Source organism: Mustela lutreola, chromosome 1 (assembly GCF_030435805.1).
Source record: "Mustela lutreola isolate mMusLut2 chromosome 1, mMusLut2.pri, whole genome shotgun sequence".
NCBI lineage: Eukaryota > Metazoa > Chordata > Mammalia > Carnivora > Mustelidae > Mustela > Mustela lutreola.
Window position 1 is genome coordinate 275239062 of NC_081290.1, and position 62879 is coordinate 275301940.

The 62879-nt window shown below is 35.8% G+C and overlaps 3 protein-coding genes and 2 pseudogenes across 3 annotated transcripts; 2 read left to right on the forward strand and 3 right to left on the reverse strand.

The window, feature by feature from the left end:
* The first annotated feature begins 5359 nt into the window (after positions 1–5359).
* On the forward strand, positions 5360–6288 carry LOC131808858 (olfactory receptor 4P4-like; annotated as a pseudogene).
* Positions 6289–18034: 11746 nt separating this feature from the next.
* On the forward strand, positions 18035–18985 carry LOC131808904 (olfactory receptor 4P4-like). Its single transcript, XM_059135212.1, has one exon. The coding sequence runs from the start codon at positions 18035–18037 to the stop codon at positions 18983–18985; it is 951 nt and encodes a 316-aa protein (XP_058991195.1).
* A 6245-nt stretch (positions 18986–25230) lies between these two features.
* LOC131808946 (olfactory receptor 4P4-like) lies at positions 25231–27543 on the reverse strand (annotated as a pseudogene).
* An 11694-nt stretch (positions 27544–39237) lies between these two features.
* On the reverse strand, positions 39238–40167 carry LOC131809000 (olfactory receptor 4P4-like). Its single transcript, XM_059135466.1, has one exon. It carries the CDS (start codon positions 40165–40167, stop codon positions 39238–39240), a length of 930 nt encoding a protein of 309 aa, XP_058991449.1.
* Positions 40168–49387: 9220 nt separating this feature from the next.
* LOC131822585 (olfactory receptor 4P4-like) lies at positions 49388–50323 on the reverse strand. Its single transcript, XM_059158875.1, has one exon. The coding sequence runs from the start codon at positions 50321–50323 to the stop codon at positions 49388–49390; it is 936 nt and encodes a 311-aa protein (XP_059014858.1).
* Between the last annotated feature and the right edge of the window lie 12556 nt (positions 50324–62879).

The following is a 62879-nucleotide window of genomic DNA, read 5'->3' on the forward strand; positions in this document are numbered from 1 at the left end:
TTTAGTTCTTTCTGGCACCAACTGAAATAGAATGTTGTAGCATTAAAGCCCCAAATACGAAAGGACTAAAAAGGATGGGGCTTAAGGAAACTCTGATTAACAAGCCTGGTAGGGGTATTAAGGAGGGCATGTATTGCATGGAGCACTGGGTGTGGTGCATAAACAATGAGTCTTGGTTCACTGAGAGAAAAAAAAAAAAAAGTTTTTAAGATGTTGATAGACGTACAGAAATTAAATGGATGTCAACTTCAGAGAAATATATATATATATATATATATATATATCCATAATATTACATCAGAGCTATAACACTGCAGAAGTATTGAATCACTCACTAATAACTTTCACGAGATAAAGTAAAAAAAACCTCAAGCTTATCTATAGGACCTTATAAAAATGTGGGCTTTATTTTTCAATTTATAACCACATATGCACTGGCCACTGTAAAATGCCTGTGGGAGATTTTCCCTCAGGTCCTTGTGCTTTTAATTCAAGGTATTCCCACTAACACTTTCCTGAAAGCTTCTTTTGTATGGAAGATTCACAGGAGAGTCAGGGACATTCCACATGTGTTTGCTATATTAGAGCACAGGCACAGAAATTAAAATAAAAACAACACAGCCTGAGAATCACCCTGACATTCCAAAAAGATTCAAAATCTCACAGAAGTGAGCATCCTGATTACTATGTATGTATGTGTGCATGTGTATAATGTAATGTATGTTTATATATTAATGTATGTATATATACATAAGTATGTATGTTTAAATTGGGAGGAAATAACTAGGATATTTAACAATTTATTTTACATAAAAATCCGATCTTATTGAATCCTTATCTTTAAGTTTAAATTCTTCTGGAATAAATTTTCTTGTTGGTTATTTTCAAAAGAGGTCATTCAGGATATTCATAATAAAATCTTGATAATTTGAGAGCAAAGGGAAGGTTTAAAGCTTTTATTTATGAGAGGGTATTTAAGCAAAATGAATAAAGTATGAGCTTCCAAATAACATTGAAAAGGTTTAGATACAAACTGCCCCCTCATACTTGTGTAGCCTTGGGTTCAAATTTCCTTATTTGCAAAACAGGGGCAATAGTACAACAATATACCTCATCAGGTCATAATGTAGACAAAATGGTTGCTAAATGAAAAGCATTTATTAAAATGCTTAAATATACTTAAATGCCTAAAATATATTATTATTTCCCATTCAGATTTTAAACATTTTAGTGTAAATGTGTCACATAACTGAGCCCATAAATTTCAATTTCACATTTTTCTTTATTATAGATTGATAAAGTTAATTTTATTTATTTGACAGAGAGAGACACAGCGAGAGAGGGAACACAAGCAGGGGGAGTGGGAGAGGGAGGAGCAGGCTGTCCACTGAGCAGGGAGGGAGACCAGTATGGGGCTCAATCCCAGGACTCTGGGATCATGACCTGAGCCAAAGACAGATGCTTAAGAACTGAGCCACCCAGGTGCCCTGGATATAATAAATAGTTTTAAAAAGCCAGAAGGATCAGGACATCTGGGTGGCTCAGTCAGTTCAGGATCTGACTCTTACTTTCTATTCAAGTCACAATTTCAGGGCCTTGAAATCAAGCTCCGGGGCAGGCTCTGCATTCAGTGTGGAGTCTGCTTAAGATTCTCTTTCTCTTCCCCCTCTGCCCCTTCCCCTGCCTCTGCTTGCTTGTTCTCTCTCTCTCCCTCTCTCTAAAATAAATGAATGAATGAATGAATGAATGAATGAATGAATATTTTTAAAAAGCCAGAAAAATCGTGTCAAATTGTTCTTGATGGATTTTTACACTAAACATAGATTCTCGTCTCCTCAGTCATAATTTCCATTTCCAAATAAGCTAATGAAACTTCTTTTCCTTTTAACCTGTAGTTAACCATGTTAGTGTGTATGCAAAGAATTCCTCATAAATTTTTCTCAAGTGATTTAAAATCTAAGGAGATGTTCTTGAGAGAAATTCTTTAAATAAAAAAAGTATGTAAAAAGGTGAACTCTATATTTACTACAAAACCCCTGTTCATACATATATACAGTGTGTGTGTGTATTTGTGTGTGTATGTGAGAGAGAGAAAGGGAGAGAAGAGAAACAGGATTTTTATTTAATGAATTAAATAATGACCAAAAAGAAAATGATTCAAATATGAACAGAGGATATTTATGCATAAAGCAACATTCCCAGAGAATTCTATGGTCACTGCTTTGCTACTTTGTAGAAAGTCATTTTTTTTTTCCTATATGGGCTTATGTTTTCACAACTAATGTTCAGTAACTGTAAACCGAGCAATACTGGATCAAATGTTGAGAGATGTTTAGTCTTACTCAGGATTTGAACTTGTTATACAGTTTTGTTCTACAATTTTATTAAAAGTTGTCTGTAAGTTCATATATATCCTTTAACTTATCATAGTCTGCCACAGTTATCAAAACTGCTAAGTTTTGGGGTGCCTGGGTGGCTCAGTGGGTTAAGCCACTGCCTTCAGCTCAGGTCATGATCTCAGAGTCCTGGGATCGAGTCCCGCATCGGGCTCTCTGCTCAGCGGGGAGTCTGCTTCCTCCTCTCTCTCTGCCTGCCTCTCTGCCTACCTGTGATCTCTCTCTGTCAAATAAATAAATAAAATCTTTAAAAAAATAAAAATAAATAAAAAAATTAAAAAATTAAAATTAAAATTTAAAAAAAAACTGCTAAGTTTTGGGTTTTTTTTTTTTTTTTAAGATTTTATTTATTTATTTGACAGAGAGAGATCACAAGTAGGCAGAGAGGCAGGCAGAGAGAGAGGAAGAAGCAGACTCCCCGCTGAGCAGAGAGCCCGATGCGGGACTCGATCCCAGGACCCTGAGATCATGACCTGAGCCAAAGGCAGTGGCTTAACCCACTGAGCCACCCAGGCGCCCAAAACTGCTAAGTTTTGATAGTCTTAATTTATGCATAAATAAATACATTGCTAAGCTTTGTTTTATTAATCCAGAACAAATTTATACTAACATCATTTTTTTTCTTTGCATTCAATGTATGTCTAACATGAGTTCTTCAACTATCGCATTGTAGAAGAACATAAAATCCATAGGTAAAGCCAACAAACTGATGTAAGTACTGATAACAATCTTCTTATACAACAACTTGTTCTTTCCATTTTGGGAAGCACTCTTCTTCAAACTTAATTATATCAGAATGATAAGTGTCTATGGTTTAATTCCCTAAAGGAACTTTATTTATTTTGACCTCGAAACAGGACAGACAGATCCAGTATGATTGGTTCCAATACCAGCTGAAGAAAGAGGATCAGGGAGAATGAATTGCTCCATACTAACAAGAGAAAGGTAACAAGACATAGGAGCTTGGACACTCACCTTCATGACCATTAGACTAGAAATCTGTCCATTACATCATACTGTTCCTTCAGTGGCACCATTAAAGTAATTCATTGACATTAAGTCTTTTGGGCAAATTATGTCCACTTTGGCACACATTTTTTTACAGGTAAAAGGGGATGGCTCAACATAGTCACTCTCTGCTCTGAGGTCTACTGCATCTAAGTGGCTATGCTGCTTAACTGCATGGTTAAACATGCAGGCATTCTTGAATCACCTTGGGTTCTTCAATATGTCAGTAGAAGGTAACTACATCTCCACAGTGCTTCAAGCATTTTAAACAGCAACCTCAAAATTTTGTCTTTAAAATGATTATAAAAAAGGGAAAGCTTGTATATAATAATAAGCTGCTATAATAGACTGGGGAACTTATATTCAGATTCCAGATTGTGTCCCAGTTCCTTTTACCCTGCCTCCCCACATTCTGAATCGTGACCAAACCTGTCAAAAAGAAGACTCACTGAAACTATTATCAACTAATTATCAATTAATATCTGCTAAGATTCAGAGCCTTGGTTTTGTCCTTATTTCAAGAATATATCATAAGTTCTACTGGATATGGATATATGGAAAATTTTGTGTGATTGGGATATTATATATAAATTCCAAAATGTCCATTAACTGATGAATAGATAAAGAAGATGTGGCCTCTATGTTCAGTGGAATATTAGTCATTAGAAATAATAAAATCTTGCCATTTGTAACAATGTGGATGAAGCTAGAGTGTATTATGGTAAGTGAAATAAGTCAGCCAGAAAAAGACAATTACCATATAATCTCACTCCTTTGTGGAATTTAAGAAACAAAACAGATGAACATAGGAGAAGGGAAAAAAGAGAGAAGGAAGCAAGCCATAAGAGACTTTTTCCTACTGAGAACAAAATGAGGGCTGATGGAGGGAAGTTGGAGGGAGATGATCTAGATGGATGGGTAATTGGTATTAAGGAGCACACTAGTGATGAGCACTGAATGTTGTATGATAAGTAATGAATCACTAGATTCTGTACCTGAAACCAATTTTATCATATATGTCAATCAACTAGAGTTGGTGGGTGTTATGGAGGCCATGTATTGCATGGAGCACTGGGTATGGTGCATAAACGATGAATTCTGGAACACTGAAAAGGAATTTAAAAGATTGAAATAAAAAGGAAATATGACAACCACACGCAACAAACACAAATAAATGATATGTAGCATTGAGAAGGGATGGGACTTGTTTAAAGTCATATAGGTAGTTAATGGTAGGTAGAGATGGAGTAAGACCCTATCGTCTAAGATGGTGGAAAACAGCTGCAAGTCCATTGTTCAGTAGGTAATGTGGCATCAGTATTAATAGAATGGAAATAGCATCTGATACAGGTTCATATCTTAGGTTGCTACTTAATACCTTAATGATTTGGTGGAATTAACTGAAGCAATCTTTCAGTTTCCCCATATGTAAGGTGAGTATCAGAATAGTAACAATTGGGTTGCTATGAATTAACCATTTAGTATGAATTAACCCAATAGTAACCATTGGGTTGCTATGAATTAACTGCATGTAAAATGTTTATGATAGTTTCAGACATAAAATATGTTTTTATGAAATATAATTTGAAATATTTTTTGATCTGAAAGGATTTTTTTTTAATTTTATTTATTTGATAGATACCCAGCCAGAGAGGGAACACAAGCAGGGCAAGTGAGAGAGAGAGAAGCAGGCTTTCTACTGAGTGGGGAACTAGATGTGGGACTCAATCCCAGGACTCTGGGATCATGACTTAAGCTGAAGGCAGATGCATAATGACTGAGCCACCCAGGCACCCTCGATCTGAAAGGATTTAAAAGATTGTAACAAAGTCTCTATAATCTACATTTTTTTCAATATATAAATATTACACTTTAAAAAGCTATTGAAATGTCATGTTCTGTATTATTTCAGATAAATTAATTTTCTCTGGTGTCTCTGGAATTACTTCAACCTCATGGAATATCAGAACAATGTCACAGAATTTGTCTTCATGGGTCCATGGGGAAATAAGCAAATGGAGCTACTGTTCTTTTTCTTCTTCCTGCTTTGTTATTTGGTAATCTTAATGGGAAATTTTCTCATCTTACTCACGATCACCTGCAGCCATCTAATCGAACAACCAATGTACTATTTTCTCTGTCACCTTTCCCTCATGGATCTCTGCTACACCTCCACGGTGGTCCCCAGGCTAATCAGGGACTTGGTCACAGCAAGAAAAAACATTTCCTATAACAACTGTATGACCCAGCTTTTCACTGTCCACTTGCTGGCGGGTGTGGAGATATTCATCTTGGTGTCCATGGCTTTAGACCGCTACGTTGCCATTGTCAAGCCCCTGCACTACTTGGTCCTCATGAACCGGCAGAGGTGTAACACGTTGGTCTTCATGGCCTGGGGTGTGGGTTTTTGGCACTCTGTCACTCTACTGCTGGTTGTACTGCATTTACCTTTCTGTGGTCCTAATCAGATCGATCACTACATATGTGATGTGAAGCCTCTCTTAAAACTGGTGTGCAAAGACATTCATGTTGTTAATATCTTAATGATTGCAAACTCAGGAATGGTGGTGGTTGCTGTCTTTCTTGTCCTGGTGGCTTCTTACATTCTCATATTATATAATCTTAGGACACACTCCTCTGTAGGGAGACGCAAAGCTCTTTCAACCTGCAGCTCTCATGTAATGGTTGCATTTTATTCTTTGTGCCTTGTATCTATATTTATGTTCTACCTGCTGGGAGTGAGAACAAGGATAAGGAACTCTCTGTGTTTTACACTGTTATTGCTCCCATGCTGAATCCTCTCATCTATACCCTGAGAAACATGGAGATGAAAATCGCTATGGGGAAGGTGTGGTCTAAAATGGCACATTCAAAATTCCTGTAGGGGCACCAGAGTGGCTCACTTGGCTCAGGTCATGATCTCAGGGTTATGAGATCAAGCCCTGCATAGGACTTTCTACTCAGCAGGGAGTCTGCTACTCCCTCTGCCACTCCCCTTGCATGTACTCAGTGTGTCAGATAAAAAAATAAAATCTTTCATAGATTTGATGAGGTTCAGGAGTGTTCCCTCTATCCCTATACTTTGAAGCGTTTTAATCAAGAACGGATGCTGGATTTTGTCAAATGCTTTTTCTGCATCACTTGAGAGGACCATGTGGTTCTTCTCTCTTCTCATATTAATTTGTTGTATCACACTGATTGATTTGTGAATGTTGAACCATCCTTGTAGCCCAGGGATGAATCCCACCTGGTCATGGTCGATAATCTTTTTAAGGTGCTGTTGGATCCTGTTGGCTAGGATCTTGTTGAGAATCTTAGCATACATATTCATCAGTGATATTGGTCTAAAAGTCTTCTTTTTGGTAGGGTTTTAGCCTGGTTTGGGGAATCAGGGTAATGCTGGCTTCATAAAAAGAGTCTGGAAGTTTTCCTTCTGCTTCAATTTTTTGAAACAGCTTCAGGAGAATAGGTGTTATTTCTTCTTTGAAGGTTTGGTAGAATTTCCCAGGCAATCCGTCAGGTCCTGGGCTCTTGTTTTTGGTAGGTTTTTGATCACTGCTTCAATCTCATTATTAGATATCGGTCTATTCAGGTTGTCGATTTCTTCCTGGTTCAATTTTGGGAGTTTATATTTTTCCAGGAATGCATCCATTTCATCTAGGTTGCTAAGCTTATTGTCATATAACTGTTGATAATAACTTCTGATGAAATTCAGGTAATGATGATTTTTATTTACTTTTTACATTGTGTTCCCAGAGCATTTATTATTTGAGATGTTGTAGAAAATATATGGCTTTCTTTGGGGAGTTGGACTAAATGATCTCTAACATTTTAAGAAACAAAGAAGAAAGTTTCTGTAGTTCAGATTGCAATCTGCATGCTAAAGTTTCCCACTAGTGGCAGATGTGGTTGAATGGGTTTGAGGAATGCTAGAAATGTCTTTCTAAAACACATGCCTAATCATAGCACAGCCCTCTCCAAAAATATAGATGGAACCCTATTTTCCTTGAATAAAACCCAAATTTCTCTCTTGCTTATCAAAATTGGTCCTAGCCAAATTTGTTAATCTCAGAAGGCATTACATTGGTGGAAATTATGGTGTTACAATGACAGGTTGGGGGGTCAGGGAGAACTGGGTGATTCTGACTCGGGTACATTTTCATCTTTGGGTCTTGGCTATTTACTTTAATTATATATTCATTCTTCTTTTTCTAATATCTATGAAATGTGTAATATTGTACTTTATAAAGTTATAGCAGTACTTTGGCTAACACATGTGATGATTTTGCTAGGACATATGGCTACTGGAAACACATTATATATCTTTCCTCTTTCCTTACTTTTCTTCATTTTTTTCCCCTTTGCTAGGATGCTTTCAACCAACTACCCCCAACTCCACATTCTTCAAACATACTCTAAAGTCTATCAGCTCTATGACTGTTTCTTCTAACTTTCCTGCTTATAATGCTATCCCCACTAAGCGTTAAGAGTTCATGTCTTAAATGTAAGTTACACTCCCGATATTTTTTTCCAAAAGTTTTTTTTTCCAATTCACAGATAGACCAGAAGTATTTCTGATTTTTCTCTGTTCATTTGTTGTTATGAAACTGTACATTTACTCCATTTAAAATAATCCTCTGCCTCATATTAGTATTTTTTCTTATGTTTTCCTGGTTTGAGACAACTCTGTCAAAGATGCACTATATCTTTTTCTTTTATCCATTTTAAAGCAATGAACCCACACAAATTAAGAAATAAACAATGAATTAAAGTCTATTAATCTATCTTCTCTTTTTATTAACTTTATAGTTTATTCTCACATATCCAGAAATTCCCCTTACATTAAGAATTAAAATGAATTAGTAATAAAATATGCAGTGTCAGAAAGGTTAAAAACTCAACATATATTTCATGTAGCTGTCAGGGAATGAATGAAAAGTGGCAGACTTGCAGCCACCTATTGCTTTTTTTTTTTTTTTTTTTACTTATTTTCTGCATTTGGAGGTGCTACTAGTTTATTTTTCATTTATCCCTTGTATTTTGAATCACATAATCCAGTCAGCTCTGTGTTTTGGTTCCCATTTGGGAAGACCTTTCTCTCTGCCAAAGCACTTGCCTTTTTTTTTAAGCAGAATGATTGTATTGTCTCCACACACAGTTTTCTCAATTAAATTACTTCTGCCCCACAACCAAGAGAAGTCTAGGTAAAACCATAAATGAGATAGTGCTTGTCTTTCATGTCAGAAAAGTTTCTTTTGGCATTTCTGATCTTAAAACTTTTTACAAATCTAGCTAATTACTTTTTTTTTTCTCCTTCATGGGTCTATGAAAACCTATGGAATATGAAGGGAAAACATTCTGCCTATTTCATAGGAAATTAAGTCTGTTTAGTATAGTTTGGTTTGACCTGGTTTAACCTATTAATTTTCCAAAAAATATTTGGATTATTTTAAAAGTATAGAATCACAATACTTGGTCCTTGTATGTGTGATCATTTTTGTCTTTGTCTGTGTGGTATGTGGGGTTTTGAGGGTTTTCAGGATGGGTCAAAGGAAATACTCTACCCATCAGAAACAATGCTACACAACAAATCCAAAATCTTTTTCTGATTTGTTTTCTTTTCCCAAGAATCTGGTAAGATTTTTTTGGCAAAAAAATAAAAATATTATATTGTAGGCCCACCAAAAATATATTGAACCTGTATTAGTTATCCACTTGTAAGCTGTTCTCACTTTCCAGCCTATAGAACAATACCTAATATCTTCAAAAATACTTGAAATCTCAGTTTAGGAAATAAGCTCATACAACCCATAAAACAAATGGTTTTAGAAGGGAATTAGAAAAGAAGAAAAATATAACAAAATCGATTCTCAGAAGAGGAGTTAATATGAACTGAGAAAAATACGGGATTGAGGTGATAAATGAGGTACTTGTACACATCTCTAAGGTGTATCCTGATATGTTTGTGTGTGTTATTGGTAGACTTATGACCAACTATTTCTGTGTATTGACACAAGGTCTGAATGAAGCTTGGTTAAAAGCACGCATTATGTTGAAATGGACAACCAGTAAAACAAGGAGTTCTGATATCCATCATTCTGAAGTACTAGAATCTCTTATTTCCTCAGGGTTGCTACACTTTCCAAGCTGGAGGCAAGTAGTAAATATATAAAAACCAACTCCTTTCACTCATAGAAGGCACACAGTTCTTTTCCTTATTTTCATTTAGTAGCTCTATGGGCAAATCTTTTTAACTTCTAGACGACTGTATTCTTATTGGAACCAGAGAACTAACATTACTTAACTCATAGGATGCACTATTGTGAGATGAAATGATACAATAAACTTAAAACACAAAATAATGTCTTGATAAATTTATCATTATTATTATTATTTTGCATCTATAAGATTCTATAAAAAATTGATCTCCTTAAGTTTAACATGTATAAAGGAAAGTTTTTAAAATATTTTATTTATTGAGTTAGCAGAGAGATCACAAGTAGGCAGAGAGGCAGGCAAAGAGAGAGGGGGAAGCAGGCTCCGCACTGAACAGGGAGCCCTACATGGGGCTCGATCCCAGGACCCTGAGATCACGACCTGAGCCGAAGGCAGAGGCCAAACCCACTGAGCCACCCAGGTGTCCCAAGGAAATTTTTTATATATCGATTTGTGTATGATGGAAAATCTGTTCCCTGAACGTCACTGTGTTACTTTTCTGGCTGAACCAAATAACCTGTACAAATGAACTTACATAGGGTCAGGACAAATGGTAAACAGAATTTCTGGGCACTGAGTGCTGATATCTCCTCAAATTCTATTATAGTCTCACTTACTGATATAACATTTTTACCCTAACACGTGTATCAAGAATGGATTATTTATTCTTTTATCTTTCCTTTTCTTCTGTCCTCCATTCCTCAGCCATCTATTTCATCACTGTTAGTCTCTTGCAATAAATAACTCAGGTTCCAGTCTTGATGGTGGGTCACTATTCTATTGTTCTATCTACTCTACCCATAAAGGTTACTTGAGATAATGATGCATATTGAACTGTATTGCATGTGTTTGTTTCTTTTTGTATATTCTCATTTCAGAATTTTCTGAGGCTTATATAAAAGAAAATTTCCAAAATGGAGCAAGCAAGCCTTCTTAAGACAGTTTTTTTTTTTAATAGGATCAGGAGTTCATAAGTGAGAAATCATTTATGCATGGCCCCATTAGAGAACCCATGAAGATTTCTGAAACTTTCAGAGAACTGCAAGCCCCAGCCTGGACTTAACTTCCTCCTTGCCATGACAACTGAATCATTGCATCCTTCACTTATAAAGGAGCTCCAAACGCTCATTTGCATGTTACCCCAACCAATCCAATTAACCCTAATTCCAATCTCTGTTTTACATAGAGGGCCTGAATGAGAATTAGACTCATAGCCTTTCACCTGTATAACTCTGCTTCTCTTTGATTTCCTGGAAACACAATTTAGGTTTCTACCTGAACCTGTATCTCTCAAACAGTCATTTTAATTGCCCAAATAAATGTATGTTTTCAGTGAAGTAATTCTAAACCAGCACTACCCTAATGCTATTCCATGCTGTATTATTTTATTTATTTCTTTAATTTTTTTTAAGTTTTTATAAACATATATTTTTATCCCCAGGGGTACAGGTCTGTGAATCACCAGGTTTACACACTTCACAGCACTCACCAAAGCACACACCCTCCCCAATGTCCATAATCCCACCCCCTTCTCCCAAACCCCCTCCCCCCAGCAACCCTCAGTTTGTTTTGTGAGATTAAGAGTCACTTATGGTTTGTCTCCCTCCCAATTCCATCTTGTTTCATTGATTCTTATTCTACCCACTTAAGCCCCCATGTTGCATCACCACTTCCTCATATCAGGGAGATCATATGATAGTTGTCTTTCTCTGCTTGACTTATTTCGCTAAGCATGCTGTATTATTTTAATTCAGAAAGCAAGATGAGTGCAAGTCAGGCAGAGTTTCTGAATTGCTCTTTCTGACTAGAGCATTATGGAGCCTCCTGAGAAAGTGCTTGACACAAGCCGACACAAACATGAAAAGTAAAGTTATATCTAGAAATTGCCCACAGGCACCCCGAGTCAATACCATGGAGAGCAACACAAAGGCATTTGATGAAGATCTGTTCAGAAATGCCTCTGGGAATATAATTTCTTAGAGTTTCAAAGACCTATTAATTCTTGTGTTGTCATATGTTATATTCTGCTCTTCTGAGTCAACTTTCCTCCAGCATTGGTATAAAATAAGTGACTCCTAGGAATTAAAATGTATATCTGTTTTCGTAAGAATTTCAAAATACTTAATTTTTTCCTTCCTTTCTTCCTTTTCTTTTTCTTTCTTTCTTTCTCTCTCTGTCTCTCTCTTTCTTAAAACCCACTTCTTACATCCCTGATGGTTCAATGGATATTTAAGTTCTACTCCCCTTGCAAATATGTAAAGTGTTCTAAGATATGTTGAAATTTTCAAATTAATTTTTGAGAATTAACCTAAAATATGCTTGAATATTTGGTTTGTAAATCTCTGCATTTTATTTTATCTTTAGATACTGGAGAAGAATCAGCAGAGTGAGTACCTCAGGAGGGAGCTCCTCTGATTTCACCTAAAGGCAATCTTACAGCCACTGAGATCTAATGATCCATGAATTAACCATGCCACTTTCATTCGAGAATGCTCCACCAACTGTGCTTTGGGGTGGTTATATGCTATTTAAATTTATTCCACTTAATTCCATCCTTAAACCATATTTTCTCTAGCAGCATAAGATAATGTGATTACACAAAATAATTTCATGAACTATAGTCTTATTGTGCATTATTCATGAGCAGAATTCCACTTGAGAACAAAAACCATTGAGTTGAACTTAATGAAATTTTTTAAGTTTCAGTGAAATTTATTGAGTCTCTTTTTGGTGCTTTTATATTTTCCATTATATTCTTAGGAAGGAATAGCCCAATTTATGATTGCATGTCCCAATGATGAGTAATTTTCTAACATTCAAAAAACTTGTCATTCTAAAATGGACTAGATTTATCTGATTGAATTAATGGAACTATCATGGGCCATATTCTGATATCATTAGGAGACAATCTGAACTTATGGTGGAAACTTTAACTATAAGAGCAATTATTCTTATTATCTAAATAGCATAATTAATACATAATGAAGAATATTTATACAATGCAACCAAAGAAATAAAATTATAATTTGATTTTATTTTTATAGTGCAGGGAAATTATAGGCCAGTGATTAGTATTAAAAAGTCCCCAACAACAAACAATTTTATAGATTAATTTTTACTTCTTTTTACTAACAGATTGCTCCAAACTGAAATTTATCATGGTCAACCCCATTAATATATATTGTGACATTTTGATTTTTTGTTTTGTTTAGATTTTTTCCATGTTGACTTGGTGACAGATGTGTACATGGCAATCTCAGAGACTGTTAACTTGAAAAAGTAAAAGGAAGCTAATATGTGGCTTTGAACTATGTACAACACTGGGGCATTTCACATTATTTTTGATACTCTTCAATATAGTCTGAATTATGTAATAATTTATGGATTCTATAAATGTGGACAATGAAGCTTTAAGCAGTTAGCGATAATCTCAACATTCATAAATGGTCTGGAAAGGGAGACAGTTAACTTTGTTTCCTGAGCTCTTTTTAAATGTTATTGGTGTATGGGAAAAGAAGATGTTAAACAACGTTAAAGTGAAAAATGGGTATTGTTTTTGCTTAAACTGGGTAACTAACTTCTTATAGAACATTGGCCAGATTATTCAGATTTTAAACTTTATACATCTATTTTAAATAACCATAATTAAAGGGGAAGAAAGCATCTATAAGGACACATTTTACTTAATATCAAACCTCTGACCACTGGAAGTATTTAGGTGAATTGTTTTCCTTTTATATTTAGATCGTTGCTGCTATCAAAAAACAACTTGAAGCAAAACAGTTCACCGTTCAGTTATTATACTTCATGTTTCTATGTCTTTCTTGTTCCATGATTCCAACTAGAAAATGCATAAATCTCTTCATCACTTACAATTTCAATTACTTGACAAACTGAGAAAATATGGCCAAGGATATATTACATGTTTCAATCACAATAAATCTGTCATGGACTGCACTCACATTCACTTTTACTCAAGCTAACAGCAGTAATTATAGCATTTCCCACTCAGATATCAGGATGAGAGTTTAAGAACTGCTATGGGTGAAACATTGGTGATAATCTAGAAAATGAGTCAGAATCTTACCAAAAGGAAGGCACATTGCTATAACCGATGAAAAATTATTTCAAAATTATTTGGAATCAAGAATGCTGGACCACATATTTATATTAACTGCAAAATATATCCCTTAAAATATTAATAAATGTAGATTAGGTGATCTGTAATCTGTTATCTTGTACACTTTTTTTTTTAATAATTGTGATGAGAATTCAAAATGCATCTTCTCACTGCTTGTCTGCAGGACACCCTATCATCTTGTACTGCCCACAAACATGGACTGAAGCTCTGGACTGAGTGGGAATGAAGATATCTCTCCTCCACATGATATTACATATTGATGCTAAATTACCTAGATTATCTTGATCCGCATCTCTTTTATTGGAAACCCAGGGTTTAGATATATAAGTGATGTCCACTTTAAGTTGTTTAACAATTAACTTTGAGTCCATTTGTTTTAGGCAAACACATCTCTCTGCAAAAAAGTATGCCATCTCCGAAATTAGGAATCATCACTGGCTGTAAAAAGGTAAGGAGAAAATTGATCATGAATCATAAAAGTACTAACCTCTATTTAATTACCATTCACTCTTGAACAGTGTGAACTGATAATTATGTTTGCTTTGTTAAAAACAAGAAAGAGGCCAGGAAGCCTGATAGCAGTATGAAAGTCATACTAGAAACAGATGGACTTTTGTTCTTCATGAAATTAGAGTTGAATGATAAATTAAAACAGAATGAGTTTCTTATAATATACCTGTTCAAAAATGTTACACTAGTTACCTCTAAAATGATCTTAAAGTCATAGGTTTTGAGTTTTTGGTGGATTTGATAACATCTAAATACCTTTGCTGTAGTAGCATTCTGTGTTTTTAAAATATACACACAGGGTGGCCAGAAATGGTAGTTACATCAGGTTACATAAAGGTGGAAGCTGTGCTGTAGTGTCTGCATCTCACTGAGTGACATTTAATTCTTAAGTGTTGGCTAAAACAGCTCCCAGATTATATTCTATCTATCCTAACCTCTGTCTCTATATATAAATAAAGTCTCAAGATTCTGTGAAAGTGCAAATTTGTGAATCTTTGATCCTTTCATTGATGTAGCATCTAGTTGCTGAGTATTGGAACAAATCTCTCTTGGAACTACATTCTGTATCATCTTCTTTTGTTGAATTTTATTCACTAGGTCATGTATAAAATACTGAAGTTCTAAGGAAAAGTCATGAAATATAAACAGTGTAACTGTACTTGGGAGATTTCTATCTTTCATTTTTCACTTGCCATCACAAATTTAGATTAATTTAAAACAATTTTTGTTTAGCTTGTAAAATGTACATAGGAGAAATGGAAAAATTTATTTTTAATAAATAATTTTAACAATTTTACAAATTGAATCCAGTGACAGCTTTTAAAGTGCCTGATAATATTTTGGTTTAAAATGTGCAATTGATAGTTTGTCCACAGGGCAAGGAAGATAATCCTTTATTTTTAAAAATTTTTTTTTTTTTTTTAAGAGAGGGAGAGAGATAGAGGTGGGAGCAGAGGCAGAGGGAGAGGGAGAGAATCTTAAGCAGCTCCACACCCAGCACAAAGCTTGTATCTGCCTAATACAGGGCTCTATCTCATGACCCTGAGATCATGACCTGAGCCAACATCAAGAGTTGGACATTTAACCAACTGAGGAATCCTGGCACCCCACAAACTGATATATTTTTAATAAATTTTCATTCCTCATGATACACTCCGAAATAAAACAGAATTTGTCCAGATCATCCTGAAAGAAAACGTTTCACCTATGCATAAACATGTACATTTTAAAATGTGCAAATTTTTTAACTATGTAAATTAGTTATTTTCTTATCTAATAAAACTAATAATAATAAAATTATTTCAACCTAACATTTGATTATTCCAACATCATAAACAGTAATGCTGAAATTTACATCATTTTTCCTGTTATAGAATTATTTACAATAGATTTGTAAAATAGGAGAAATAAAAAAGAAACATAAATCTAGGGCTCAGGAATATATAATATGTACTCGATGATATCAATTTGCTTTTGGTAAATTTTATGGTATTGTTACCATGCTGCTAATTTTTTTATGCAGATTCCTATTTTTCTTTTCAGATATTTAACCCATAATTGGGATGAGAATTCAAAATGTATCTTCTCACTGCTGGTCTGCAGGACACCCCATCATCTTGCACTGCTCACAAGCATCTACTGAAGCTCTCTGGACTGAGTGGGAATGAAGATATCTGTCCTCCACATGATTATTACATATTGATGCTAAATTACCTAGATTATCTTGATCTGCATCTCTTTTATTGGAAACCCGGGGTTTGGATATTTAAGTGACGTCCACTTAAGTTGTTTATCTACCAATTAATTTTGAGTCAATTTGTTTTAGGCAAACACATCTCTCTGTAAACAGTATACCATCTCCTAAATTAGGAATCAGCACTGGCTGTAATAAGGTAAGGAGAAAATTGATCCAAGAATCATAAAATTATTAACATCTACTTAAGTACCATTCTCTATTGAACACAGTGAACTGATAATTGAGTTTGTTTTATTAAAAACAAGAGAGAGGTTAGGAAGCCTGACAGAGGTATCAAAGTCATAGTAGAAATAGATAGACTCTTTTTCTTCTTAATGAAATTAAAGTTGAATGATAAATTAAATGAGTTTCTTATAGTATACATTATTCAAAAATGCTACATCAGTTACCTAAAATGATCTTAGAATCATAGGTTTTGAGTTTTTGGTGGATTTGATGACTTCTAAATACCTTTGCTATAGTAGCATTCTGTGTTTTAAAATATTCACCCAGGGTGGCCAGAAATGGTAGTTACATCAGGTTAGATAAAGAGAAAAGCTGTGCTGTAGTGTCTGCATCTCACTGAGTGACATTTATTTCCTCAGTGTTGGTTAAAAGAGCTCCCAGAGTATATTCTGTCTATCCAACGCTCTTTCTCTGTATATAAATAAAGTCTCAAGATTCTGCGAAAGATGCAAATTTGTGAATCTTTGATCCATTCACTGATGTAAAATCTAGTTGCTGAGCGTTGAAACAACTCTCTTTGAGCTACATTCTTTATCATATTCTTTGTTTAATTTTATTCCCTAGATCACGCATAAAATACTGAAGTTCCTAGGAAAAGTTATGAAATATAAACAGTGTAAATATAATTCTTTACATATTTCATTTTTCACTTGCAATCACAAATTTAGATTAATTTAAAACAAATTTTATTTAGCTTGTAAAATGTAAATAGGAGAAATGAAAAAACTGGTTCTTTATTTTTTTACAAATTGAATCGCTTTTAATGTGCCTGATAGTATTTTAGTATTTTTTCTTATTTTTATTTTTTTAAGATTTTCTTTATTTATTTGACAGAGTGAGATCACAAGTATACAGAGAGGCAGGCAGAGAGAGACAGGAGGAAGCAATCTCCCCGCCAAGCAGAGAGCCCAATGCAGGACTCGATCCCATTACCCTGAGATCATGACCTGAGCCGAAGGCAGAGGCTTAACCCACTGAGCCACCCAAGTGCCCCGGTATTTTAGTTTAAAATATGCTATTGATAGTGTCTGTCCAAAGGCAAGGAAGATAATTTATTTATTTATTTATTTATTTATTTATTTATTTATTTATTCATTTAGAGAAGGAGAGATGGAGATAGAGAGATGTGCGGGCAGAGGCAGAGGAAGATGGAGAAAATCTTAAGCAGCTCCACACCCAGCACAAAGCTTGTGTCTGTCTAATACAAAGCTCTATCTCATGACCCTGAGATCATGACCTGAGCCAACATTAAGAGTTGGACACTTAACCAACTGAGGCACCCTGGCACTTCACAAACTGATATAATTTTAATAAATTTTCATTCCTGAGGATATTTTCCCAAATAAAAGAGAATTTGTCCAGAACATCCTGAAAGAAAAAGAGTTTCACCTATGCATAAACATGTACATTTTAAAATGTGCAAATTTTTAACTATGTAAATTATAGTCCTTTAGTTATCTAATTAATACAACTAATAATAATAAAATTATTGCTTTAACATAAACCTAATATTTGATTATTCCATCATCATGGACGGTACTGTTGAAAATTACATCATTTTTCCTGTAATGGAATTTTCCAAAAGATTTCTAAAATTAGAAAAATAAAAAAAGAAGCATAAATCTAGGTATCAGGAATAAATAATATGTACTCGATGATATCAATTTCCTCTGGGTAAATTTGATAGTATTGTTGCCATGCTGCTAATTTTGTATGCAGATTCCTATTTTTCTTTTCAGATATTTAACCCATCTGTTTACAATCTATGCCAGTCTGAAATACATGGAGAGCCAGAGGAATGTCTCAGAATTCATTCTCTTGGGACTTTCATATGACCAGAACATGCAAATATTTTGCTTTGTGCTCTTCTTATTCTGTTATGTTGTCCTGTTGGCAGGAAACCTTCTGATCCTTGTCTCCATTCAATGCAGTCCTCTTTTGCACCAACCCATGTACTACTTCCTCAGCCACTTATCCTCTATGGACATCTGCTACACCTCTACCATTGCACCTAAATTTATTGCTGACCTGCTAATGGAAAGAAAAACCATCTCCTATGGTAGTTGCATGTTACAGGTCTTTATAATGCACTTCTTTGGAATGATTGAAGTTTTAATCCTTACAGTCATGGCCTTTGATCGCTACACTGCCATCTGCAAACCTCTCCACTACCTGCTTATCATGAACAGGACAAGGTGCCATCTCCTAGTCTTGGCTTCGTGGGCTGGTGGGGCTGTCCACTCCTTTCCTCAATTTCTTATGGTAATTAGGTTGCCCTTCTGTGGTCCTAATGAGATTGATCACTACTTTTGTGATATTTTTCCTTTGCTAAAGGTGGCCTGTACCGATACCTACATCACTGGTGTCCTTATGGTTGTCAATTCAGGACTGGTTACCTTCGTGACATTTGCGATTTTGTTTTTTTCTTATATTATTATATTATTCAGTTTAAGGCATCACTCAGCTGAAGGAAGATGCAAAGCCCTCTCTACCTGTGGGTCTCATATCACTGTGATAGCTTTATTTTTTGGGCCTTCAATCTTTGCCTACCTTCGACCTCCAACCACTTTCTCTGAAGATAAAATATTTGCTCTGTTTTACACCATCATTGCTCCTATGTTCAATCCTTTAATCTATACGCTGAGAAATACAGAGATGAAACAGGCCATGAGAAAAACGTGGTGTCAAACATCAGGGCTCAACATCTTTTTAACTAAACAAAGGGCCAGCTAGACGTGCACAGGAGAGAGAGGAAACCATCACAAAGTTTACTTGTTCAACTGGTATCATGTTTATGAGTGACGGAACTTAGGACTTAAGAGTTTAATAATAACTATTATTAATAATAACTTAATACTAACTAGACAGAAATATTAATTTAATCATACAAAAATAAGATTAAAACATAGTTAATTTTTTAGGCTTTGAGACAGTAAGAACAAGTGTACAGGCACAAAATCAGTTATATGTACAGTTAAGACAATGTTATATAAGTTGTGAACTGTGATGGAAAAAGAAAATTTTAATAATTTTGTATTAGAAAATTCAGGTTTGGTGGCTAGACCACATGAGAAAACATTCTGTATAGCAAAGGAGTTGTTAAAGTCCATGATTTTGGAGGCACCTGGGTGGCTCAATGAGTTAAAGCCTCTGCGTTCAGTTCAGGTCATGATCCCAGGGTTCTGGGATTGAGCCCCACATTGGGCTCTCTGCTCAGCAGGGAGCCTGCTTCCCCATCTCTCTCTCTCTGCCTGCCTCTCTGCCTACTTGTGATCTCTGTCAAATAAATAAAATCTTAAAAAAAAAAAAAACCACACAATTTTAAGACCAAGTTTTGTTCATGATAGCATCTTCACCTAAATGAACTCAACTTGTATTTAGAAATTAATCACAGATCAATAAGTTCGCATAATCAAATCTGATTTAAAGTGATTCTCTGACTTTATCTCTGTCTTCATATTGTAAATAAAAATAAATTAGTGAAGATAAAGTCAGTTACTCAAAGTATTTAAAATATACTCACTGCTCTTCTACATATTGATCCATTTTTAAAAAATCCATAAAGGAACTGAATCATGAAATGCCAGAAATTAGTAGGCAAGTCACTATTTATCAGATCCAGAGTCTTTCTTATGTACACAAGTAAAACATAAACTAAAGACAAATAAGAGCTCAAACTTCAATCAAAACACCCTGTGACACACAAATCGCGGAAATGAATGGAAACGGCAGATCATCCGGGCGCCTGGGTGGCTAAGTAGGTTAAGCCTCTGCCTTTGGCTCAGGTCATGATCTCAGGGTCTTGGGATCAAGCCCCACATCAGTCTCTTGACTCAGTGGGGATCCTGCTTCCACGCCCCCCCCCCCACTTGTGATCTCTATCTGTCAAATAAGTAAATTTTAAAAAAAGGAAAAAGAAAAAGAAATAAAGAAATGGCAAATCATCTTAGTAAGTAACATGAAGAGGAGATGCATGAAAAATAATTCCTAGAAGAATCTGAAAAAATTTAATCCAATCTCAGCTTCATGTTTTGGTTCCCATTTGCCTGGACATTTCTCTCTGCCCAAACACTTGTGTTTTCTCAGCAGAATGATTGGATTGCTTCCAGAGTTTGATTGATTTTGGTATTCCTGCCCCAGTGCAAAGGCAAAATCCAAGAACACACATAGAGGCAGTAGTGTCTGTCTGGGGATACCAGAATCCTCTTTGGATATTTCACCTCTGAGAACTTTATATATATATATAACTAATATTTTTTTTTCTCTTTCTTTTCTTTTCTTTTCTTTTTTTTTAAAGCCATGAAAACCTCTGAAATACTAGGGGAAAGATTATGTCCATTTCACAGAATTTCCTCTGACTGGTTATTTATTCATAGTTCTGTTTGCTCTGGTTAAATGTAACTATATTTCCAAAAAGTATTTGGATTATTTTTAAGTGTAAAGATCTAACATGTATATGTATACCTTTGTGTGTGTGTGTGATTGAATCTGTGTGTGTGGGGGGGGATCTTGAGGGTCTCAAGGATAAGGAATAAGCACTGCAAAGAATGTTATGCAACAAAACCAAAAACCTTTTATCATTTATTTTGTCTCATGATCCACAATATTTTGAGAGAAAAGTTATAAACATATGATATAATAAGCCCACAAAAAATGTTCTGAACTAAGATTATTTATCTACTTGCCAGATGTTCTTTCTAGGCTTCATTTTCCAGCCTACTGTATATATTTTTTTTAATTTTTTAATTTTTATTTTTTTTAATTTTTTATTTTTTATAAACATATATTTTTATCCCCAGGGGTACAGGTCTGTGAATCACCAGGTTTACACACTTCACAGCACTCACCAAATCACATACCCTCCCCAATGTCCATAATCCCACCCCCTTCTCCCAAACCCCCTCCCCCCAGCAACCCTCTGTTTTGTGAAGTTTTTGTTTGTTTGTTTGTTTGTTTGTTTTTTATTCATTTGAGAGAGATGGAAAGAGAACACAAGCAGGAGGAAAGTTAAAGGGAGAAAGGGAAGCAGGCTGCCTGCTGAGCATGGTGCCTGACTTGGGGCTTGATCCCAGGACCCGAAGACAATGACCTGAGCCTAAGGCATACACTCCCAATCAAGCTATGTGGTGCCCCACAATGTCTTCTATCTTCAAAAATATCTGTCAGTTAAATACATAGAAGTATTTCATAGGATGTTTTGCTCTGTATGTGAGCATAGAATATTTCAGAAATATTTAAGGTTGCAAATGTGTAGTTTAAGAAATCCTAACCATTTCTACTGGGATTTATTCCTAATTTAAAAATATATCATTTGGTGAGTGCTGTGAAGTGTGTAAACCTGGTGATTCACAGACCTGGGGATAAAAATATATGTATATAAAAAATATATGTTTATAAAAAATAAAAAAAAAATAAAAAAAAAAAAAAAAAAAAAAATATATCATCACAAAAGGAAAAAAGATGGCGGGGAAGTAGGAGGAGGCACTGTTTCAACCTGTACGCTAAAGTGAGCTGATTACCTACCAAAGAACTCAGATCACCCATGAAATCAACCTGAGATTAGAATTATACACTTCTGCATCTCTACAGGGGCAGAAGATTCCAGTGGGCAGGAAAAGCAGAGTGGGAGCACCGTACTGATATCAGAAGATAAAAAAAGGGAGAGGGAGCCACCAGAAGTGACCCATTGGATAGTAATATCCCAAAACGAAAGTGCCCTTTGTTTGGGGACCAACATTAACTTGGAGTCTGGTTGAAAGCACTCAAAAAGAGCAACGAATTGTGGGGGGAAATTGTGGGAATCGGGGCGGTTATGGACAGGGACTTAAGTCCCCTGACCCAGGACAGCCACCGCTGGTGCTGAGCCAGAGAGAGTGAGGCGAAGAATCTACATCTTAGTCCCTGAGCGGCCAGTGCCCCTGAGAGTGTCTGGGTGGCTGCTGCTGTGAGGGTGAGGGAGCTTTGCCAGCTTGCACAACTACAGCCTTTTGCACTCTCCGTGCACACCATGCCACTAGAGTCTGAGTCGCGTCCAACACCCTCCTGTGAGAGAGGTGGATGCAGGCACCAGCCAGGGGCTCAATTTCAGGACCCTGGGATCATGACATGGCTTAAGGCAGAGGCCTAACCCACTTAGCCACCCAGGTGCCCCTTATATTTCCATTCTTATAACATGAAACCCTTGTCAAAGTTGTCATACCAATAAACACAGAAGTGGAGATATTTTAGAAATAGCTTAAGTCTTAAATAATAACAAATACGCATGTGTTTTCCTATTAGTCCTAGATTCTGACATGGGGTAATTCTATAATCTACGTCTTCAAATCTTCAGGCAGGATTTTGTGCAACAAAAATGAGAACATCTGGTATCCAAAAAGTTCTTGTCACAAGAAGATAATTTTCAATTATGTGCAGTGATGGATATTAGCTACACTTACTGCAGTGACTATTCTCAATACATTATGTTAAAGAAACTAATATATCATACATCATTTATATCTCAATTCAAAAAGACGATGTTCTCAACTTATTAAACATGAAAGCCACAGTAAGAAGTCTGAAGTCATTTCTGTGAAAGCTGTTGATTTTATAGAATGCTAAAGTCTCACTAACTTGGAATGTATGTCTAGATTTGTGGCAAAAATGTCATTAACCTGGGTCAATATTATGTGCAAATAATTTTGATCATTAATAGTGTTTTGAAAGAGAAATTTAGAATATTAAGACAGCATGATAATGAAAACAAATGATATCCACTAATTAAAGAGCCCTTTAAAATGAATTTGTTGTGTAAATATCTGAACTTCTACTTCATTTTCAGAGATAGCTTTCTTTGATCCAGCTAGGTTATGAAACAGGTAGAACACGCCTGGGAGAAAAGGTTTACTCTCACAACAGTTTTGCTTCTTTGTGTATAACTGCTGAGACAATCTGCCCACTCCCTCTCTGCTCTAACAGCTCTGGTGAGTTTCACTGTCCTCATTATATTTTTCTGCTCTTTATACTTGTTTGTACAGTGCCCCCAGACTGACTGCAGCTCTTGCATTTTACTTACGTATTCTAAAATACTTTCAATGCTTTTACCATCTTCCTTTAAATAAAATCTTGCTATCTAACATCTCTATAAGGACATTTGCTGTGTTTCTTAAGCAACCATTCTTTGAATCCTATCAAGCATGCAAAAAAGGCCTTCCCACATTTTTTCCCCCTTTGGAAAATCTTTTTCAGATGTCTCTTTCCTTCCACTTACAAGCTTTGATATATCTGCCCATGACATAGTATATAGTTTTAATCAATAAACTTTATTTTTTTTATAAAAAATATATGTTTATAAAAAATAAAAAATTTAAAAAAAAAAAAAAAAAAAAGAAAGAAAGCCAAAACAGGATTACTGAAAAGCAAAAAAAAAAAAAAAAAAAACTTTATTTTTTTAAGAAGCTTTAGGTTCACAGCAAAACTGAGCAGACAGTACAAAGATTTCTCATAATACCCCTGTCCCCACACACAGACAGCCTCTCCCACCAGAGTGATACATCCATTTCCATCAAAGGAAACTACACTAACATGTAATTATCTCCCCAAATATTCTTTTCATTAGGTTCACACTTGATGTAGTACATTTTATGGGTTTTGATATGCATAAGGACATGTATCTGTACTAACATACAGATGTGCTTCCTGCTCTAAAAATCCTCTGAACTCTGTCTGTTCATTCTACCCTCCACACTGGTCTTTGGCAAACACTGATATTGACCATGTCTCCATTGTTTTGCCTTTTCCAGGATTCATATTGTTGCAATCACATAATAGGTAGCCTTTTCAGATTGGCTTCTTACACTTAGTCATACACATTGAAGTTTCCTATGTATCATGTCATGCTTGATAGTTCATTTGGTTTTAGCTCTGAATAACACTGATTGACCAGAAAATCACAATTTATTTGTCTGTTCACCAATGGAGAGAACTCTTGGTTGTTTCTGACATTTGACAGTTATAAATAAAACAGCTATAAACATCCATATGCAATCAAAATATGCTTGGAAAATGACATATGGCTTGCTTTTAGTGTTAGACCATGTCTTAATCTGTCTTTTGCTGGGCTTTTGTTCCCACGTACTTATCAATTATTACTTTATCAATTTTATTTTTAAGTCCCTTAAGATTTGTGGAAAATGTTTCATATTCTGTTAAATAGGTGCAAAAACAAGCAATTATGATTTTAGCATCCTCAATTCTTGGTTCTTAGTCTCTCTTGACTCTTAGTCTCTCTACTTCTAATATGAATTCAGGAGAATTAATCACCAGGACCCACTTTAAGAGAGGTTTGGAAGAAAAAAAAAAAAGAAAGAAAAAATTAAGTTGGTTCTATACAGATTTTTTATTGCACAGCTGATTTCTGAATGCCACTACTGGAACTACAAGTGAAAGTTTTATCATAAAGATGCTCATGATGATTGGTGTTATATGCAAGTGAGGAATTGTTGAACACTAATGAAAAACTAATTATTGCCCTGTATGTTGGCTAACGGAACATGATGATAAAAAATAAGTAAGAAAAATAAAGTCAAGATTTAATTTGAGATTTAAACTTCATCACTAGTGCAGAATGTGTATCACTATGTGGACTTGCATATAAGTACAGGATGTTTAATAGAATTATCATTAATTTTTTTTTGCCTTGATAATTCACTGATCAGATAGTGTTGCCTTGTCTGCTATGGACCAGAGAGATTTGGTTTATTGGTTTGTTTGTTTGCTTCCTGCAAATGACCTATCCATACCACTGAATACTCCATAAAATTAAGTTTTCAGTTAATTCTGGTATGGGGGAGTTAGGATTCATTTAGCTATTGCGCTAAGTTTCTTTCTAGTACCATTTTCTTCCATGCATTCCATTCATAACAGTGATGGAATATAAAGACCTTGAAATATTTCTTACCTCTCTTACTCACATGAAGTCCGTTTTTATATAAATGTGTTTAGTTATACATTTCTTCACTATTCTTAATATTTGAAAATAATGTTTGACACCAAACTTTTCTCATGGCACTCTTCATCTCTGTATTTACCAGCATATAGATTAAGGGATTGAACATCAGAGCAACGATGGTATAAAACAGAGCAAATATTTTGTCCTCAGGGAAAGTGGTTGGAGGCCGAAGGTAGACAAAGATTGAAGGCCCAAAAAATAAGCTGACCACAGTGATATGAGACCCACAGGTAGTGAGGGCTTTGCGTCTTCCCTCAGCTGAATGATGTCTTAGACTAAATAAAATAATGACATAAGAAAACAAACAAGACAACAAAGGTAACTAAGGTGACCATACCTGAATTGGCAACCACAAGGACCCCAGTGATGTAGGTATCAATGCAGGCAACTTTCAGCAGAGGGAAGATATCACAAAAGTAGTGATCGATTTCATTAGGACCACAAAAGGGCAACTGGAATGCCATCAATAATTGAGGAAAAGAATGGAGAGCCCCACCAGCCCACGCAGCCAAGACTAGGAGATGGCACCTTGTCCTGTCCATGATAATCACATAGTGGAGAGGTTTGCAGATCGCAACATAGCGATCAAAGGCCATGACTGTGAGGATAAAGACCTCAATACTCCCAAAGAAGTGCACAGCAAAAACCTGGAACATGCAACTACCATAAGAGATGGTTTTTGTTCCCCTTAGTAAGTCACCAATGAATTTGGGTGTGACGGTAGAGGTGTAGCAGATGTCCATAGAGGATAAGTGGCTGAGGAAGTAGTACATGGGTTGGTGAAAAAGAGGGTTGCATCGAGTGGAGACAAGGATCAGAAGGTTTCCTGCCAACAGGGCAACATAACAGAATAAGATCACACAGCAAAATATTTGCATGTTCTGGTCATACGAAAGTCCTAAAAGTATGAATTCTGATATATTTCTCTGCTTCTCTATACACTTGAGTTTGCTCTATGTTACGCACAAATGAGTTATGTATCTAAAGAAAATAAACAGAAATCTGGTAAAAACTTAACAGTATGAACACAATGATATAAAATTCACGAAAAGTAAATTGTCATGAATATCACATTAATATCATCATTCTGGATTTCTTTCATCAAGCTGTTTTATTTTATTGTTTTAATTCTATAGAAGTATTGAGGAATAATTTCATAATGGGAATAATGGGAAATATGCTTGTTGGTTCCTCATTTACTGATAATGATTTCTAAATATTTAAATGATGTTTTGGAAATTAAAAACCATTCATTATTATGAATTATATTATTTAGATAAAAAAAACAGGATTTTAAAAAATTGTCCCAAGTCAAAAAATTTTTTGCTGCCTATATCTTAAGTCTTGTGGCTAATACATGAGGTCAGCATTCCTATTTTCAACATTTTCTGATCAAATTCTGTGGATTATCTGGCAGTATCCTTGGGAAATGGAAATGTATAAGCTTGAAAAGCTAAATGCTAATTTGTATATAGCACCCTCTTCTTTTGCTATGTGACCAAAGATTGTGAATGGATCATGCTAAACCCATGACTTCATGTTATATAAAAAAGTGAAGAATGGTCTAAAAGTATATGGAAAATAATGATGAGCTACAGAGTATTCAGCAGTTAATCTTAGGTAAAGACTATTGAAAAGCTTTAGAGAGGTTGAGTTCATTGACCTATTCCTACTCATTGCAAGTGATGCTGACGCTTTGTTAATAAGGTAGAAATAACGTTAATTTTCAGATACAGTTATTGACCCAAAACAATTTGGTTTAAAAGAATTCTTATGCAAGAAAACTACAAACAATTTAAAAGCAGAATTCACTTGACTAATCCAAAGCTTTGATTTTAAAAAGAGGAAACTCAGATCAAGAGATCTAAGGATTTTTTTTTCAAGATGAGGTATTATACACTGTGAATTATGGGACACAGAAATCCTGATTTCCCCCTCAATTTTGAATGAATTTTATGGGAGAGAGCTGAGAGGGATGATGATGAGTGTCATGAAGAAAACATGAAAAGTTTATTCTGAGCCCTCCTCTGAGTAGAAAAGTACATGCAAGATAAGATGATGGATGGACACCCATTCTGTCTTCCTGAATATTTATGGAAATAAAGATATATGGACTATTTAACATTAATGTTGTCTGGAATTTTCTCATCCTAAAACATTTTAAATATTTTTCCTTCAGTTTTACCAACATGTAAATAGATTAAATCAAGATTCTTCCTTGTTTCTAGACCATCATTGACATTGAATCCACAATAGTGCTACTTATCCATCTCACCCTGTAACCTGAGGGGTCATTACACATGATCGCTGCAGAGAGCAGATGTAAACTGGAAAAAGAGGAGAATTCCTGTCATAGAAATAACATTTTGATGGGCAAGATAGTATGGGCTCCTCTTAGGTAGAAACTGAAGTCGCAGTTGACACATAAAAAACATCAGGCAACCACTGACCCAGTGGTTAGAAGAGCACAACACAGAAAGAGGGAGAAATATTGAGGCATCTTAAGGAAACAAACCAGTGACGTCCTTGAGTGAATTCCTTCATCTCTCTAAACTTCATTTTACTCCTTTTGCAATGAAGAGATCGTTACAAAATTCAGAATTTTTAAGAGGAATACATGAGGTAATAGGAAATAGCCAGAGATGTGTGTGGTTCAAAGCAGTCATTTTTCTTTTATAGTCTTTCCTTTCTGAGTTATTCCTTTAGGACCACAGACTGTCATGCATGCACACACCCACAATCAATGGGGGAATAAAGGAAATAAGAAAGAACTTTATAACAGGGATTTAGCAAATGTGATCATGGGAAATTCCAATTTAAAATCTGTTACTGAAACTCTTTTAATGTCGTCAATAATTGGTTATCTTAGCATGTTTTTTAACACTGATCACTAGTCTAATATTTTTTTCTCTCAAAAGGCACTCAAATGATTACTTGTTTTTGGCATTACTAAATAGAATTATGTGCATCTTTTGGATTATGCTGTTCATAAAAGAGTAAAAGCTTTATATATAATTATATATATTATATATAATATATCTTTATATATAATTATCTTTATATATAATTCAAACACTTGGAAGCTAAAGACTATCCTGCTAAAGAATGTTTGTGGAGCATAATCAATAACACAGAGGACATGGGGAGATGGAGAGAAGAAGGGAGTTGAGGGAAATTGGAGGGGGAGATGAACCATGAGAGACTATGGAAAAACAATCCAAGGGTATTGAAGGGGCAGGGGTTGAAAGTTGGTTGAACCCGGTGGTGGGTATTATGGAGAGCACGTACTGCATGGAGCAGTGGGTGTGGTGCATAAGCAATGAGTGCTGGTACACTGAAAAGAAATTTTTAAAAAATTTTTAAAAAAAGAATGTTTGGATCCACCAGGAAATCAAAGAAGAACTTAAACAATTATGAAAACCAATGACAATGAACACACTTCGGTCCAAAACCTATGGAATATGACAAAGGTGTTCTTAGGAGGAAATACATAGCCATCCAAGCCTCATTCAAAAAAATGGAAAAATCTAGAATACACCAGCTCTCTTCTCACCTTAAGCAACTGGAAAATCAACAATGAATTAAGCCAACCCCACAAACAGGAAGGGAAATAATCAAGATTAGATCAGAGGTCAATGAGATAGAAACTAGACATATAGTAGAACACATCAATGAAACGAAGCTGGTTTTTTTGAAAGAATCAAGATCGATAAACCACTGGCTAAACAAAAGAGAGAGGACCCAAATTAATAAAATTATGAATGAAAAGGGAGAGATTATGACTAACACGAAGGAAATAGAAACAATCATCAGAAATTATTATCTATAGTTATATGCCAATAAGTTAAGCAACCTAGAAGAAATGAATGCATTCCTGGAAAACTATAAACTTCCAAAACTGAAATAGGGAGAAACTGATAACCTGAATAGACCAATATCTAGTAACAAGATTGAAGCAGTGATCAAAAATATCCCAAAAAATAAGAGCCCATGACCTAGAAGCTCTTACATGTAAATAGAATTTTCTATCACAATTTCAAACTTCAGTGTAACAAAATCATCATGCATCAGAAAGTAAAAAACACTTAGTGTAACAGAATGCAGGATCCTCAGGTGAAACTAGTCTATTTTAGGATGGCAGATGTTCTGAAATAGAAGAAAGTCTTCATTTTTGTACATATTCAAGCTTAAACTACCCTGTTTCAAAATAATTATACGGAAGACTATCTGTATTTAAGATCTGCGGTCACAGTGAAATTCAGTGCCAACTTAAATATGGTTTATCTACCTCTACTATATTTCCCCAAAAGGGAATTGTGTTTATAAATAATGTGCCATTAAGTCTAAAGTATGGTAAAACACTTCTGTAGTAATTAAATTGTCATATGCTGCAAAAGAAGTTATAAGCTTTAGAATGCAATTACATAGAATACATATAAAGAACACACAAGCAGCCTAGCACATGTGTGGTGGGACCCTTCCCAAACCAAGGTGACAAGGGTAATTCACTAACCATAAGGTCTGAGTGGCTTTCTGGTTAGTTTGGGGCTGCATCAGGAAGCATTCTCTCTGCACATACTCACTCTGCCAGTTTGTGTCTAGTACCAAAATCTGGAGTCAAATGCAGAGAGTTACAGTCCCGGAATTCAAACACATCCAGATGAATTCTCTGCAAATATGTTGACAATCTCAACACGTCCTAAACCTTCTTCAGGTTATAGGGTTAGTGGCCTTCCAATATTCACTAAGTCTTAGTGATGCAAAAAGTCGATCTTCATCCCTCAGGGAAGTAGCCTAGGAATTTGAAAGTGAATTAAACTGCTTAATAATAGTTCAGAAGAAAAAGTAAGAAAAGCGATTTTATATTCCTACAAATGCTTACACAGTTTTGAGTTCCTAGGAAAGATCCATTTATTTTATGCCTATCATTGAACACAATTTGACTCAGAGGAACAGAATAAACTTAATTGGTAATGATAGGAATTAATAGGTCTGTGAAATCTTTCTGTAATTATATTCCCAAAGGCATTTCTAGACAGATCATGGTCCAAGTGTTGCAAATCCACCATCAACAGTAATGTGCTTGATGATCTTGGGTATAAACTTTCTACATTTGCCTATCTGAAAAAAAAAAAAAAGTCTCTTTTCCCCTAAAGGTGAAAAGGCTATAGTGTGACTGCCATGTGCTCTTCCAGGTTTGGAATAGGAAGGAAATTGTAGCCTATAGTAGTATCAGGTTTGGGTTCAGGAACTCTAAGATGAAGTAGTAGAGGGAACACAAAAGATGGCCAGGTAGAGTTCTTTTTTTTTCTTTTTTTCTTCCTTTCTTTCTTTTTTTTTTTTTTTTTTAATTCAAGATCTTTGGTGTGCATCTTCGGTAGATAAATAAAATCAATGACTTGTGATATCATAATTGGAATGACCTTATTATTGATAAATGGGCTGTTGGAAAATGGGAGACAAGAAAAGAAAGGAATAAAAAACTCTCTCTCATTATGTGGGAGAGAGGAAAAGCAAAAATTATATGGGAAAATCAGAAGAAGGAAGCAAAGTATAGCAAAGCCTTTTTAATTTTTTTTTAATTTTTATCTTTTTTAAAATTTTTTTATTTATTTTCAGCATAACAGTATTCATTATTTTTGGACCACACCCAGTGCTCCATGCAATCTGTGCCCTCTATAATACCCACCACCTGGTACCCCTACCTCCTAACCCCTGCCCCTTCAAAACCCTCAGATTGTTTTTCAGAGTCTATAGTCTCTCATTGTTCACCTCCCCTTCCAATTTCCCCCAACTCCCTTCTCCTCTCTATCTCCCCATGTCCTCCATGCTATTTGTTATGCTCCACAAATAAGTGAAACCATATGATAATTGACTCTCTCTGCTTGACTTATTTCACTCAGCATAATCTCTTCCAGTCCTGTCCATGTTACCACAAAAGTTGGGTGTTCATCCTTTCTGATGGAGGCATCATACTCCATAGTGCATATGGACCACATCTTCCTTATCCATTTGTCCGTTGAAGGGCATCTTGGTTCTTTCCACAGTTTGGTGACTGTAGCCATTGCTGCTATAAACCTTAGGGCACAGATGGCCCTTCCTTTCCCTACAGCTGTATCTTTGGGGTAAATACCCAGTAGTGCAATGGCAGGGTCATAAGGAAGGTCTATTTTTAACTTCTTGAGGAATCTCCACACTGTTCTCCAAAGAGGCTGCACCAACTTGCATTCCCACCAACAGTGTAAGAGGGTTCCCCTTTCTCCACATCCCCTCCAACACATGTTGTTTCCTGTCTTGCTAATTTTGGCCATTCTAACTGGTGTAAGGTGATATCTCAATGTGGTTTTAATTTGAATCTCCCTGAGGGCTAGTGATGATGAACATTTTTTCATGTGTCTGATAGCCATTTGTATTATTTTTTATCTTTTACATTTAAAAAAACAATTGATTCAAGAACTTAAAAATGTAATTCCACTATTTGATTACTTAGAAGCAATTACTATGTGTATCGTACAATGTGTCTGGTCAACATTTAGTGTTTATCAGAGAGGATGGTATATATTCTGCTTTTATTTGTGTCTCCATAATAAAACTGACAATGTAATGAAAGACATATTGTTGTTTACAGTGGTTTACCCTCACACAGTACTTTCCAGTCTTCCTTTAAAATTTAAATTCAATTAGCATGGTATAGTACATCATTAGTTCTTGATGTAATGTTCAATGATTCATTAGTTGAATATAACACCAGGTGCTCACCTCATCATGTGCCTTCTTAACATGTTTCCCATCTTGTTTGTTACCTGCTCACTGACTATTCACAGGTGATTTAGACTCAGCCTCATCTGCTTGATGATACAAGTGGTACAAGACCCACAGGTGAAGAGGGCTTTGTGTCTTCACTCAGCTGAGTGATGTCATAGACTAAATATAATGACATAAGAAACAAACAAGACAACAAAGTTAATAAGGTGACCATACCTGAATTGGCAACCACAAGGACAATAGTTATGTAAGTATCAGTGCATGCAACTCTCAGAAAAGGGAAGATATCACAAAAGTAGTGATCAATTTCATTAGGACCACAAAACAGCAATTGAATTGCCATCAATAATTGAGGAAAAGAATGGAGAGGCCCACCAGCCCAACCAGCCAAGACTAGGAGATGGCACCTTGTCCTGTCCATGATAATCACATAGTGGAGAGGCAATGTAGCAATCAAATGCCATGACTATGAGAATAAAGACCTCGGTACTCCCAAAGAAATGCATGGCAAATAGTTGTGACATGTAATTACCATAGGAGATGGATTTTGTCTTTCCTAGTAGGTCACCAATGAATTTGGGTGTGACAGTGGAGGTATAGCAGATGTCCATAGAGGATAAGTGGCTGTGGAAGTAGTACATGGCTTGGTGAAAAAGAGGACTCCATCAAATGGAGACAAGGATCAATTTTCCTGCCAACAGTTCAATGTAACAGAAGAAGAAGAGGGGATGTAATAGTGATCAGTATTGAATTGTATCAATGTAATGGAAAGTTAGCAAAACTTGAAGAGAGAAATACACCTATGAAATCAACATACTTATGGATTAAAATTTAATTTATATATATAAGCTTATTTTAGTTAAAATTTAATTTATATATATAATATATATTATATATATTATATATATAACATATATATAATATATATTATTATATAATATTATAATATATAATATATATAATTTATATAATTTATATATAATTATATATATAATTTATATATAGATATATATAGATATAAATGTGTATATATATACATATGTGTGTGTGTGTATAGCGAGAGTGAGAGAAGTTTTTTAAATTTGAAAGTCATGTTTGTTTAGAATATGTTGGTTGGATTTTTACTTACCAGGTGATCTCATTAGATAAATTTCATTATCTCTGAGTAAAAGGCGGTATCTGGTGTTTTCAATAGAGTCAAAATAAATGCTTAATTTTGTTACAGAAGATTAATGAATTTCACCATGAAAGCAGCCCATGTAAGTCCTGGTTCTGGGACTTTCCTATTTCCTTTATAAAGAAAAGCTTTCTCTCTTGGTTTTTGAAAATAAAAGGAAATAAAATCATCATTAGCATTTATGGTGAAATGTAAGGGCTTACTTAATCAGAGGGAGCCAGTTTGTTGTTTATGAAGAAAAATTAGATTGACTCTGCCCCTCCCAGAGGAACTTACTTGCAAAGCCCAGATACAAGGGTGGGTCAGGCCAGGTAGAAATGGCCAATCAGTGGGCTATGCCATTATCTACTAGGAAGAATTGTAATTCAATTGGCTGCCCGTGTGTGACCTAACATGACTATGCAGTTTTCTCTTTGTATTACAATCTCATTGGCCACCTGTGTATAGCTCGGCTAACCTCCTCTATAAAAGTTAGTCTGTGAGGCTGGGAAGGGTTGCCTCTTTGCAAGAGACGGCCCTGACCCATCAGTTTGATTCTCGATGCTTGGCGGGAAATTAAGCTTTGATTGACCTTCCCTTTCTATCAGTCTCTCTCCATTTATTACAGACCCTAACAGAAAAATGCTTTTGTTTGTTTTCTACCCAAAAGTTGTATATTCATTGGTTTTAGTGTTGGAAATATATACACGTGTTCTCTCTAATTTCCAGGCGTTATTTAAAGTACATTACCTGGGAGAATATATCCCCAAACCTCCCTCTCACTCTATGGGATGAGACATTCCCCAATAGAAAAGTTGGCCAATGTACAGCTAAACAAGGCGTAGTTCCTTTCCAGTCTTAAAAAAATAGCTATGCCATGGTTAATAACTTTATACTCTGAGGAGTTGGACACAAACTAAGAGTTCTCTTCTCTTCATTATTGATAGGGGGTAAATCATGTGCTTCCTGTTGAAACAGATTCTGAGGAACAGTACAGAACAAAGTCTCAGCAGAGGTTAAACTAGAAAATGCCAAAGACGCCTAAGGTCTGCTTTAGCACAGAATAAATGAATTGAACAGTGGGTGGCAAACTTCTGTGTGGGACTTCATACCCCAATGGCCCTACTTCTTCCTCCAGCCCCCACATTGGCAACCGGTTTCACAGACTTAACTCTGAGAGCTGGTGTAAATTTATACACTTCCTCCTACAAATACCACAATGAGGACTTTGTTCAAAAAAATGAAGAAAATGTTCCTCTAAAAGAAATAAGATGTGTTTGTAATTCAGGGAAACCAATTACAAAGAGATATACAGTGGTAAACATGATTAAAATAGCAAGAAAGGGGCACATAACTGAGGGAAACTTGAGTAGCACATGATAATACCATTGACCCTTGAATAGCATGGGCTTGAACTGTGAGTTGTGTTACATGTGGAATTTTCTCAGTAAATACAGTACAGTACTATATTTACTCTTCCTTATAAATTTTCTACTAACTAGTTTATTTTATTATAAAAATGCAGTATATAACACATATATCTTGCACAACATATAAAATATGTGTTAATCAACTGCTCATGATATTGGTAGGACTTCCAGTCAACAGTAGATGATTAGTAGTTAAGTTTGGGCCAGAGCTCAAAAAATTATACATGCTACTAATCCCCACATTGTTCAAGGATCACCTGCAGATTATAAAAGGTACAACTGAGAGACTTTATGACCTGAGTGAACAATATGAACAAAGACTTGAGGCAGACTGAGAATGTCTGAAAATGATGCATCAGTTACAATCAGGACCAGATAAGGACAGTATGCAGACTCATTTAGGAGAGAAGTGAGGAATTTGGTTGTTACTAGGGCAACCATAGTCTAAATAACATTGGAAACCATAGACCTGGTTATCCCTCTATGCAGGAAAAAAAAAAATTGTTATATGGAAAAACATATAAGTTAGTAATTTGAGAAAAAAAAAAAAACTCTTGTAATGTTTGGCTATAAAAATGTTGACCTTATGTTTGAAAGAACATTTTTTCCTATTTTCTACACAAAAAATTTACTGACTTTCCACAAACAACATTGATGGGCTGGGATTTACAATGACTGTGGAGCTTGAATGGTGTGTGGACAAGACACAGTTATAAGGATTGTGAAGCAACTGCCTTCTGTTGGTGGTGTCGGTAGGCTAACATAAAGGATGAGGTAGTTACTACTTGGTCTACACAACTTCAGGTAAACCATCAGAATGAGAGCTTTTCTGTTGCAGTTAGGTCTCCAGAAGCCCAAACACAGACCCTGATGAAAATAAGGTCATGGGTTTGATCATAGACATGGGAGTACTATAAAGGGAACAGAAAGCACAGCCTCTACGGTCTCTTATGTCAACAACAGAACCACAAAAAGAAAAAAAAAAATTGAAACAAATCTAAGATGATGTGTTTTGGGGTTGAATCTGAGAATTTTGAGAAAACAATTGCCGTGAAGCCTCTCCACAAACAGAATCCCCTCCTCCATATTTCTAGAGAACAGATTCTCATGGCCTGGGGATGATATAATAACATCACCTGAGTTATTTTCTTGCAAAACCATGCTTATATTCTTAAGGTCTGATACGCTTAATATATTTTGATAAAATTCCTGCAAAATCATCTCGTTCCTCTCAGTCATCTCCTATTGCTTTAGAAGAAGTTGACTGAAAAGGAAATATATGATTCTATCTGTTTATATTTAGTTCTTTCTGGCACCAACTGAAATGGAATGCTGTAATATTAAAAATCCAAATACAAAACCACTAAAAAAGATGGGGATTAAGGAAAATCTTGTTAACAAATCCTCAACCAGTGCATGGATTGTCTGCTTTGCACAGACCAAGAGATAACTAGAGCCTAGATCTATTCCAATTTGTGACAGTTGCTAAAGATTTTACTTGTGTATAGGGACTTTGTGTGGGTAGAAATTGTGACTATATGGGTAGACCTTATAAGCAAAATATAAGTCATACAAATGCTCACTACATGTTGTACACTGAGGAGGAAATTCTCAGTGGTGGTAGATGAAATGTTTCGTGGATATCAGCCACCCTCTTTTCCCAGCTACCCAAGTTCTAACTAATTTAGTCTAGGGCTAAAGCAGACATGGATGGGGCACCTGGGTGGCTCAGGAATTTAAGCATCTGACTCTTGGTTTCAGCTGAGGTCATGATCTCAGCATTGTGAGATTGAACCTGTCATTTGACTCCTCTGTCGGTACGGAGTCTGCTTGAAAGTCTCTTGCCCTCTCCCCCCGACCTTCGCCCTGCTTTCTCTAAAATAAATAACATAAATAATCTTAACCAAAAATTAAAGTGGTCAAGGTGGTTTAGGAAGCTTCTCTATGAAGGCTATTGTTAGGGTTGAACAATATGAAATTTCCCTCTAAAATTTCATCTGGCTTCTGTGACTACCAAGTACCAAATGTTTGTAGTTATTATGACTGCAAGAGATAACCCCAAGTTTCATGTGTAAAACAACTAATTTACTATAAACTTGGGCTCAATGGATCAGGAATTTAGACATAGTGAGGATGGCTTGTCTATGCCACATGACATCTGAGGTCTCAACTGAGTAAACACAAGGACTGGGAATGCCCACTAGCTAGCAACTGAAGACATCTGGTGTCATCTTGACTTACATGTCTGGCAGTTGCCACTGGTTGTAGGCCCAGACATCAGATGAACTATTGGCCATACAATTCTAAGTCTGGCCTCTACACATGGTATCTCTATATGGACCAGTTAGGAAATATTGCTATGGCTTTGTTTGGAAGCTGTCACACCAGCATTGAATGCCCAACATATTCACTCCTCAGGAAGTCCACTCACTGCTGAGATAGCAAGTTGATTACACTGAAAACCTTCCATCATGGAGGAAACCAAATTTGTCTTCACTGAAATAGACACTTATTCTGGATATAGATTTATCTTTCCTGCTTATAATGCTTGTACCAACAACACAATGCATTGACTTTTGGAATGCCTTATTCACCATCATACTATTTCACTTTGGATTGATTCTGATCCAGTAATGTATTTCTTCCAGTAAAGATGATTAGTAGTGGACATACACACTGAAATTCATAGATTCTACCACATACTCTGTTGAGTTCCTGAAATTTTATATATTGAATACCTAGATCCAAGTAACTCAGAAGGTGACTATTTAGAGATAGGGCCATTAAAGGGGCAATTAATTTACAATGAGGACTTTAGGGTGGGCCCTAACCCAATGTGGTAGGCATCCTTATAGGAGAAAATTTGGACACACAGAAAAAACACCAGGAATGTGTGTTCACAGAGAAGATCATGTGAGGACATATGGAGAAGGCAGCCTTCTGTTAAGCCAAAGAGATAGATCTTTGAAGAAAGTAAATCTGTCAGTAGTTTAACCATGGTCTTTCAGACCCCAGAAGTGATAGAAAATATATTTTTTGTTGTTCAAGCCATCCTATCTATGGTATTATTTTATGGCAGCCTCAGGGAACTCATTTATACCCCATTTATCTAGGTAACTGATTAGATACAATGAAGAAATGGTTTACCAAACACACCGCCAATCAAGAAATAGCACCCTGAAAAGCTTGAGTTATATTTTCAATGATGTGTTGACCAACAGATGGTTTTATTTCTCCCATAGCCATCATAAAGAGTTATAGAATCCTATGGAATTGAAGGATGTATTTGCAAGTGCCTCTTTTATTATTACACTAAAGTACTTTATAGTTCTATTTTTGTACCAAAAGTTTTCAGCTCATCTGGCCTTTAGGTTTTAGTTATAGATGTTTGGTTTCATGAGGGACCACAACAATTACTTTATTGAACTGGAAACTGAAGTTGCCACCTAGACACCATTTGGGGTCTCCATGCCTTTACTAAACCAAAAGATAAAAAGGGGTTGGAGGAATTGGTATTGATGATGAGATGACATCTGTTTGTTTGACACAATGGAACATGAATGATCACTATTTGGAACACAGCCCATCTCTTAAAATTTCTATAACTAATAGTAAATGTTAATTTAAAAAATGGCAGGACCATTAAAGATTCAGAATGTCAAGAATAAAAATTTGGCACACATTATTAGATAATGAACCCCAATAATAAAGGTTAACCTTAAATCAAAGGGAAGAGTGAGTAGGCAGTGCAAGGAAGAAAGGTATCAATGTTAACTTAAATCTAATGACCAATCATAGAAACAAGGACCCTTGTAGCAATGTAACAGTGTATTGAGTAATTTTAAAGCCTGTTCTTAATGTTACAGATCTTTCAGGAAGGATTATAACCTGAACTAGAAGAGAAACTTACACAAACTTAACTTTGTCCAAATGTTGAGAATATTATGTTTCATTTCTGGAAGGGAGAGAGGGAGACTAGGCTCAAATATCATATAGAAGAGTGTTTATGAATGCTGAATAGCTCATGTACCTATTGCCCTCAGCTCAAAAACCTACTATATATGCTCTCCTCTGAGATCATGGAAGTAAAATCTACCTGTATTTCTAATCTACCAGATAGTTTCCTATTGTTTCTACCAACAGGATTCACACTGTAGTGATAATGGAGTCAAGAGAAGGGGAAAAAAGACTTCATAAATGTTCAAGATAAAATATCAAATTAAGAAGTACTTGGGACTGGCGTGTGAGGAGATTAGATCTGGTTCTAACCAGAATGAAATGAAAAAATAACTGAAAATTGTCCAATCATCAATAATAATATAATAACTTTGTGTGGTGACAGATGATAATTAGACTCATTGTGAGGATAATTTCAAAGTGTACAAAATATTGAATCACTGTGATGTATACCTGAAGTTGACAGGATGTCATATGTCAATAATACTTCAATAAAAAATACAAAAAAATCTTTAAAAATAATAAATTTATACAGTCAGTAGAGGTCTGAGGAAATGCTAAAGATTCTGAGCTCCAACCTGTGGTTGGCTTTTGCAGTCATGATATACTCTGTGTATATCATTTCTTCTTACTTCTAAGGCTCAAGATAGTATCCTAAAATGAAATTCTAGAATGTTCTTAATATAAGTTACTTCCCTTCCCCAAACAAATGATGATACCACATTTTCTTCACAACATTCTTCATTTCCATGTTTCTCAGTGTGTAGATCAGAGGGTTAAACATGGGGGCAATGATGGTGTAGAAAAGAGCAAACACTTTGTCTTCCGGAAAAGTTGAAGGGGGCCGAATGTAAACGAAGAGAACAGGCACAAAGAACAGAACCACAACTGTGACATGGGAACTGCAAGTGGAAAGAGCTTTGGAGCGGCTCTCTGCAGGGTAAGCCCTAAGGGTGTATAATATCAGAAAATAGGACACCATCAAAATCACAAAAGTCACCAGAGCAATCAGTCCTGAATTAACAAAGACCAAGAGACCAATTCTGTCCGTGTCCGTGCAGGCCAGCTTCAGTAAAGGATACACGTCGCAGAAGTAGTGATCGATCTCATTGGGGCCACAGAAGGGTAGGAAGATGGTGAGGAGGAACTGACTGGCAGAGTGGATTAAGGCCCCAGTACAGCAGGCTGTGATGATTGCGTGACACCTCTCTCTGCTCATGATGACAGTGTAGTGCAGGGGCTTACAGATGGCCACGTAGCGGTCATAGGCCATCCCTGTGAGGATGAAGACCTCCACGCCTCCAAATAAATGTGTGGTAAAAAGCTGTGTCATGCAGTTACTGTAGGAAATGGTCTTCCTTTCTGCCAGTAAATTAGCCATTAGTTTAGGTGTCACTGTTGTGGTGTAGCAAAGGTCAGAGAGTGAGAGGCAATTAAGGAAGAAATACATGGGTTGGTTCATTAGTGGACTGCACGTGATAGAAATTATTATGAGCAAGTTTCCCACCCAAATGGCAATGTAGCAAAATAAAAATAATACAAAGCAGAGGATTTCAATGTTCTTGTTTTGAGAGAGTCCCAAGAGAATAAACACAGTGACGTTATTCTTAGTTTCCATGATCCAGGGCCCTAAAAATTCTTAACGGTCTCCTGAAAAGACATATTGCACAAGTCAGTGTCGGACATGTGCGTGGAGAATATAGATGATGACACTGACATCATGAAATTCTATTTAATGGATATGATATGATATGATATATATATATTTTTTTCTGGTTAGTCTCATGAAGATTTCCATAAGTCAATTTTTCAGGACATTATGTTCAATCCTGACATTATGTTTTATAAATCAATTCAATCAGTAAATTTTAAAAAAATGTTTAAAAATTATTATTAGTTGCCAAATGTTTTTCAATTATAAAGGAATATACAACAAAGTTCTCATAAAGGATATTTTTCTGGGTCCTTCCAAACACACATTTGTTAAAGAGGCAAGTATAAGTCATTAAAGTTGCTGTTAAATGATATAGAAGCAAATGTTAAGCTTGACTGTGGTCACTAGCAGACTATGTACAAACAAAATAGTTTCAGGAGGAGGTAGAAAATGAAACTAAACATTTATACAATACAAACATATTTACAAAGTGGAAGATAAAAAGCCTCTGTAGGAGGCCTCTGAGTTTCAATAATTTTTTTTATTAATTTTTTTATTTTTTATAAACATATATTTTTATCCCCAGGGGTACAGGTCTGTGAATCACCAGGTTTACACACTTCACAGCACTCACCAAAGCACATACCCTCCCCAATGTCCATAATCCCACCCCCTTCTCCCAAACCCCCTCCCCCCAGCAGCCCTCAGTTTGTTTTGTGAGATTAAGATTTTTTGATGGCTTGTTCATCTTTACTTACTGATTTAGGACAGTAAGATGCTGATCTTTTGTATGAAATGTTTATTTTTATATAGGATATCAATACAAATCCTATACTTAAATGAACCACAGAATAAAGAGAGAGTTAAAACTAAAATGATGAGGCACCTGGGTGGCTCAGTGGGTTAAGCCTCTGCCTTCAGCTCAGGTCATGGTCTCAGGGTCCTGGGATCTAATCCCCTGTTGGGCTCTGTTCAGTGGGGAGCCTGCTTCTCTCTCCACCTCTGCCTTTCTCTCAGCCTACTTGTGCTCTCTTTCTCTCTGTCAGATCAAATCTTCACAAAAAAATAAAACTAAAAGGAAGAACTCAAGGCAGTTTACCTTTGTGGTTTTTCTCTGACTCAATGTAGCATAATTTACAAGTCAATTTCTTCCCAATGGTATGAATTATAGTATGAATTTCTATTCGATATTCATCCAAAGCATATCTTTTGCCAAACCCTTAAAGAATATTGGCACTTCAGAATTCAAAGAAAAAATGTATAGGAAAATGTTTATATGAAGACAAACATTTGGGACCAAGCCTCCACTACTAATTATACCAGTGTGTGACTTTGGATACCAATTTTTTTTTTTATTTAAATCATCTTCTTTTTAAAATAAAAAAAATCTGACTGAACGTTGACACAAAATGGTTGAGAAACTGTAAAAAATGAAGAAATGACTCTTGCTTTATTGACCATAAGAGTATAAGTGCTAGAATTACCAAATCAGTGAGGCTATCAATAATGAAGTCTAGTAAATATGACTCCTTGTAGAAAATAAAATTTTAATGCCATAATTTTTTTTTTTGCCATAAAATTATTTTGAGCAGGAAGGTAACTTTGAGATTGGCACTAACCTAATCTCCTAGTTCCAAATAGAAGGGATTCTAATAGAAAGTATGTAGAAAATACAGGGACACCTGGCTGGCTTAGTGGAGGGAGAAACTCTTAATCATGATATTGTAAGTTTGAGCCCCATTTAGGGTATAGAGATTACTTAAAGAGAATCAATTAAAAAAAAAAAAGGAAAGAAAATATTGAAAATTTCCTGATAAAGTATACATAGATCACCTAACTAATATTTAACAAAACAGAATTTGAAATTAGAGTTTTCTTAATCTAGAGCCTGAGTCCATACCTGGAACAGAAGAAATTTAATGTTAAAATCCCCTTTCCTCCAATTACCTAATTATTTCATGCAATACCAGACAACCTCCAAAATCGTGATCCTTAAACTATTTCAGCCATTCTAATCTTGATATGCAGATGACAAAATGAGATAATAAATTATGACAAACTATCTTAGTCTATAAAATGCAGAAAATATTCAAACAAAACTGCAATCTCAATCTGTTCCTCTCTCCTGCATATGTAGCCCAATTACAAAGAGTAAGAATAGAGAATAAAAATCTCTGTTATTTTAGAGAATGCAATTTATTCTTAGAGAATACAATGCACTGAATGTTGTCATGTCCTTGGATACGCTTCTCCAGCCATAAATAGCTCCTCTGTAAGAGCAGTGGTTAGAAGAAAGAGGTCATCATTTACTCCCTGCTGTAGTTCTCCCCTCACTGTAGGAACTTGTGTTCACTTGTCCTAGAGGCCCCTTCTTAAAAAAGGTAAATCTAGTCTTGAAAATTTATATGTTTCAGTTAAGATTTTGCTTAAACTTTGGGCTTTCTGCTATTGTCAAAATTTTGAAAACCTTGATCATAATGTACATAATAAATTCGGGGTTTCCCATGAATCATCATATGGCCTCATTTCATTACTTTACTACACTATCAGTAGGTTTAATAATTTGCATATAAGCTTGCAATTTGAGCATCCCACATGCATAACATAAACATTTTAAATTCTCCCAATAATTCTGAGAAGTATTTCTAATTAGCTCACTTATAAAAAGTAACCTACCCATAGAGAAAATAAGTAATTAGCCCAAACCCATAGACATAATTAATAGAGTCTGGCAATCTGAAACAACAAATCTCATTTAGTAATATACTTAGCAAAACATTATGTGATTGCCATACTTACTGATGCTTAGTGTATACTCAATAGGTATTGTATACTCTAATGACTTAAAAGAGTACCTCACTGACCCCAATATTTCCATATTTAACTTATGTCAAACTAAACCCAATATAGTCTTAAGTTTTGTTACCCTAAATTCCCAAAGGACAGAAAGAAAGTCTTATATTCTGTCTTCAAATACTGAGTGTTTGCACAAATTTCTTTTTAATTTCTTTTTAGCGTAACAGTATTCATTGTATTTGCACCGCACCCTGTGCTCCATGCAATCAGTGCCCCCCTTAATACCCACAACCTGGTTCCCCCAAACTACCACCCCCCGCCCCTTCAAAACCCTCAGATTGTTTTTCGAAGTCCATAGTCTCTCATGGTTCACCTCCCCTTCCAATTTCCCTCAACTCCCTTCTCCCCTCTATCTCCCCATGTCCTCCATGCTATTTGTTATGCTCCACAAATAAGTGAAACCATATGATAATTGACTCTCTCTGCTTGACTTAATTCACTCAGCATAATATCTTCCAGTCCCGTCTATGTTGCTACACAAATTTAGCTTTCAGTTCTCGTCAGGTATCCGTGATCTGTACAATCTTTGGCATGTACTGTTTTTTTTTTTTCTCAGATCATCACATTGGCAATGGATAAGTACATCATTGGTGGGTACATCTATCTCCTGAGACTGTTGTGAGATAAAATGTGGAAGTCACCCAGTACATTGTAGGGACTTCATAAATATTTCTAATTATTTTACCTTTGTTCTGTATCTTGTCAAATACAGGTTACCGATTATTTAACCAATAGTCAGCAAATGTTTGTAAATAATTAAAAGAAATAGCTTCAATGATTAATTAATACTTTATACAGATTAAATGATCTGTAAATAAAATACTCCATACTTGAAATTATTGTCCTAAGGCTTATTCCCAGAAACAAGGGCAGGCAACAAAATTAACAGAGATAAGATAAATAGAGACAAGTTTTGAGTTATTTTCAACTGATTTTTTTGGTGAGCTGTGTAGGGTCTTAGGTTAACTTAATTCTTGAATTCTTGGAGCTTCTTTGTTTGTTTGTTTATTTGTTTTGAGGAAGAAGAGATCAAAATCATGAGAGGGTTAGTGCAGGGAGTATATTTGTCCTTTCAATTTGGGCTTCATCACTTTCCTAGCAACCTGTGAATCACTTTTTCTTAATCAATGCTTTTTCAGCTTCCCCACTCCCCAAAAGTTCTAAAAATGTTTTGGGTTTCTTTTTAATTTGAAATTTCATATCTAACTATCACTTATCTAAGCATCTTATCTAAGCAAATTTCTTATCTAAGCATCACTCCCCATTGTTGTCTGCCTGTATCTTAGAATGTTGTATGGCACTTTCAATGGGCAGCACTTTGAATTTATCATCCCCTCAACCTCAAAACAAGCTAGTCTATAAAATTCAGAGAAGATGCCCGTATTCAACTTTAACTGAAAGTCAGTCAGCTAGCTGTACAATGGAGGCAAAATATACTTAGCGGATCTCACACAGTCAGGCAGGATAATGGGAAGGGAAGAGAAATAATTCACCTCATGTTCCTTCACTTTTTGTGGATCCATTCCGACTTCTTCCTTCTGGTGTCCCCCCTTTCTTCACTGAAATTCTGCGAAGCAGGCTCACTGAAAGAAGGCTCCCCATGGACCAGGGCTTGATACTGTCCAGAGCATTTCATGTCAGCTTCTTGAATTCATATTTCAGTCAGTGCAACCATCAGCCATTCACAGAAAGAAAGCTGGTATTATTTTAAAGACAACTGACATCACTCAACCAACATTCCCACAATGAGTCATATATTCAGAGTGACAGTTGGAAGTCAAATGGAATAATTTTATATCCAAAGGAATCAAATCACAATCTATATTTTCATCATTAAAATTACCCCTAGAGATGCCCAAGCCCACATGATTAATTAATACTTTATAGAGAGTGCATTATAAATTACTTTCTCTTATCCTAGAGCACTATTCTTTCCAAGAAGTTTGGGTTTACCTTCCCAAACAGAAGTTCACCAGGTTGATTTCCTTTAGATCTAAGTTGACAAAGTGCAGCTAGGATCGAATCCGGATTATAAACAGTGTGCAAACCACAATTAATATTGCATGCCATTTAGGAATTTGTCATTAGAAATTCCTCCAGGGCGCCAGGGACCATATTCTCCTGCACTTAAGGAATTCTGCGATGAAAACAAACTTGAGGTCCTAATCCTTTCTCTGATCTCCATAAACTGACAGAAGTTTAGACATCCTTGGCCCTCATGGTAACTAATGGTCTTCATCCCTGCTCAAAAACTGTCTTTAAGAGAATGACAATGAGTTATAGAGTACTTCCAAGTATATAGGAAAATTATAAACTAATAGAGCTTAGTATTATTTTTGGTTTAGAGAAAAATAAAGATTTATTTTTAGAGAAATACTGAAAAAGAGTAGGAGCAGGGATAGGGGCAGAGGGAGAGGGAGAGAAACCTCAAGCAGGCTCCCCACTGACCAGGGCTTGATCTCAGGACCGGGAGATCAGGAGCTGAGTAGAAATCAAGAGTTGGACGCTTAAGGGACTAAATCACTGAAGTGCCCCTGATTTAGAACATTTTTTAAAAGTTATTTGAAAAAGAAAATTTGCATTTGACAAAATCTGCATTTGAAAATCTTTAAATGAGCGTTTGCTGGGAGTCATACACTAAGTACTCCCGTTTAATCTTCACAAAGACTCACTTTGTTCTTATTTGAGCCACAACAAAACTCTGTAACAGCTAAGATAAATACTTGACTAAAGTCACTAGGCACAGAGGAGATTGCAGATCAATATCAAGAGAATAGTTAGTCCTTAGGAAGTTGAGCAGTGAGGACAGGATGGTTGACTCTGGAGATGATGGTAGTGTTCCAATTTTTTATTCATATGGAGATTACAGGGGTTTTTCCTGCCCAGTTCTCTACCCCAACCCCAGCGCTCTTCTCTCTCTCTCTCTCTCTATGTGTCTCTGTGTATTCTATTTCATAAGTTAAATATGAGAAAATACATAGCAAGACAACTCTAAAAACATATTCAAGGCAATAGCAACCCAGGGATAGAGTGTGAAGTTGGATTTGCCTTCAGAGAATTAACTTGAAAGCAAGTCTAGGTGTTTCATTTTGGTCCAGTCTATTCCCACTCTCCTAAGGAGATCTGGTTTTTTGTTTGTTTGTTTTGTTTTGTTTAACCTTATTGAGGAATCATTGACAAATATATTGTATATATTCGAGGTAAACAGTATGATGATTTTATATGCATATACATTGTGGAATAATTACAAATACATTATTACCATCATTTTATATAGTTCACTACTATTTGTGTGTGTGGCAAGAAAGCTTAAAATGATCCACTCTCATCAGCTTTGAAGTAGACAAAACTGTATTATAAACTGTTATCACCATATTGTGGTTACGTCCTCAGAACTGACTCTGCTCCTAACTCAAAGTTTCTACCGTTTGACCTAGATCGCCCCACTGAAACGTGATTTAACACATTCACATTCTAACACTTTATTCAAAGAAAACTTCCCCAGTCTAGGTCATGTTTTCACCATTATTCTTATTCTCAGCCCAGAACTTCTGTGGGATGCCCAATGAGCTCCCAGTCCTCTCCAAACCACGCCATCATCTCCAGGCTCTGCTCTGCAGCCCCTACCCCTGAATCTTTCTGGCTTTACTTCCTCACCAAGGAAGAGCATTTGCTCCCATCAACTCACCGTCCTCCAACGTGGAGGTGTCATTACAAAAGTCTTACAAAAGTCTTAACAGTTATGGTAGCACTTAAGAAGTCAATGTACCATAATGGGCTATGACTTAGAAATGATGAATGAGTTAATAGTCCCTCATAAGGCACAGCAGGAAGAAAGCTGTTGAAAGAAGACTATGCTCTTGATAAAGGCTATTGTGATGTATTGTAAAAAGTCTAGCTGGGTTTATTCACGCAATATGTTACATTAAGTTTGGATAGAATCTGGGAGACTCCAAAGGTAATTAAATGTGCATTTGCTAACTGCCTATCTTGTATAGTTAATCCTAGATTTTAGCAGTCTGGGAGAATTTATTATAAATTATGTTTTTCTAAATAAAATAGTATCTTTTCTGTGGGTTCCTTTCTTCTATAAGATGGGTGAGAAGAGAGCATCGTGAAGACAGCACCGTTGAGAAAAGAATATGGAAATAGTCATAGGACTTCTGTTGTAGATGGTTAATGTCTTAAGTAATAGTTATCCCATGTGTCCTAGCCACTAATCAATTTCTCAAATGCCATTTCAATTTATCATTTCATATTTAAGTGACACTAATAGCTTTACTTATCAGTTATATTTTATAAATGAATAATACAAGATGCTAGTTGTTTGCTGATTTGACCAAGAATCAGATCGTTAAAAAATGGTAGACTGACATGCAAATCACAGTGTAGGACTCCTGGTTTGATGATCATTTTTCTCCCTAAGTGCTATTAAGGTGGCTCTTCAGGATGAAGACAAAATATACCAATTATTTATATTCTGACTTTAAGTTTTTTATACAGATTAATCACTTATGATGTTATGAAATTCTTTAATAAAGTAAAACATTTGCTCTAATAGAACTTGTGGGTAGTAAATATTAGGCTGATATGAAAGTATCTTTTTATTTTTTGCATTAATGAAAAACAATAGGACTAAGAGTAAGACTTATCATTCACATTCTTTTTCTCTCAAAGCCTGTAGATATTCCTACACTGTCTTTTACTCTGAGGTACAAGTGATGTAGTTGAAGCCACCACAATATTCATTTTTTTCTTAATAATTTGTCTACATTTTATTTTATATGATTCTTTTTGCACATAAGTGTGCTATAATTTGCATTTCTTATCATTTTCTCTCCATTTCCTGCCTCTTCATTTTTTAAAAAGATTTATTGATTTATTGTAGAGAGAAAGAAAGCACAAGTGGAAGGGACCGAGGGAAAGGAGAGAGTTTCAAGCATACTCCAAGCTGAATGTGGAGCCTGAAAGCAGGGTTGATTCCATGCCCCTGAGATGACGACCTGAGCCAAAATCAAGAGTTGGATGCTTAAGCCACTGTGCCACCCAAGTGCCCCCACTTTCCCCTTTATGTTGCTGTTGAAATTATTTTTTTTAATCTGATTGCATTTCATTGTCAAATATTCTTCATGTATTAGAAATACTCCCCCTTGATAGTGTTACACTATTACCAATCTTCTTATGAATGTCAAATCTTTTTCATAAAGATCTTAATTATCTGCATTCTACTAATGATAAAAAATATTTACATACATTGTTTTCTGGTTTTCCTGGGAAATTTTTCTCCAGAATACCTATAGACAATATGTTCTATTCATGGATGACGGTAGTATATATTTTAATGTCAAAAAAACCTGTGTTTTATTACTTCCGTTCTCACTTTAGGATGAAAAAAAAAAAAAAAATATATATATATATATATATATATATATGAATAATGCTGAGGGAAAATTTCTATCTTGAAAAAGTTCAGTTGACCCTATTCCTTGTCCATAAGGATGAAAATGGAATGTATTTCTCAGGTCTACATGTCAAGTCAAGCTGACGTGCAGTTTCTCCCAAATGCACCATTTTGAGGTCATTCAACAAATCCTACTCTACTGGAAGGGATATGGTCTACTACTTTTCTCATCTTGTCTTTCCACATTGTAAGTATCTGTGATGTAATAACCATGACAACAGAAATGAAAATTCCCCTCTTTCCCTTTGTCCCTATCTATGACATGTTAAGGGAGGTGGGAGGGGGTGTGGCAGCTCCCACAGGGCAAGTATGAGCGCCTCTTTTTCTTTGCTTTTTCTTTGGTTTAGAATCAAGTTATCTGCATGGATTTTTTCATCACACAATTTATTTCAGATAAGATTTAGATAATTTCCTACAGAAAATAAAGCTCAATAACAAAAAAAATTTTCTTAATTTCTGAAAACCACTTTTAATATCCATCTCTACAGAATGCCAAAATGTTGTCAAATCTTCATGTATAAATTTCATATTCAAATAAATATTAAAGTTCACAAGCAGCCTCAAAGCTTCAGAAATGCTTACTGTATGTGACATAGCCACCATCATTCCTTTAGCCCAGAATATTTTTAATATACTTGTGTTCCTACCCAATCCCAGTTCCACTAGTAAAATACTTATCAAATAGTAAGTCTAATTACTGATAATTCTGCAGTTTATCATCTCTGACATTCATTAAGTGAATGTCATTGGTTTCATTGTCATTAAGTGAATTCATTGGTTTCAATGATCTAAATGATCAGAGCTCTCTGATTTCAACTTCATTTTTGCTCCTGCATGAAGATTTCAGCATTTATTGAGTAGGACAAGTCAATTATGTTTTTCTTCTGAAAATATCCTTTGACACCAAACCCTTCTCATGGCTTTTTTCATCTCTGTATTTCTCAGGGTGTAGATTAGGGGATTGAACATAGGCGCAATGATGGTGTAAAATAGAGCAAATATTTTGTCCTCAGGGAAACTGGTAGGAGGTCGAAGGTAGACAAAGATTAAAGGTCCAAAACATAGGATCACCACAGTGATATGAGACCCACAGGTAGAGAGAGCTTTGCGTCTTCCCTCAGCTGAGCGATTTCCTAAACTGAATAATATAACAACATAAGACCCAAACAAGAGAACAAAGGTTACTAAAGTGACCATTCCTGAATTGGCAACCACAAGGACCCCAGTGATGTAGGTATCAGTGCAGGCAACTTTCAGCAGAGGGAAGATATCACAAAAGTAGTGATCGATTTCATTAGGACCACAAAAGGGCAATTGGATTGCCATCAATAATTGAGGAAAAGAATGGAGAGCCCCGCCAGCCCACGCAGCCAAGACTAGGAGATGGCACCTTGTCCTGTTCATGATAAGCAGGTAGTGGAGAGGTTTGCAGATGGCAGCGTAGCGATCAAAGGCCATGACGGTAAGAATGAGGATTTCAATCATTCCCAGGAAGTGCAAGGCAAAGACCTGTAACATGCAGTTATCATAAGAGATGGTTTTTCTAGCCAGTAGCAGGTCACCAATCAGTTTGGGTGTCACACAGGAGGTGTAGCAAATGTCCATTAAGGCTAAGTGGCTGAGGAAATAGTACATCGGTTGGTAAAAAAGGTCACTACAGCAAACAGAGACAAGAATTAGGAGATTTCCCAGCAAGATGGAAACATAACAAAATAAGAAGAAAGCAAAGCAAAATTTTTGTATGTTCTGGTTATAGGAAAGTCCCAAAAGGATGAATTCTGAGATGTTTCTCTGACTTTCCATAAATTGTGTATTATGCACAAATAACTATCTGAAAAAGAAAAAAAAATTGGATGAAAACATTGACAATGTAAACACAATCATATAAGATCTCATAACAAAATATAAACCTAATTCAACAAATCACAATGGCTAATTTATAAACCAATATTATTACATGTTTTCCCTTTAGGAATCAAAACTGATTTTGCAATGATTTTTAAAAATTTTTTCAAGCATTCTCTCATTTTGAAATACTAAAAATACTTTTGATTTAATTTTGAAAATGTAATGATTTAAAAATTACTATTTTCTAACATGAAATTGTGCCACTGTAGTTATAACCTTTAGGTAGTAGAGGCATTAATTTAATGCAGGAAATTTATTTTACTTATCATTTTCCATTGTGTTCTTTATTCACAGCAGGCTTTTGTTCTAGGTACCGTTCCTTTTCCCCACATGATATGGAACTTCCTCCTAAATGGGTTAGAGACAGAGGAGCAAGGATAGTGCATTGCATTTAAAAAAGAGAGACACAAAAACACATCTGCTTAAATTGTGAGTTGGGTGATTAGGATTTCAAACAATATTATTTGAACTATAAGGGTGGGTGCGGGGTGTATATAATAGCTTGAGCTTGAGAAATCTATCTTGCTAGCTATGTTATAAGGCAAAAATACTTGAAAATCCAACAAAAAGTTTATTCCTTTTGTCAGTGAAATGTTGAAAAATAATTTCAAAAATATGTATATTTCTAACTTTTTAGTGTAAAAGAATGTTTGAAGGTAAACTCCATAACCATTAAATTTCATAATGTAAATAAAGAAAAAGACACTAATGGAAATTTAAGACATTCTAGTCTCCTTTTTTTTTTTTAAGATTTTATTTATTTATTAGACAGAGACACAGTGAGAGGGAACACAAGTAGGGAGGGGGAGACGTAGAAGTAGACTTTTTACCAAGCAGGGAGCCTGATTGGGGGCTCCATCCCAGGACCCTGGCATCATGAAGTGAGTCGAAGTCAGGCGCTTCAGGACTGAGCCACCTAGGAGCCCCACTAGTCTCCCTTTTTAACATGAAAGCATCAAGTTCTATCCTTAAAATTGTATACAAGTTATAGTTCTCCCATAATTTAATGTTTTTCTTATATCTTCATGTATATTGTTACCACTACAGTTGCAAACAATAACTAATTTATGAATCTATAATATTGCATTCATTTAGATAATTAAGCATAAAAACTGAAACTGAGATAAATTTGAAAATACTTATCAAATAGAAAGTCTAATTACAAGAATGATTTAAGTACTAAAATACTCATCTACTACCACCATATTCCTTTCAGTGTAGAAGAACAGATTAAGAGAATCTAAATGACTATCCCATATTAAAGAGCCAATAAACTGAAATATTTATAAAGTATATGTCCTAATTCTTATTCTTTCAGTGTAGCTTCCCCCAGGAAAGGGGCATGCATCAGAGAATATAGCAGTGGAGGAATTACCATAATTTTCATCTCTTGAGAGATGACAGACTCCAAGATCACTATAAAATTTAAGCAGGGGAAATACATGACATTTTTTTTTAATCTTCAAAACATTAAACATAAAAATGAAGAACATCATTTGTAACATCACTAAAGCAATGCAGACAGAATTAGAAATGATGGGGAAGAAAAAGTAAGGTAGAGGACAGACCACTTTTATTCAAGCTTCCTTTATACTACTGAGGAGGGAGCAGAAGGCTGGCTGAGGACAAAGCAAAAGGCTGACACCTGGCCATCTCCTCCTCACTCCCACTCCTGGGTGGGACCAATGTGACATTCTTTAAGTCCCAACTATGTTAATGATAATGGCTTGTTGCTGGCAAGACCTCAGGTATCAGGTACCTTGTGGATCCTCTTTAGCATATGAAAGTTTTATTGAAAACTCCCTTTCCCTTACCTTCCCCCAACCCCATGTACATAACCTGCCATCCCTCACAACTCAGGGCAGCATTTCTTCTTGTCCGTGGGTCCTATCCCTGTGGCCAAAAGAGGAGGCTTTAACCCATTGAGCCACCCAGGAGCCCCTGAACACTTAATTTTAAGAAAATGGTCTTTTTCCATGCTACCAAAATTAAATTAAAAAGCCAGTCTGTAATTTTGTAGTCTGCCTAACAGTCCTGTACTCTCCTTATGAGTTACCACCAGCTTTGTAAAACCGCATTCTCCTATACCTTAACCCGGGTCAGTCTATACTAACTACATATATTTCTATTGATGTACTCAACATGTGCCTTACTACAAACTTACTTTACCTGATTCAGGTGAATCTAAAAAAATTGGAGAGATGCTAATTTCAGGGATGGGATTTTCTTCAAAGATTGGAAGCTGGAAAGTCACTGGCAGTCTAAAGATTTCACTATGTTCACATGTATTTTTCAAAAACACAAATTCTGTTTGTAATATACAATAAAGACTAAATATTGCTTTTTCTTACTCTTGTTTAAATCTGAATATACCACACCAGAAAGTATCATGCTTAAGATAACAGAATAAGTGTCAAATAGATCTAATGAGCCTAAAATAGGAGGTTATAAGTGTGATTACCTGAGCATCAGTTGTGCATGTTCTTCAGGTTTTCAGTTAGTCAGGAAAATGTCTTGGTCACACATATGCCCCCTTTAGTTACATAGTTTGTTTGCCTTTCACTGGCATTTAAATCTGAAAATGTGAGAATACAAAGCACTGATTCAAACAAATCTCAGTAAATTCTCTAAAAATATCTATTATTATCACTTTCCTTGACTTTGCAGGAAGGAAGTTCCTATCCTTTTGCAAAGAGGGTGAAAATATAAATATCACTGCAAACTATCCTGATTCACAGAGAAATATGTGTCCACTTCACAGGAAAGTGATCTAAGATTTTAAATACAGATATAATTCCCTGACCCCTGTTCATACTTAGAAGTAAACAAGAGCATTTTGGATTGTCTGCTAGGGCATCCTACATATCTTTGCCCTAGAAGTCAGGTCTTTCAGGTTTATGCCTGCAAGCCATTTGCTCTCCAAGGGCCAAATAAAAACTGAGAAGAGATCATAAGAACTTTTTTATTTTGAAATTTACAGACATTGTGTTCCCAGGAGTAGTTCTTAAAAGATCCTCAGTAAAGAACACTGTCCAAGTTTATATTCCCTAGCCTCCTGGGAATTGTCAGGCTTTCAATTTATTTCCATTTTTACATTAGCCAAGCTCTGGGCACTGTGTCTCTAGAGGTCACTATTGTTATACAGATCCAGAGTAGTTAAAGAACTTCTGCCTGTTTGGGCTAATTTCTTCCTCTGAAAAGCCAGAGGGAAAAATTGGTAACACTATGAGAGCATTGGTTTGTTTTAGAGAAATCTCTATTTCTACAGTGGAGAAGGTAAAAGAAAATCAGAGAGATAATGTCCAGACAACAAGAGTCATTAACAAAAAAAACATGAGATGAATCACAGTGAACAAGTCAATGACTTGTCACACCACTTTTCTCCTGGACCAGCACCCACACCCAATAGTAATTAACTCTCACTGCTGCAATGGAGGGTTGGATTGTTAAGAAGAAGGGAAAAATAAATAAATAAAAAATAAAGAATAGATTAAAAATTAAAATAAATCCCCACTCTTATTTATCTATGAAAAGCACTCATAGGATTTGTTGAAAAATATTGGAGAGGATAACCAACCAAATAGGTACAGCTCTGATTCTCATTACTACCAGGCACTTTCCTTTGTGTGGTTGCAGTGCTGCAAGGTACACAGACTCAGAATCATGTGCACTGAAATTCAGGTGGCCTCCCTTCTTGGAAGGCAGCCATGCTCACCACTATATGACCAACGCAGGTGGCCTCCTTTCTTGAACAGAAAATCCATGTATGTGTGTAGTCATATGACTTCAGATAATCAGTGTTTTATAGCATCCCATCTAGAACAACTCACATAGTAAACTAATCATAATATTTATAAGCATTTTTAAATTCCTATATGTTAATCACTGTATTAAGCATTTCAAATACATTATCTGATTTAATTATTAAAAAATTTCCATGGGACTTATTGCCCTTATTCCTCAAATGGGGGAAAAAAGGAATCTTCTAGAGATTAAATAGCTTGCTCAAGATAATAGAGCTGGTTTCCAAAATAATAACAATATATCTGGTCTTCATAACTTTTGTTGCACTAAAAGGTATGGCAACATTACATAAAGGTTGGGAAGAGAGAAATGGAAGGATATTATTGTAATGCTATTATACTATACATAAAGTGGTATCATGAGAATGCTCAATTGATTCAAGGGAAGAGAAGCAAAAAAAAAGAACAAATAGAATTAATAGAAATTTATTACAAGATGATAGACTTACACTCCAACTTATCAATAATCACATTATATGGGAATAGTCTAAGCAGTAAAGTTAAAAGGCCTCATAGGATATACAAACAAAACAAAGCAAAACAAAAACAAACAAAAAAGCCAGGCAACTTAACTATACTCTGGAAACAGAAAATTATGTATTTTACATAGGAAGATACAAATAATAGATTAGAGGTAAAAGGACGGAAAAGATAAATAATGCTAATGCCAATGAAAGAGGGAAAGGCTTTTCAATTATCAGAGAAAATTTAAGAGCAAAAAATATTATGAAAGATAAAAAAATTCATGTCATATGATAAAGGGGCCAACTAATCAAGGAGACATAACTACCTAAATATTTATGACCCTAATAACAGGGCTATCAATTCATAAAACAACAACTTACAGAATCTTTAGGAAAAATAAACAAATTCACAATATGGTTGAATATTTCAGAATACATCTATTAATAATTAATGGAACAAGTACACAGAAAATCAGCAAAGATATTAGTAGACTTGAGCAAAACCATCAACTAACTGGCTTGACTTGATTGTCTCTATGAAATACTTCATCTAACTCTAGCAGAATACATATTCTTGTCAAGTTAGCTAAAAGCTTTGACTAGGATACATCATTATTCTGGTCCATCAAGTAAGTCTCAGTAATAAAAGGACTCTAACCCTTCTTAGTATTTTCTCTGACCACAGTGGAATCAAATGAAAAATATTAAAAAGAAATCTAGAAAATATCTGGAAATTATATAAGGCACTTACTTCTAAGTAACTTCCTGGATCAAGAAGAAATCAAAAGGGAAATTAGAAAGTAGCTTTATATGAATGAAATTGAAAATAAAATATATCAGAGTTTGGGGTCCTGGTAATACAGAACTTGGAGGGAAATTTATTGCATTAAACATCTAAACTGGAGGGGCACCTGGGTGGCTCAGTTGGTTAAGCAGCTGCCTTCGGCTCAGGTCATGATCCCAGCGTCCTGGGATCGAGTCCCACATCAGGCTCCTTGCCCCTCAGGGAGCCTGCCTCTCCCTCTGACTCTGCCTGCCACTCTGCCTGTGCCCTCTCTCTCTCTCTCTCTCTCTCTCTCTCTGACAAATACATAAAATCTTTAAAAAAAAAAATCTAGACTGGAAAAGAATAAAGGGTTCAGATTAATGTCCTCAGCCTCCAGGTTTAAATTAGAAAAAGAAGAGCAAATTAAGCCACGTGAAAAGAAGGGAATAATGAAGATCAAAGTAAAAATCCATGAAAAACAAAAGAGAAAAACAATAAGGAAAATTGAAAGCAAAAAAATCTGTTTGAGAAATTCAATAATGTTGATAAACCTCTGTCCAGAGTGACGGAGAGCAAAGGGAAGAAGACACAAATTACCAATATCAAGAATGAGAGAAGTGATATTACTACAAATTTTGCAAATACTGAAAGATTAATCAGAGAACAATATAAGCAATTTTATGTCTAAAAATTCAACAATTTAAGGGTGCCTGGATGGCTCAGTCACATAAGCATCTGCCTATGGCTCAGGTAATGATCCCGGAGTCCTAGGATCAAGCCCTGCATCAGGCTTCTTGCTCAACAGAGAGTCTGCTTCTCTCTCTCCCTCTGCCTGCACTCTGCCTTCTTGTGCTCTCTCTCTCTCTCTCTGTCAAATAAATAAATGAAATCTTTAGAAACATAAAAATAAAAATAAAAATTCAACATCTTAGATGAAAATCTTTAAGATGGGCAAAAGATTGAAAAGACATATCCCCATAAAACACTGCACTCTTTTCACCATGTCAAGTAAGTGCATGAGAATCTGCTCAATATCACTAGCTATTTGTGAAACGCAAATTAAAACTGCAATGAAAAGCCAGTTCACACCTTGTAAGATGGCTAAAAATAAGAAAATTTGTATAGGAAGAGTGGAAGAGAAGTGGGAACACTCATAACCTTCCTCTGGGGATATAGCTTTGAAAAGACAGTTTTGTGGTTTCTTCACATGTGAAACATACAGCTGCATATGATCAACCATTCAACACCTTAGGATTTACCTGACAGAAGTGAAGCATACAGTTCACACAGAAACTTGTGCATAAATGTCTGCAAGCAGGTTTGTTTGGAGTAGCCTAAACTTGGAATGAGCCAAATTCCAAAGAGCAGAACTGTGGAATTTGCAGGGTAGAATCCATGCAGCAATGAACATGGAATGCACATCTGATGTGTGTAATGATATGGATTAATCTCCAAATAACCATATGGAAAGAAGCTAGTGAACATAGATTATATACTGCATGATAAATTTATGTAAAAATCTAGAGAACACAAACTAATCTATAAAGACCCAAAGCAAATCACCAGGTATCAGGGAAAACTTTTCAGAGGGCTGGATACTCTCCCAGTCTTGATTATGGTGATGGAGTCACAGGTTTATGCTTGTGTCCCAACTTGATCAGATTGTACATTTTAAATATGTGCAGTGTATTGTAGAGCATTTATACTTCAATGAGAGTTTTAGAAGTAACCTAGGACTGAAGAAGAATACCCAAAGAATGAACTTGGAAAAGGGGTACCCTCCCCAAAATTGGGATTGGAAGAGTAGAGTTTGAAGCCATGGCCAGAACAGTCAGTCACCCAGCAAGTGGGAAGTGCTTTGGGAAAGCAAGAGCACAAACTGTTGTTTTTCTGATCATTTTCTTCCAACCACAACCCATGATGTTGTGGACAGGATCTTTCTTTTGTTTTTCTAGGCTTTATCTCACATGTTAGATAAGATGGCCTAATTTAATGTAATTTTAGGCTTACAAATACGCCTACTACTTCTCTCATTCTCCCTTCTGCCTGGCATCTATCTTCCTTCTCAGACTTCCTCCCTTTTTAATGAAAACATTCTGCACAACTTCTTTTACTGAGCATAGATTTGTAGTCAGATCTTGGTTATTTTTCACTGTTGTTCTATTGTACTGAAAAATCCTCATTTTACTCTTCTTGAAAAATTCAGAAGTCAAGGATAACATTTTCCTTTTAGTGCTTTCATGAAGCAATTCCATTTTCTTCTGTTTTCTACTCATATTATGATTGAAATATTGACTGGACATAGTGTTTTCTATGATTCTTGTTAAGAGCAAATCTTTTTGTGGGTGCCTGGATGGCTCAGTTGGTTAAACATCTTCCTTTGGCTCAGGTTCTTGGTCCCAGTGTCCTGAGATCAAGCCATGCATCAGGCTCTCCCTGCTCAGCAGATAGCCTGCCTCTCTTCTATCTTCCTCTGCTACCACTCTTGCTATCTCTCACTCTCTTTCTCTCAAATAAATGAATAAAATCTTTAAAAAGAGACAAATATATTTCTTTCCTGCAATTTTGTAAAGATTATTTTCATCAGTTTTCAGAAATTCCCAATTATTATCTTTCAATTTTTTTTTTCCTGTTACCAAAATCCTGGAATCCGATAGATACATGTTGTTTTCTCTTACTTCATTCATAATGTATCTACTTTTTTCTATCATTTCTTCTTTTGAATTCAGTGTTCTGGTAAACTGTTAATATTAACATTCCATTCACCCTATTTTTCTTAAAATATAGCCGCTCCTTTTTATCCATCAAAGTTCTAATTAGAATATCCTATATTTGTTTCTTACTTTGTCTTTTAACATGTTGGAGAACTTTCAGATTCCTGTTCCAATATCCTGCTTTTATTTGTTTATTTTTAAAATATTGTATGTATTTATTTGAGAAACAGATATAGGGAGAGAAAGTACAAGCAGGGGATGGGGCTAAGAGGGAGAAGTTGGCTCCCCGCTGAGCTGGGAGACTGATGCAGGCTCCATCCCAGGACCTGAGATCATGACCTGAGCTGAAGGTAGATGCTTAACCATCTTAGCAAACCAGGCACCCCTACAGCATACTTTTAAAATTATTTCTTACTTTTTCTAATAAATATACTCATATTCTGTCTGTGTCAGAACAACACGCAAAGTTGCCATTGTATGACATATTCTGCAAAGCTGTTTTCAATATAACTTCCTCTTTGTAATTTTTGCTGTGTTATCATATGCTTGGCACAGAAATTAAATATTTTCTCCCTCTTTCTACATGGTCTACTCAAGTCTCTTTATTCTGATTACAGGAGAGATAGAAACTCAAGGGAGATCTTATTTCCTATACTGTGTACTTCTGCACATGTGTGTGGATGTGTGGCAATCCAGTGTTGTATATACAACATTCCTTCTTCACCTAAAACCACTGCCCTTATTTGAAGCCTACCAAAATGTATTTTTTTTTTCTTCCTAGGAGCTAAATAAAGAATTTTATTTGTTTTGCTTATTAGGACAAACAACTTCATATAGTGCAGTGAATACCCTATGTATTAAAATTTCCCAATTGTGATCACCAAAGTGTTCATCTTGCTAACCTAACCTAATGCCCTGTTCTGGGAAGTTTTTCTGAGCTGCGCTGTAGGGACTATCTTCTTTCATTTTTTTTTTTTTTAATATATAACTTTTTAACCTATTTACCATCACAGTGAGATGTCCAGTACATTAAATTCCATAATAACTTTTTAACCTGACCTTTTAATCATATACTGGTGTTTTGCTTTTGCTTTTCTATTTTTTTAATTTATTTTTTAAATTTTATTTTATTTCAGGTTAGTTTATTCTTTTTTTTTTTTAATATTCATATAGAGATAAGCCTCAAGGTAGTCCCTTTTCCCCAATCAATGCTACCCCTATAGGTAAACCAGTTTTTAATCCCCCTTTATCTTAGGAAAGTTGAGTCCTTTAACAAAGATATCAAGATACATGCAGGAAGAATCAAAATAACCTTCCTCGCAAACACTGAGAATTTATAACCACTCTCCAATCTTGTTCTTCTGCCAGTGATTCTGTGCATTTGTTTTTGTCCTGGTAGTATATAAATCTTATACTTGTGGCTCTTTTTGACAAGGTTCTTTTTTGTTGTTGTTGTTTTGTTTTAATTAATTTATTCATTTTTTTCCTCTTGTCATCTACTTTTGTTGGTCTTTTTGTTTGTCTGCTTTTCTTTGTGTACTTCATAACTTCATAAATCTTACCTTGGGGCCCATTTGCACTGGGCCTTCTCTCTCTCTCTCTCTTTCTCTTTTTTTTTTTTCCTTATCTTTCTTTCTTTCTTCTTTTTTTTTTTTCCTGTCTCTCTCTCTTTTTTTTTCTTTTTTCTTTCTTATGGGTGGGGACTCTTGATTTCTCAGAAGCGATCCAGTGTCCACCTTGCCTGCACCATGGTCCATACATTCAGCTACACATCTGTTCAGCCATCTCTCACCAAAATGACAAAGAGGAGGAATGCCCAAAACAAGAAAAATTCAGAGACTGGGCCTTCTGCATCAGAGCTATTGGTTATAAACGTAGACAGTATGTTGGAAAAAGAATTCAGGCTAACAATTATCCAGGAAATAGCTAGGTGAGAGAAAGCCATGGATGACAAAATGGAATTGATTAGGGCAGAAGTGAAAGCCACCAGGGATGATATTCACAATGTTCTCAGTGAGTTCCAATCTAACCTAAATTTTCTAAAAGCTAAGGTAACTGAGGCAGAAGATAGAATCATTGATCTGGATGACAAACACAGAAAAGAGGACCAGGAGGAAACCTGGAATAAACAGCTTAGAAGCCATGAAAACAGAACTAGGGGAAAAAATGAGTCCATGAAATGTTCCAACGTCAGAATTCTTGGAATCCCTGAGAGGGAGGAGAAAGAAAGAAGACTAGAAGATATAGTTGAACAAATTCTCTATAAAAACTTTCCCAATCTTGAGAATGGAACCAGTGTTTATGTCCTAGAGGCAGAAAGTTCTGCCCCCAAGTTCATAGAATGTAGAAAGAGCTCAAGACATCTGATAGTGAAAATGAGGGATCATAATTGTAGACAGGAGCTCTTGAAAGCAGCTAGGGCAAAGAAATCCCTTACATACAGAGGAAAGCCCATTAGAATATCAACAGACCTACCCACAGAAACCTGGCAAGCAAGAAAGGGTTTGCAAGATGTATTCAGGGCACTAAATGAGAAGAACATGCCGCCAAGAATAATTTATCCAGCAAGACTGACATTCAAAATGGATGGAGAGATAAAGAACTTCCAAGACCAACAAGGTTTAAAGGAGTATGCGACCACGAAGCCGACTCTGCAAGAAATATTAAGGGGGGTTTTATTAAAAGAGGAAAAATCCTAAGAATATCATTGAACAGAAATATATGGAGACAATCTATAGAAACAAAGACTTCGCAGGTAACACAATGTCATTAAAAATGTATCTCTCGGGCGCCTGGGTGGCTCAGTGGGTTAAGCCGCTGCCTTCAGCTCAGGTCATGATCTCAGGGTCCTGGGATTGAGTCCCACATCGGGCTCTCTGCTCGGCAGGGAGCCTGCTTCCTCCTCTCTCTCTCTCTCTGCCTGCCTCTCCGACTACTTGTGATTTCTCTCTGTCAAATAAATAAATAAAATCTTTAAAAAAAATATGTATCTCTCAATAATCACTCTCAACGTGAATGACCTAAATATGCCCATAAAATGACAAAGGGTTGCATATTGGATTAAACAACAGGACTCATCCATATGTTGTCTACAAGAGACCCATTTCAAACCTAAAGATACACCCAGACTGAAAGCAAAGGGATGGAGAAGAATCTTTCATGCCAATGAACCTCAAAAGAAGGCTGGGGTAATGATTCTCATATGAGATAAGTTAGATTTTAAACCTAAGACTGTAGTCAGAGCTGGGGCGCCTGGGTGACTCAGTGGGTTAAAGCCTCTGTCTTCAGCTCAGGTCATGATCCCAGGGTCCTAGGATGAGCCCTGCATCAGGTGCTCTGCTCAGCGGGGAGCTTGCTTCTCCCTCTCTCTCTGCCTGACTCTCTGCCTACTTGTGACCTCTGTCTATCAAATAAATAACAAATAAAATCTTTAAAAAAATATATTATAGTCAGAGATATAGAAGGACACTACATCATTCTTAAAGGGACTATCCACCAAGAAGAGCAAACAATTGTAAATATTTATGACCCCAATATGGGAGCAGCCAATTACATAAGAAAACTGTTAATCAAGATAAAGATTCATATGGATATGAATGCATTAATAGTAGGAGATCTTGGGATGCCTGGGTGGCTCAGTTGGTTAAGTGATTGCCTTTGGTTCAGGTCATGATCCCAGCGTCCTGGGATCGAGTCCCACATCGGGCTCCTTGCTCAGCAGGGAGCCTGCTTCTCCCTCTGCCTCTGCCTGCCATTCTGTCTGCCTGCACTTGCTCTCTCTCCCTCTCTCTCTCTGACAAATAAATAAAATCTTTAAAAAAAAAAATAGTAGGAGATCTTAACACACCACTCTCAGTAATAGAAAGATCATCCAAGCAGACAATCAATAAAGAAATAAAAGCATTGAATGACACATTGGACCAGATGGACCTCATAGATATATACTGAACATTCTACCCTAAAACAACAGAATACTCATTCTTCTCTAGTGCACATGGAACCTTCTCCAGAATAGACCACATACTGGGTCACAAATCAGGGCTCAACTGATACCAAAAGACTGAGATTATTCCCTGCATATTCTCAGATCACAATGCTTTGAAACTGGAGCTCAATCACAAGGAAAAGTTTGGAAAGAACTCAAACACCTGGAAGCTAAAGACCACCTTGCTTAAGAATCCTTGGATCAACCTGGAAATCAAAGAACTTAAACAACTCATGGAAACCAATGAGAATGAAGACACTTTGGCCCAAAATGTATGGGATACAACAAAGGTGATTCTAACGGGGAAATACACAGCCATCCAAGCCTCGCACAAAAAAAAATTGCAAAATCCAAAATACACCAGCCATCTCTACACCTTGAAGAACTGGAGAATCAACAACAAATTAAGCCAATTCCACACACAAGAAGGGAAATAATCAAGATTAGAGCAGAGATCAATGAGATAGAAATGGGATGTACAGTGGAACATATCAATGTAACTAGAAGCTTTTTTTTTTGGAAGAATCAATAAGATTGATAAAACATTGGCCAAACTAATCCAAAAGAAAGGAGAGAGGACCCAAATTAATAAAATTATTAATGAAAAAGGAGAGAACACAACTAACACCAAGGAAATAGAAACAATCATCAGAAATTATTATCAACAGTTATATCCCAAGAAGTTAAGCAACCTAGACAAAATGGATACATTCCTGGAA

Bases quoted from the DNA above. Each gene is read 5' to 3' on its own strand.
- LOC131808904 (XM_059135212.1), top strand. From the start codon at position 18,035: ATGGAGAGCCAGAGGAATGTCTCAGAATTCATTCTCTTGGGACTTTCA.
- LOC131809000 (XM_059135466.1), bottom strand. From the start codon at position 40,167: ATGGAAACTAAGAATAACGTCACTGTGTTTATTCTCTTGGGACTCTCT.
- LOC131822585 (XM_059158875.1), bottom strand. From the start codon at position 50,323: ATGGAAAGTCAGAGAAACATCTCAGAATTCATCCTTTTGGGACTTTCC.